Consider the following 72089-nt stretch of genomic DNA (forward strand, 5'->3'; position numbering starts at 1 on the left):
AGATGGCCAAGCGAGTTGGCCCACAATACGAAGCCGCCGAATACGAAGATCCGTCCGGGGAGAAAAACCTCCCCCTAGACCGCATCGTTGCCGATGATCGAATGAGCCATCAAGCCTTGTGATGACGACACAGTGGAACTCTCAATGAAAGCACCAATGTCGGTGTCAAAACCGGCGAATCTCGGGTAGGGGGTCCCGAACTGTGCGTCTAAGGCGGATGGTAACAGGAGGCGGGGGACACAATGTTTACCCAGGTTCGGGCCCTCTCGATGAAGGTAATACCCTACTTCCTGCTTGATTGATCTTGATGATATGAGTATTACAAGAGTTGATCTACCACGAGATCATAGAGGCTAAACCCTAGAAGCTAGCCTATGATTATGATTGTTGTTGTCCTACGGACTAAACCCTCCGGTTTATATAGACACCGTAGGGGGCTAGGGTTACACAGAGTCGGTTACAAGGGAGGAGATCTACATATCCGAATTGCCAAGCTTGCCTTCCACGCAAAGGAGAGTCCCATCCGGACACGGGACGAAGTCTTCAATCTTGTATCTTCATAGTCCAACAGTCCGGCCAAAGTATATAGTCCGGTAGTTCGAGGACCCCCTAATCCAGGACTCCCTCAACAGGGAAGTGGATGGTTTCCTCCGTCAAGGAGAAGGACATCACGAAGCTCTGGGAGGCCGGGTACTTGGCCAAGGAAATCGCCCATCGGCTTCCGGCCCAGGGGAAAATCGTCCCCACCCCGAAGCCCCATGAAAGGGTAGTGTTCATCCCCCACTTCGTCCGCGGGATGGGATTTCCTCTCCACCCATTCGTCCGCGGACTCATGTTCTACTACGGGCTTGATTTCCACGATCTGGCCCCCAACTCCTTCCTCAACATCTCGGCATTTATTGTCGTGTGCGAGGCCTTCCTCCGTATCTCACCCCACTTCGGACTGTGGTTAAAGATCTTCAACGTGAAGTCGAAGGTGGTGGATGGCCAACACGCAGAGTGCGGAGGCGCCATGGTGAGCAAGATGCACAACGTCATATGGCCCAAGGGTACCTTCATGGAAACCGTCAAAGGGTGGCAACACCAGTGGTTCTATGTCACAGAGCCCCGCGACACAACCTGGGTCGCGGCTCCCGAATTCAGGTCTGGGGCCCCAATGCGGCTCACCTCCTGGCTAGAGAAGGGCCAGGACTGGGCCTCATCGGACGAGCTGACAGCGCTGCAGATGCGCATCAAGGGCATGGTCGACAAGAACATCAAGCTTGTCAATGTGATCCAGGTGATGCTTTTTCGCCGGATCCTTCCATGTCAAAGCCGGACCTGCAATTTGTGGGAGTTCGATCCCGCCAAGCACCAGACCCTGCAACATTTCTTCGGCGTTACGCACGAAGGCATTTGGAAGGTGCTCTTCAAAGCCAATGAGACATGGCCGAAGGAGATCGAGGACTGTGGGTACAACCTGAACCATCCTGCCAGTCTGGTAAGTTTTTTCGTGTTTTCAAGGTGTATCCATTACCTGCACACTCAAGGAGAATGTCTGAGCTTCCCCATTTTACTTTTTCAGGGCTGGACGAAGAAAGTGGAGCAGATCAAGTGTCCGATTCGGGAGTTCCTCCGGTATTCGGGAGTTGCATAATCTCATAGTCAGAGGAACATGTATAAGTCATGATGAAAGCAATCGCAATAAAACTAAACGATCATTTATGCTAAGCTAACGGATGGGTCATGTCCATCACATCATTCTCTAATGATGTGATCACGTTCATCAAATGACAACACATTTCTATGGTTAGGAAACTTAACCATCTTTGATTAACGAGCTAGTGAAGTAGAGGCATACTAGGGACACTCTGTTTGTCTATGTATTCACATTTGTACTAAGTTTCTCGTTAATACAATTCTAGCATGAATAATAAACATTTATCATGATATAAGGAAATATAAATAACAACTTTATTATTGCCTCTAGGGCATATTTCCTTCAACTTGATGTAATATCGAACTATGTTTCCGCTAGTATCAATAAAGCGGTTGTTTTCTGTACCAAGTTGTTGTGTGTTGCCTGAAGACTTGATCTCTAGGCTGGTAATGCAAGGTAAACCGGTTGCGCTGAGCCGGGGTGCCACAACGCTTGGTATCAGAGTCGCGCTGACTGTAGGAAACGCTAGACTGTCGACGCGCTAGTTGAATGGTAGCTAGTTTAGTTTGAGTGCCGGTAGTAATAGAAATTGGTTGCTGCATTGCATGCATTTTATTTATTGTTATTACTAACCGTCTGATGATTGTGAGTGTAGATGGCTCCGATTCCATTCCTGACTAGTCCGAGCCAGCACCGTACACCTCGCCGCATTTGCTTCAGAATGTGTGGCATCGACTCTACCTAGAGGGTGCTGATCCAGTGTACCAGGTGTATAGGGAGCATCTTGCCGGCTCACTATATGAGTATTATGCGGAGGTCACTTTACACCACAGTTACCCTTCTAGCGCTTACACTCGTTCCACTAAGGGTGGTTTCGCTTCCACGCCATCTCAGGCCACCCAGTTTGCTGCACTCGAGGCTCTTGTAGCCTACGCTACAACGAGGTTCGCATGCAGGCTCATCCAGGTTTCTACTTCTACCCGTCTCTGCACAAGAACGGGCGTATCCGCTTCCCTTTTATTGACCCGGCATGCGATCGTCCTTCTAGCCACCTTTCTCGCTACATCACCGCCAGTTATCTCTTGATCTATGAGTTGGCCCGAGAGTTAACTCGAGCCCATATAGCTCTTGCCGCTGCTCGAAATAGGAACCCTCCACCTACTGTACAATTTACCCCATTCGTTCCTCCAGCCTCTGTTACCCCTGCTACTCCGGTGACCACTCAGGGTACCACAAACCCTTTGGCAGTGACTCCTCGTAGTGCCCCTGCTGCATGGGCTTCTCTTGTCGCTACTCCTGCAGCCCCTATGCTCCAGACTCACCCTGCACCTGCCCCTGAGGGAGAGTCCTCGAGGCAGCGCCGTCGTGTCACTTTTAACCCGGAGGTTTCCACGATCAGTTCAGGATCTGAGTCCGGCTCAGGAGAGGAGCCAGCAGCACCAGCTGAGCACTAGATCGTTAGAGTATTCGCAGTCGAGATGAGGTTGATGTACGGATGTAGTCGTACATGTCATGATGTTTAGTTTCATGTATGAGGGTAGTCAAACCTGTCATGATGTTTACTTTTCATGAATGAGTCTATGTATAATTATGTTGGAACCTTTTTTATTCGCCTTGGTTTTCACTGTTTTCTTTCGGGTATGTCGCTGGCCTTTCTTCCCATTTTTGGATATTGCTCATCTCGGTTGCTTTATATTGGGAAAACAAACAATAGGGTGACCCGGGGAGGCAGCAGCAGTCACGCTTGTGAGGATGTCCATGTTCGTCGCTCAGCAAGACGGGCAGGACATTTCCCCGAGCCGTATTCTCCACCACCGCCTCCACCGCCACATCCGCCATCCACTGAACAAATCATGCGCATGTTCGAAGAAAGAAGAAACAATGATCTGATTGAGCTGTTGAAAAGTGTGCAAGCTATGGTTGGGTAGAATGGAAACCAGAATGGTCATCACTCCAAGCTGTCAAATTTTCAGAGGACCAAGCCTCCCAGTTTCAGTCAAGTTATCGATCCTTTGGAAGCCGATGATTGGTTAAGGACTATTAAAAAAAGCTTGAGATTGCTCGCACTGAAGAAGCTGACAAGGTTTCGTTCGCTACACACTATCTCGAGGGAGCTGCCGCTATATGGTGGGATAATGCCAAAGCTATGTGGCCTGCGGACGAAGAAATTAATTGGACTAAATTCAAGGACCATTTCCGCAAGTACCATATTCCTGCCGGTATTATGAAGGTCAAGCAGCGCGAATTCCTCGCTCTCACCCAAGGAAGCGTGTCAGTAAGTGAGTACCTGCATAAGTTCAACCATTTGGCCCGTTATTCTCTCTATGATGTGGCCATGGAAGAAAGAAAGATCGACAGATTTCTTGGAGGACTGAATCAACACCTAAGATGCACTCTCAGTATGCTCGACTTTACGGATTTCCAGACTCTGGTAAACAAAGCCCTCATTGCAGAAAGGGAACACAAGCTCGTGCATGACAACAGGCCCGCCAATAATGATCACAAGCGCAAATTCGAGCCTAAGAAGGATGGACAACCAGTGCAGAAGGCTCATACCTGGCAGCAGACTCAGGTTGAGTACAAGCCCAATTGGCGGCATAACATGAACAAGAGCACTACTCAAGTCAAGAATGTCGTGACCAGCCCGGTGCGTGAAGAATGTCAGCGCAACAATTCATGCTTCAATTGTGGGCAACCCGGACACTACGCCAGACAGTGCCCCAAGAACGGCAAGCCAAATGCTCCATTCAGTCCGCAAGTCAACCACATGGGGCCATATCCTGCCCAGAAGACCATCCAAGGGCAAGTTCATCACCTCTCTGCAGACGAAGCCCAAGAGGACCCGGAAGTTATCATTGGTATGTTTCCTGTTAATAGCATACCTGCAATAATTTTATTTGACTCTGGGGCTTCCCACTCTTTTATTTCGTGGAGTTTTGTTGCCCAAAACAAGTTTCCTTGCTCGATTTTGGGAAAAAGTATGCTGGTACAATCCCCGGGATCCGTGCTCAGAAGCAATCTGGTCTGCCGTAATTTGGAAATTGGTATCAAGGGGGTCACCTTCCCAACTTCTTTGATCGTTATTGAGTCTGCCAAGTTGGATATTATTTTAGGAATGAACTGGTTGACCCAATATCAAGTATGCATCAACTGCGCGACCAGAGAAGTCACATTGACAAGTCAGGAAGGTCGGACTACAAAATTCTTTGCTCGAAGAAGCATCCCCAAGAAAGACATGGTCTTCACCGCTGTAGCTGAAGAGCTAGAACTAATTCCTGTGGTCAGTGAGTTTCCAGATGTATTTCCTGAGGAATTACCAGGAATGCCGCCAGACCGAGAGCTTGAGTTTGCAATTGATCTTGTGCCCGGGACCGCACCGCTATACAAGAAGTACTATCGAATGCCTTCCTCGGAATTAGCGGAATTAAAGAAACAACTTGATGAGATGCTTCAGAAAGGATATATCTGTCCAAGCTCTTCACCATGGGGATCGCCCGCTATATTCGAGGACAAGAAAGACGGCAGTCTCCGGATGTGTGTGGATTATCGTCAGTTGAATGATGTCACTATCAAGAACAAATATCCACTACCGAGGATTGATGATTTGTTCAATCAACTCAGTGGGGCAAAAGTATTCTCCAAAATTTATTTGAGGACCGGATACCACCAGCTCAAAATCAAGAAGAAAGATATTCCTAAGACCGCATTCACTACTCGATACGGTCTTTATGAATATACAGTCATGTACTTCGGCCTCACCAATGCCCATGCTTTCTTCATGCATATGATGAATAAGGTATTCATGGATTTCTTGGATAAGTTTGTGGTGGTATTCATCGATGACATCCTTATATATTCGAAGGGTGAAGAGGAGCACAAGGAACATCTCAGAGCAATCTTGCAAAGACTCCGTGACCATCAACTATATGCAAAATTCAGCAAGTGTGAATTTTGGCTCAAGCAAGTCGGATTTCTGGGGCATGTTCTTTCAGCAGAAGGCATAGCCGTGGTTCCAAGCAAGGTGAAGGACGTGCTTGACTAGACGGCACCCATGACAGTATCAGAAATCCGGAGTTTCCTTGGACTAGTCAGATACTACCATCGCTTCATTGAAGGCTTCTCTAAGATTGCCAAGCCAATGACGGAACTCCTCAAGAAGGATAAGAAATTTGAATGGACTGAGGACTGTGAGAAAAGCTTCAATGGTAAAAGACCAGACTGACAACAGCACTTGTGTTGACCCTTCCAGACATCTACCGCAGCTTTGATGTATACTGTGATGCATCCAGGAGAGGTATTGGATGTGTACTCATGCAAGTTGGCAAGGTTGTAGCATACGCATCTCGACAGCTACAACCCCACGAAGGGAACTATCCTACACATGATTTGGAGTTGGCCGTAGTTGTGCACGCCTTAAAGATTTGGAGACACTACCTCATTGGCAAAAGATATCAGATATTTACCGACCACAAGAGTCTCAAGTATATATTCACTCAACCGGACTTAAACCTTCGACAACGGAGATGGCTCGAGTTGATCAAGGATTATGATCTTGGAATCAATTACCACCCCGGCAAGGCCAATGTTTTTGCCGATGCTCTCAGCCGCAAGCCTGCCAGCTTGAACGCCCTGATACAGTCCTTGCCTCCCAAACTCCAAGAAGAGATCGCTCAACTTAATTTGGTTATTGTTGATGCGGGCCTTACCAATATGTTGGAAGTCACCCCTACTCTCGAGGATGAGATTTGCATGGCCCAGCAAGATGACCCAGTTCTGCAAAACCATGTCATCTTATGCAAGAAGGAAAGACCTAGGATTTCTCTAAGGATAAGCAAGGTACTCTGAGGTTTCGTGGACAGATTTGCGTACCTGAGCAAGCAGACCTAAGAAATAAGATTTTGGCAGAACGCACGAATCTTCGTATTCAATTCACCCAGGAGGTACCAAAATGTACGAAGACCTTCGACGGGTATTTTGGTGGGATGGGATGAAGAAAGACATCGCATACTTTGTCGCTTGTTGCGATGTATGCAACAAAGTGAAGGCTGAACACCAGAAACCCGCCGGACTTCTTCAACCTTTACCCGTTCGACAATGGAAGTGGGACGATGTCTGCACCGATTTCATCACAGGACTACCAAGGACTCACCAAGGCAATGATGCAGTATGGGTTGTGGTGGACACGCTGACAAAGGTAGCTCGTTTTATTCCCAGCCAAACCACATACCGAGCCGATCAACTCGCACAGTTATATGTGTCCAGAATAGTCAGTTTGCATGGAGTGCCAAGAACTATCACGTCAGACCGAGGTTCTCTCTTTACCTCAGTGTTCTGGTCACGTCTCCGTCAAGCCTTGGGGACCGCACTAAAATACAGCACAGCCTATCATCCTTAGACAAACGGGCAGGCAGAGCGAGTAAATCAAATACTTGAAGATATGCTCCGAGCATGTGCTTTGGCCCAAGGACCCAAGTGGGAAGATTGTCTGCCGTATGTTAAGTTCTCCTACAACAACAGTTTCCAGACCAGCCTGAAGATGTCACCTTATGAAGCTTTGTATGGCCGTAAGTGCCGCACTCCGCTAAACTAGTCTCAAACTGGAGATAGCCGCATTTTTGGAACTGATTTAATGATGGAGGCTGAAAAGCAAGTCAAGGAGATCCGAGATAGACTTCAATTGGCTAGGTCCCGACAAAAGAGTTATTATGATGGAAAGCACCGTCAGATCAGCTTTGAACCTGGAGAATATGTGTACCTCCGAGTCACACCTATGAAAGGATTCAAGAGATTCCAGACCCGAGGAAAACTGGCACCCAGATATATTGGTCCATTCCTAGTCATGTCCAGAGTTGGAACCGTTGCTTATCAGTTGGAGCTGCCACCGGAATTGTCAGAAGTGCACAATGTGTTCCATGTCTCTCAGCTGAGAAGGTGTATCTCGCCACCCGAGAAAAGACCTGATATGGCCGAGATAGAGCTTGCCAAGGATTTAACCATGAGGAGAGACCGTTCCGAATATTGGATGAAACAAAAAAAGTCACTCGCGGTAAGGTGATAAAATTTTATAAGGTTCAGTGGGAGCATCACACCGAGGAAGAAGCAACTTGGGAAAGGGAGGAATTTTTAAGGGCAGCCTATCCAGAATTGTTTTCCCAAGCAACCGAATCTCGAGGACGAGATTCATCCTAAGTGGGGGAGGTTTGTGACAGCCTGGTTTTTGCCCCCTTTCTTTTTCTGGATTTTCTTGCCATTTGAATTTGAATTTGGAGTTTTGAATCAACTCACTTGGACTTAAACACTTGGCATGTCCTTGATTTTCACCCAAGTGACCCATCCCTCTCAAAATCATCATTTCCTCTCGGATAAATCCCAAAATGGCATTTGGAATATTTTTCATAAATGAAAAATATTCATTTTTCTCTTTGAAAATCATTTCAGCAACATAAGCTCCAAAGCAACCCTCATTTTTCTTGCCCACAAAAATCGGAGAAAATTCCCAAATATTATTTGAACCTTGGCACACCTCCCTGTGCAAAAATATTTCATACTTATTTGGAATATTTTTGCTACAGAAAATCATTTCTATTCTGACCTCAAAATGCAGTTTCTACAACAAGTATATTATTCCTTGATCCAATGAGGCTGATTTTTCTTGGGCTTCATTACCCTCCTAAGAAAACCTTAACCCCAGGAGATTAGCCCTAAACTCCTTCTAGAACATCTCCAAAAACAGTGCCAAAGTTTCTGACCAGAAACTTGCTGGCTAGCTCACGTCCAATCCGGTCGGCCTGGCAGTGTGCCATCTGTTCTCCTAGACTAAACATTGCACGGACAACACACTAGACACGGTTTGGCATCGCCTGGGCATCGTTTTGACCAAGCTAGGATGGTGACCGCGTGTGGACATGGGCTCTGGCACGCATTTGACGCGCTCTGTGCTGCGCCCGAGCCTCTGTTCAGCGCGTGCTCGTCTCAGCGCTCGCCGCCGACTGCCGCACTGCGCCACCAGCCTCGTCTCTTCACGCTTGACCTCTCCCTGGCGCTCGCCGCCGCTGGAGCCGCCGCAGCGAGCACGGGCACGACGCGGCCAAAGCCACATTGCGCCCCGTGCCACTGTCTTCGTACGCGCCCGCGTTCCTGTGCTCGTCTGCAAGCTTCACAGTTGTCGCGTGATCGCTGGGCCCTCTCCACCCCTCCCTGGCACTCCTCGTCGCCGTGCACCGCCTTCCAAAGAGCTCCGGTGGAGCTGAGAACCCCCACCCCCTCCACCTATAAATACCGAGCCCCCTAGCCTCTCCGAGCTCACTAACCCACTCCGCCATCTACCACATGTAGTAGAGGAGCCGTAGCCCGGCCGGGCAGGCCTTGGGCCGCCGTCCACAAGCTCGAGCTCGCTGGTGATCCCCTCTGCTTGCCCCCATCCCTTCACTACTCCTCGAGCTCCAGCTCCTTCTCTGGCGACTCCCTGGAGGTCCGTTGGTGCCTGCTGACCCGGTTGGAGCCTGTGGAACCGCCCCCTCCCACCGTCTTCTTCATCTCCGGCGAGACCCGACCGCAACCGCTGCTTGGGAGGTTGGTTCCGAGCTGGTCCAGCCACCTCTCAACGAGACACGGGTACAGGCAGGTGCGCCGTGACCCCCTCTAGCCATCTATCCCTCTCAAATCAGCTGACGAGCCCTCCTTGCCGGCATGAGCTCCGGCGGAGCACCGCCACCCCTCTGTTTCCCTCTCTCTCTCCACACCTGATGGGCGGGGCCCACTGTCAGCCTCTCCACTCGCGCCCGAAGTGGTACGAGTGGAGGCATATTCGCAGAATACGTCTTCGACGTCACCCCCCTTGAATTCTTTTATTTGAATTTAATTCAAATATTTAGACCAGAAACTTTGACCAGTCATAACTTTTAAACCATAAGTCCAAGTGAATTGATTCTTTTTGGCACACCAAAACGGAGATTTTTCTCTACTGTCTATAATTTTTGGTGAATTTCAGAATGATTCTTGATATTTTCTTTTTCTATTTTTATATATTTTCAGAGGGAGAAGCTTGTCTTGAAGATAACCAGGAGGAGTGTGAACCTCCTCTGCACTAAGGCAAGCCACACCAAAATTTGCATGGTGTCATTTCAATATTTATGATTTTTCCAACTTGAATATGAGTTATTTCATGCATTTAATTATTTAAATGAATATTTCATATGCTAGTTACTTTGTCCTGGTTGAAATGCTTAGTTTACAGTAGTATTTGAATGCATGGACTAGTATGAGGCGGTAGAAGTAGTTTTGATTGTGTGGTTATGCTTTTGGATATGATTGGTAGTATTTTCTTTATGTGAGTTATTGATTTTAATATATTATGGCATAACTAAAATGATGAGTGTTAAAACCAGTGAAGCTTAATCATGACTAGTGCAAGAAGAAAACTTTGATGATGTTGATCTGTTTACTTGAAGTGTTATGTGATGCATGTCGGATAGTTGCATGTTCATGGCATATTGTGACTTGAGTTATTTTTATTTCAAGTTAAACCTGATGTTAATTCAACTTGAACATAATGTTGATCGAGTCATGGTGCCACTGAATCGAGTTTTTCCCAGTGCAACCACATTTGCCTTTATGGGAAGGCCTTTATTCGGCCCGTTGTCATGCCTCTGGTCGGTACCTCCAACGAGGGAAGGTTATGGGCGTGCGGTACCCTGGCCCAGTAAGTAGACATAACCTTGTGTGCGCATTGTTGTTATGGTACCTTGTCCCCGTTTGGGACCATTGATTTGTTTTGCCATGACGGTGGCCGTTGATGTCCTTGGTAGACACGGGGCCACCCATGACTTAGCCTAGAAGGGAGTTGGTCGGAGTGGCCGGGAGAGTGTCATGGCAATGGGAGGGTTCCGTCGGAATGCCGTTGGTCCACCCGAATGGGAGTGCGAGGCCATGGGTTCCGTGATGTGGGTACAGTGTGCTAACCTCTACAGATTGTTTATCAAATCTATCGATAGCCGCGTCCTCGGTCACAGACATAGCTCGTGAGTAAGTCACACCATGGATCAACATGATTAAGTAACCTTGCACACTAAATTTATATGCTTGGCACTGGTTATGTGATGAGATTTGTGAGATCGTGAAAATGATCATTGTGGGAACCAAAGTGTTGGTTTCGATTGTGATCTGGGCTTGATCACTGTTTGGTTATGAGGTAACTCATACGGTAAGAGAGTCCGAGGGACTCGGTGCACAAGTCGATTTCACTGCATCAGTAGTAGGTTATTGCATTGCATTTAACTTGATTAATTGTCATGATATTGTTTGTCATTATGCTTATGCTTCGTGTGAGCTTGCAAGTACATTCAATGTACTGACCTAGCGTGTCATGCCAGATTTTAGGAAAGTCTTACCGAATCGTAGTGCTTCCCGTGTCTAGATCGTGTCCACATCGGTGTCCCTATGCTATGGAGTTCCGCTTCGTCGTCGTTCCGCTGCCGCGTAGTTATCGTGATCGAGGCCCCTTCATGTTCATTAAATAAAGTGCATAGTGTTCAGCCGCACCGTGTGTGCCGCTTGGCCTCGCTACTTGATGTAATAACGAACTATGTTTCCGCTAGTATCAATAAAGCAGTTGTTTTCTGTACCAAGTTGTTGTGGGTTGCCAGAAGACTTGATCTCTGGGCTGGCACTACAAGGTAAACCAGTTGCTCTGAGCCGGGGTGCCACAAGTATGCATGATAGCTTGCTTCTCAATTGTTTTCTCCAAATTATCGGATCTGTATGAATGGTTACATTAGTGTAGAATATATACAATGCCAATGAAAAAGTGTAGCTCTGCATTGTTCTTGTAAGTACGTGTTGTTCTTTATCAGTGTACTTATATTGACAGCTAGTTGTTCATGTACCATCACTCTGCAGCTTATTTTCCTTTGCCCTCCATTTTCTACACATCATATCTATATTTACTCTTACCATAAGGTTGGATAACACCGATGGTACTGAAGAAGTTTAGCTCTGCATTGCTCTTGGTTGTACCTTTCACCTGTATCCCTGTACTTACATTTATAGCTACTTGGTTATGTAGCATCACTCTTCATCTTATCTTAAATATTCTCCATTTTTTCTTATATTATCACATCTATATTTACTCTTAACAAAATGTAGAATAAAGGCAATGCTTATGAAGAAGATTCTGTGGTAAACTTCTTGAATCCCCCCCATCAACATGGACAAGGGCTTTATAGAGTAGGTCTTCACCACTAATGTAAGTTTGTCCTTCTCAAGCCTTCAAACTTTGTTGTGTATATTTGGTTAGGCATGACTGCAACAGCTGTTTATTTTTGGTGTTTGCATCAAATTGCATGTTTAAAGTTTATTATGTAGTTCATAAACAAAAGTTTTTCCTTCTCAATTTAAGTTTTCAGTTGTACAACCAAGTTCCTTCTTCATACCATGTAAATTAAACTATACAGAGCAAGTGATCTTCTTTTGCACTGCATGTATGCTTCTATTTTGATCCGTAATCCAGTGGTGTGGTGAACCTACCCACTACAGCACAATGTCATATTCTGCAATGTCTTAACTATGAACAATGTCATATCATTCTACTATTATTTAAACCGTCTCTTTATTTGCCAATCTGAAATGGGATAAATTGACAGCACACTAACCATTAATACTTATGAATTCTTGATCTGTAATCCAGTGGTGTCGTGAAGCTGCCAACTCCTTCACAATGTCATTTCCTGACATGTCTTAACCTGAACAATACCATATTGTGTTAGTGCTATTTTAAACTGTGTCACTTTATTCGCCAATAAGAAATGTGATGAATTGTTGGCACTGATACTTATATGTGCAAAACCTGTCATCTATCTGCTTGTTTCTCTTTCAGAGTGAGGAGGATATAAGCGTCAAACAAGCGCAGTCCCATCAGCTTGCTCAGCTGCTTGCGTTGCAGCTCCCGAGCAGGGCTAACCTTTCTTGAACTCTATTGAAGTGCTGTCAGTTTTGTATATTATTTTGTCGGCATGTTTATTTGCACTGGTGGTGATCTTTGATGCCCAGTGTATGTAATCTGCTGTCTGCTTGTGCTTTATTATCATAGTGGCGAACTTTGATGCCCAGTGGATGTAATATGCCGTAATTTCTTTATTGTATAGTCTAGGTTTTTTCTTATTTACGATGCTGCAGTTATTTACTATACATATATCATGTCTTCGCTCCATGAAAAGTAAACCGGCCAAACCGTAAAATTACGGTACATAATCAGGCCGTCATGCAAATCACTATGTATGGGCCGCATCATGGGCCCAGTCATCTGGGTCCGTTAACAGGCCTAAATGTAAACTGGCCCACTAGTAGTATCGGGACTTTAATAGGCTGAGTAAACCGCCGGCCCTATTTTCGCAAGAAAATTCAATGGGCTTTTAGTAGGCTGAAAAGTAGGTTGGGCCTGAAATGTGCCGAACAGCTCACGGGCCGACAGCAGGCCGAAATAGACCCGGCCCATGATTGTGCCAATCACATTACGGGCCGTTAACAAGCCAAAATTGTCTCAGTCCTTGTTTGGCCCAATCACCATCGGCTGTGAGCATGCTGAATGCAAAGCGGGCCATAGTTAGGCCTAACTACATGACGGGTTTTTAACAGGCCGAAATAAATATAGGGCCGAAATGTTAAACGGAAATTTAACAGGCCGAAACTAATATCAAGCCGTATTACTAAATGGGCCTTTAGCAAACAGGAATCATAACCGGGCCTCAAGTGGGCCCAAAAGCACAGCGTCCAGTTGATGGGCCGAATCTGATATGGGCCATAATTTAGCCCAAAGGCTCTTAAAGGGCCGGATCTTATATGGGTCGTAATATGGCCCAGAACGTGGTAGGCTATTAACGGGATGGATCTCATATGGGCCCTTACTAGGCCCAGAACGTGGCAGGCTGTTAATGGACCGGGTCAAATATGGGCCGACATTTGGCCCAAAACATGGCAGCCTGTTAAAGGGCTGGCCCACTAGTGTCTTCAAAATCTTGTGGGCCTTTAGCTGGGCCGGCCTATTATGGTCTGCAAAATATTGTGGGCCTTTAGCTGGGCCAGCCCATTATGGTCTGCAAAATCTTGTGGGCCTTTAGCTGGGCCGGCCAATTATGGTCTGCAAAATCTTGTGGGCCTTGAATTTGGCCGGCCCATTTAATATTTATGGGACAATTTTTTAGTCGGTCCATGTGTCAACATATCATAGGCGCATCTCGCCCATTGGATGAGTGACATCTGTGCCAACGCGGAGCTGACACGTGGTTCCGTCGGCTAATGAGAATTTTACACGTGGAAAATCGCCATTGGTCGTGGCTATTAGCGGGTTATCGGATCCAAAACCGGACCCGATAGCTTAATGGCGACCCGTTACGGTGGATGCCACGTGTCGGTTACCCTTGACGAAAGCACTTCGCTGACGCGCCATTTATCGTCATGGAAGTGGACACTTCCGTGATGATAATTTTGGTAATGTCATGGAACACTTCTACGACAGCACAGGCATGACTATCTTGATTCTGTCATAAAATCGTCATGGATGTGCATGCATGACAGAAAACGTGACCTACTGTGACAAACATGTATCATCACGGAAGTGTATGTTTTTTGTAGTGCAGGTATTTGTGAAAAACCAGAATATCCATCAAGGAAGCAAAAATGTGTGTGCTTAGATAATCTTTCTAGCATTTGATCAATAAAACGTAGAGGGTGATGATCTTTTCTAGTTGCTTTGTTTAATTTACTAAAATCAATTACAATTCTATAGCATGTAACAATTCTTTGTGGAATAAGTTCATTCTTATCATTCGGAACAACAGTAATACCTCCTTTCTTAGGGACACAATGGACAGGACTTACCCATCTACTATCAGTTATAGGATAGATTATACCTGCTTCCAGAAGTTTTAATATTTCCGTTCTTACAACTTCTTTCATCTTCAGATTTAACCGATGTTGGTGGTCAACAATGGGTTTAGCATCAGGTTCCATATTAATCTTGTGCTGACATAGAGTGGGACTAATGCCCTTAAGATCATCAAGATTATATCCAATAGCAGCTCGGTGCTTCCTTAGAACTTTCAATAGTCTTTCTTCTTCATGTTCTAAAAGGTTAGCACTAATAATAACAGGAATATCTTTTCTCATCAAGATAAGCATATTTCAAGGTGTCCGGTAATTGTTTTAATTCAAACACAGGATCACCTTTAGGTGGAGGAGGACCTCCTAGAGTTTCAATAGGAAAACTGTGCTTAAGCAGAGGTTGTTGTTAGAACAAGATTCTATCTATTTCATTTCTTTCGTGCATATGCAAATCATTTTCATGGTCTAGCACATATTGTTCTAAAGGATCAGTAGGAGGTACAACAATAGAAGCAAGACCAATAATTTCATCCTTACTAGGCAATTCTTTCTTATGAGGTTTTCTACTAAACTTGGAAAATTTGAACTCATGAGACTCATCACCAAAGCTAACACCGACAGTTTGTTTCTCACAATCTATTTTAGCATTAACGGTGTTCAAGAAAGGTCTACCAAAGATAATGGGACAAAAGTCATCTTGTGGGGAACCAAGAACAAGAAAATCAGTAGGATATTTTATTTTCCCACACAAGACATAAACATCTCTAACAATCCCAAGAGGTGTGATGGTGTCCCTATTAGCAAGTTTAATAGTAACATCTATGTCTTCTATCTCAGCGGGTGCTATTTCATTCATAATTTCTTGATATAAAGTAAAAGGAATAGCACTCACGCTAGCACCTATGTCACATAAACCATGATAACAGTGATCTCCTATTTTAACTGAGACAACAGGCATGCCAACAACAGGTCTATGTTTATCTTTTTCATCGGGTTTGCCCATTCTAGCAGCTTCATCACAGAAGTAAATAACATGCCCATCTATATTTTCAACTAGGAGATCCTTAACCATATCAACACTAGGTTCTACTTTGATTTGTTTAGCTGGTTTAGGTGTTCTAATATAACTTTTATTGACCACAGTTGAAACTTTAGCATGTTCCTTCATCTTAACAGGGAAAGGTGGTTTTTCAATATAAGCAGTAGGAACAACTGGACCAACATTATAAATAATAGTTTCTCTTTAGCTATTACTGGTTCTTTAATTTCTTCTTTAATAGGTGGGTGATATTTAAACCACTTCCCCTTAGGGAGATCAACATGAGTAGCAAAAGATTCACAAAAGGAGGCTACTATCTCAGAGTCAAGTCCATATTTAGTACTAAACTTTTGAAAAGCATCGGTATTCATAAAAGATTTAACACAATCAAACAAGCTTAATACCTGACTCTTTACCTTCGTCGAGTTCCCAATCTTCAGAGTTGCGTTTAATTCTTTCTAAAAGATCCCACCGAAATTCAATAGTCTTCTTCATAAAGGAACCAGTACAAGAAGTATCGAGCATGGATCGATCATTATGAGAAAGCCAAGCATACAAATTCTGAATAATAATTTCTCTTGAGAGCTCATGGTTGGGGCATGAATATATCATTGAATTATGCCTCCCCCAAGCTATAGCGATACTTTCTCCTTCACGATGAACTAGATGCATAGGATATTGAAACTCCAATTTCAATCGTTTCCAATTCCAAGATCCAATATCATCGCATAGCTTATACCATGCCAATGCTTTTCCCTTCAAAGATAAAGGGAAATCTTCTTCTTAGCTTCATCTCCGGGTAAACCTGCAAGCTTAAACAATCCACAAATTTCATCCACATATATCAAGTGCATATCAGGATGTTCGGTTCCATCTCCTGCATAAGGATTAGCTAGCAGTTGTTCTATATATCCGAAGGAATTTCATATTCAGTATTTTCAGTAGGTGCAATGGGTTGAGGGGCGACTAATTCAGGTTCCGATCGAGGTGAAGATACCCCGAACAAACCCCTCAAAGGATTGTTCTCCATAGTAACAAGTGACAATAAATTTCAGCACGTAGTAATAATTTTTCCTTATTTCCACTTACCAAGAGCGCTTCACTCCCCGGCAACGGAGCCAGAAAAGAGCCTTGATGACCCACAAGTATAGGGGATCAATCTTAGTCCTTTCGATAAGTAAGAGTGTCGAACCCAACGAGGAGAGGAAGGAAATGACAAGTGGTTTTCAGCAAGGTAATGTCTGCAGGCGCTGAAATTGTAAGTAACAGATAATTTGGTAGCAGGATAATTTGTAACGAGCACGTAACGGTAACGGAAAATAATATGCAGCAAGATATCCCAATCCTTTAGTGTCAAATGATAGGCCAACACGGTTTCTTATAATAAGCAAAGTGTTCTTGAGGGCACACGGGAATTTCATCTAGTCACTTTCACCATGTTGGCTTGATTTGTGTTCACTACTTTGATAATTTGATATGTGGGTGGATCGGTGCTTAGTTGCTATTCTTAGTTGAACAAGCCGCCTACTTATGATTAACCCCCTCGCAAGCATCCGCAACTACGAGAAAAGTATTAAGATAGAATCTAACCATAGCATTAAACTTTTGTATCCAAATCGGTCCCTTACGAAGTAGCACATAAACTACGGTTTAAGCTTCTGCCACTCTAGCAACCCATCATCTAATAACTACTCCACAATGCATTCCCTTAGGCCCAAATATGGTGAAGTGTCATGTAGTCGATGTTCACATGACACCACTGAGGGAATCACAACATACATATTATCAAAATATCGAACACATATCAAGTTCACATGATTACTTGCAACATGATTTCTCCCGTGACCTCAAGAACAAAAGTAACTACTCACAAGTGATAAACATGTTCATGATCAGAGGGGTATTAAATAGCATAATGGATCTGAACATATAATCTTCCACCAAATAAACCATATAGTAATCAATTACAAGATGTAATCAACACTTCTAGTCACCCACAAGTACCATTCTATAGTTCCGGTACAAAGATTGAACACAAGAGATGAACTAGGGTTTGAGAAGAGATGGTGCTGTTGAAGATGTTGATGGAGATTGCCCTCCCCAAGATGGGAGAGTTGTTGGTGATGATGATGACGATGATTTCCCCCTCCGAGAGGGAAGTTCCCCCGGCGGAATCGATTCGCCGGAGGGCAAAAGTGCTCCTGCCCAAGTTCCGCCTCGAGATGGCGGCGCTCCGTCCCGAAAGTCCTCCCCTTATTTTTTTCTAGGTCAAAATGACTTATATACTAGAAGATGGGAACCAGAGGTGGGCCGAGGAGGGCACAACCCACCAGGGCGCGCCTGGGCTCCCTAGCGCGCCTAGGTGGGTTGTGCCCACCTGGTGGGCCCCCTTTGGTAGTTATTCACTCCAATAATTCTTATTTATTCCATAAAAATTCCTCGTGAAGTTTCAGCCCATTTGGAGTTGCGCAGAATAGGTAGCCTGATGTAGCTTTTTCAAGTCCAGATTTCTAGCTGCCGGAATTCTCCCTCTTTGTGTGAACCTTGCATATTATGAGAGAAAAGGCATTAGAATTACTCCAAAAAGCATTATTATGCATAAAAACATTATAAATAACAGTACGTAAACATGATGCAAAATGGACGTATCATCCTCTAATTTTTTTTGCATGTTTTACGTGGCTGTTATGGGTATCTAGCAAGAATGATTCTTACCTACGCAAAGCCACAAGGTGATATGCAAGTCGCTATTTAGCCTTCTACAAGGACCGCCTTTGTCGAATCTGATTCAACTAAGGTGGGAGAGATAGACACCCGCCAGCCATCTTTATGCAACAAAGCCACATGTCTGTCGATGGAACCGGTCTCATGTATGTGGACATGTAAAGTTGGTCTGGGCCGCTTCATCCCACAATACCACTGAATCAAGAAAAGACCAAGGAAGGAAGCAATTTGAATATCAACACCCACAAACTCCTTTGTGTTCTACTCGTGATGTCATCTACGCATAGACCTAGCTCATGATGCCACTGTTGGGGAACGTTGCGTGGGAAACAAAAAATTTCCTACGCTCACCAAGATCCAATCTAGGAGATGACCATCTACGAGAGGAGAGATTGGATCTACATACCCTTGTAGATCACTAAGCGGAAGCGGTAAGAAACGCGGTTGATGTAGTCGAACGTCTTTGCGATCCAATAGGCCCTCCTCAAATAGGGCTTCTCTCAGCAGTGAGTTTCTCATGTGATTGCTTGCGCGTGCTTGGTTATATTTTCTGTTAAGTTCAATGGCAAGCTATTGGGATCCTTCTCTCCATCCAGAGGTCTTAAACAAGGTGATCCATTATCCCCATTCCTATTTTTGTTTGTTGTTGATGCGTTGTTTGCCTTGGTGAATAAGGCAATTGTTGAGGATGGATTAGAACCAATGAAAATTTTTCGGCGGGCACCACCTATATCCCATCTGCTTTTCACGAATGATTCACTACTAATTTTTTGAGCTTCAGCGCAGCAGGTTTCAGTGGTGAAAGGTTTGTTGAACACATATGCGACAATCAATGGGGCAACTTATTATCCCTTCTAAGTGTTCCATCCTTTTCCCTGAGAAATGCTCGGCGGCTGTTATTGGTGAGGTCAAAACAATTTTGCAAGTTTCTCAGGAAGTTTTTTATCTAAAGTATCTAGGGCTTCCATTTCAAATGGAAGAATGCACAAGGGTCGTTTTGAATCTATTATGGAGAGACTTAGTAGAATACTGGTGGATTGGAGTGAACAATATATGTCATCTGGAAGCAAAGAGATTCTAATTAAGTCTATTGCCTAAGCAATTCCGACATACATTATGAGTGTATTTCGGTTACTGGGCTCTGTTTGTGATGAGATGACTCGCTTAATGAGGCAACATTGATGGGGCGTTGAAAGAGGTAAAAGGAAAATGTCATGGCTAAGTTGGGATAAAATGATCATGCCAAAATCTAAAGGAGGCATGGGCTTTCGTGATATGCGCGCGTTTAATCAAGCTTTGCTAGCCAAGCAAGCATGGTGCCTTCTGGAGTCTCCGAACAGTTTGCGTGCATGACTTCTACGTGCAAAATACTATCCCAATGGGAATTTGATGGACACGATTTTTGCTGGCAACGTCTCTGCGGTGTGGCGTGGTATCGAGCATGATCTTGAATTGCTTTAAAAATGGATTATTTGGAGGGTGGGTCATGGTACTCAGATTCATACTTGGCGAGACCCATGGATCCCTTGTGGTCCTTCCTTCAAACCGATCACTCCAAAGAGGAATTATCATTTGAACCGAGTTTCTGACATCATGGATGACAATGGTATTTTGAATAATCAGCTCCTTAATGAGCACTTTTGGCCTATGGATGTGCTGCAAATTGGTAAGATTCATACGTCTCCAAGATAGCAAGATGATTTTCTCGCTTGGCATCCGGAGAGAAGTGAATGCTTTGCAGTTAGGAGTGCCTATCATCTAGCTATGAAAAACCATGAGGAAGCCTTTTCTAATGGCGCTTCTAGTGCTCAACCTCATGGTACACGACCGATTTGGAACCTTATCTGGCAAGCCACTATCCCGCAAAAGATGAAAGTGATGGCATGGAAGGCGGCAACTGGTGCCCTTGCTACATTTTTTCTTCAAAAAGGGGCGCTTTATTACTTCAAAGGTTTAAGCATTACACCTGGCCTCTGCATAACTAACATGCACACGGCTAAGCAAAGTCCTCTCGCACAAACAAAAACTAAAAGGTGAAATACAAAGAAACATGTAGAGTCTGTATAATGCCTAAACCGGAGGTCGGCCAATCCTAAGATCATACAGCCACCCATGTTGGGTAAAATTATCCCTCCCCGTATCCTTCAACCGTGTACACACCTCTGTAAACAGTTCTTGATTCTCACGCGTTGTAGAGAGGACCATAAACGAAGAGTCCCGGTACATCTGTAGATAACCTGCATGATAAAAGTACTTCTATTGTTAAAAACCTTATCATTTCTACATAGCCAAAGCGACCAAATAACGGCAAACGCTCCCACCCTAAGAAGAGTTCTGAACCTGTGATCTATTCCATGTAACCAGTTGCCAAATACATTAGCAACACTACAAGGAGGATACAAGCCAGAAGCTATCTGGATGACTGACCATATAGAATGAGCCAATTTGCATTGGAAGAATAAATGTTTTATTGTCTCATCATGGTGACAAAAACACATTGTGGGCTTCCATGCCAATTCCTCTTAATAAGGTTATCTTTAGTAAGAATGACTCCGCGGCGAAGATATCATGCAAAGATTTTATTCTTAAGAGGTATCTTCATCTTCCAGATCTTCTTGTTATTATCAACTCACCCCTCAGACTGGATTAAGCTCTATACATAGACTCCACTGAGAATTGTGCATTCTCATGTAGGTCCGATCAGAATACGTCAGACCCATGTGACAACTACACCTTGGACAACCGCTGGAGCAGGATGTACCATGATTGGAGTCTGGGTCCAATTAAATCTCTTCTGAACGTCACATTTGGCGGAAATGATTCCATTATCGTGGCGATAGTATCACCCTTGTGACACACAATTTTGTATAGAGCCGAATATTGTTCCCGAAGTGTGTCATTTCCTAGCTACTTGTTGATACGTCTCCAACGTATCTATAATTTTTGATTGTTCCATGCTATTATATTATATGTTCTGGATGTTTTATATGTATTAATATGCTATTTTATATTATTTTTGGGACTAACCTATTAACCTAGAGCCCAGTGTCAGTGCCATTTTCTGTTTTTTCCTTGTTTTTGACTTTCGCACAAAAGGAATACCAAACGGAGTCCAAACGGAATGAAACCTTCGTGATGATTTTTCTTGGACCAGAAGACACACCGGAGACTTGGAGATCAAGTCGGAAGAGACACGAGGCGGCCACAAGGACAGAGGGCGCGCCCCACCCTTGTGGGCCCCCCGTGACTCCCCTGACCTAATTCCTTCGCCTATATATTCACATATATTCCCAAACCACCAGAAGTATCCACGAAAACACTTTTCCACCACCGCAACCTTCTGTACCCGTGAGATCCCATCTAGGGACCTTTTCCGGCACCCTGCCGGAGGGGAATTCGATCATGGAGCGCTTCTACATCAACTCTATTGCCCTTCCGATGAAGCGTGAGTAGTTTACCACAGACCTACGGGTCCATAGCTAGTAGCTACATGGCTTCTTCTCTCTCTTTGATTCTCAATACCATGTTCTCCTCGATGTTCTTGGAGATCTATCCGATGTAATACTCTTTTGCGGTGTGTTTGCCAAGACTCGATGAATTATGGATTATGATCAGCTTATCTATGAATATTATTTGAATCTTCTCTGAATTCTTTTATGCATGATTTGATATCTTTGTAATTCTCTTCGAACTATCGGTTTGGTTTGGCCAACTAGATTGGTTTTTCTTGCAATGGGAGAAGTGCTTAGCTTCGGGTTCAATCTTGCGGTGTCCTTTCCCAATGACAGTAGGGGCAGCAAGGCACGTATTGTTGCCATCGAGGATAAAAATATGGGGTTGTCATCATATTGCTTGAGTTAATTCCTCTACAGCATGCCATCTTACTTAATGCGTTACTTTGTTCTTCATGAACTTAATACTCTAGATGCAGGCATGATTCGGTCGATGTGTGGAGTAATAGTAGTAGATGCAGAATTGTTTCGGGCTACTTGACACAAACGTGATGCCTATATTCATGATCATTGCCTTAGATATCGTCATAACTTTCCGCTTTTCTATCAATTGCTCGGCAGTAATTTGTTCACCCACTGTATTATTTGCTATCATGAGAGAAGCCTCTAGTGAAACCTATGGCCCTCGGGTCTATTTTCCATCATATTAGTTTCCGATCTACTATTTTGCAATCTTTTACTTTCCGATCTATAAACGAAAAATACCAAAAGTATTTACTTTATTGTTTATCTATCTCTATCAGATCTCACTTTCACAAGTAACCGTGAAGGGATTGACAACCCCTTTATCATGTTGGGTGCAAGTTGTTTGATTGTTTGTGCAGGTATTAGGTGATTTGTGTGTTGTCTCCTACTGGATTGATACCCTGGTTCTCAAACTAAGGGAAATACTTATCTCTACTTTGCTGCATCACCCTTTCCTCTTCAAGGGAAAAACCAACGCAAGCTCAAGAAGTAGCAGGAAGAATTTCCGGCGCCATTGCCGGGGAGATCTACGCCAAGTCAAGACATACCAAGTACCCATCATAAACTCTCATCTCTTGCATTACATTATTCTCCATTTGCCTCTCGTTTTCCTGTCCCCCACTTCTAAAACAATTTTCGAAAAGATTTGCCTTTTTCTTTCGCCCTTCTTTTGTTCGTCTTTTCGTTTGCCCTTATGTCTTACTTGGTTTGCTTGCCCGTTTTCTTGGTATAATTGTGTGTTTATTGAAAATCAGAAGCAAAAGAGTTTATGGATCCTCATCCACTTGCTAATCTTTTTAAAAGATCCAATTATGATGAACCAATTGCTAGTGAGTTGAGTGCACTAGATTGTATTTATGAGGTTTTGCTTGAAATTCGTGAATCTGAAAATTGTGATGAAGTGTTGAAAGAAGAAATTTATGAAGTGAGTCATGATAGCTCCTTGAATGAAAAGCATGATTGCAATTATATTATTATTAATGTCAATTGTGTAAATGATATGCAAAACCCTAAGCTTGGGGATGCTAGTTTTTCTATGTCCACTACTTGTTGCAATGATCATGATTGGGGTGATTCTTCTTATAATCTTGAAAAATTTATTTAAGCCCCAAGATGAATATGAGATTGATAATAATGTTTGCAATAATACTGAAAGTGGGTTTGGAAGAGTGTCAACTTTAGATCCCACATATTTGGAGAATATTCAATCTTATGATTTTTTTTATAAAAGTGGGTTTGGAGAGGTCGTGACTTTAGTTAATGTTAATCCCACTATTTTGGAAGTGTGTCAACTTCGCATGCATGTGGATCATGCTGAGAATATGTTATGTGATAGCTATATTGTTGAATTTGCTTATGATCCTACATGTAATTATTATGAGAGAGGAAAATATGGTTGTAGAAATTTTCATGTTACTAAATTGCCTCTCCTCATGTTGAGATTGCTATCGTCTCTTTCTTCTTCCTTGCATATGACAGTTTTTGCTTGCCTTGATAATTTGTTTGCTTATAAGATGCCTATGCATAGGAAGTATGTTAGACTTAGATGTGTTTTTCACATGGTACATGATGCTCTCTTCGTGTTTCAATTGCTATCTTTCATGTGAGCATCATTAAAATTCTCAAAGCCTAGCTTAATGGCTTTAAAGAAAAGCGCTTGTTGGGAGACAACCCAATATTTCTCTTTTCTGTTTTTGAATAAATAATTCATCTAGCCTCTGGTTAGATGTGTTTTTGTGTTTTAATTAGTGTTTGTGCCAAGTAAGACCTTTAGGATGGCTTACAGTGATAGTTGATTTGATCTTGCTGAAAAACAAAAACTTTTGAGCTCGGGAAAACAATTCTCATTTTTACCAGAAGCGTGATAAAATACTGATTCTTTTTTCAGAAGATTAATAAACAAATTGCTTAGGTTTTCCTAATATTTCAGGATTTTTGGAGTTACAGAAGTATTCGAGAGTTACAGATTACTACACACTGTTCTGTTTTTGACAGATTCTGTTTTCTATGTGTTGTTTGCTTATTTTGATGAATCTATGGGTAGTATCGGGGGGTATGAACCATGGAAAAGTTGGAATACAATAGATATTACACCAATATAAATAAATAATGAGTTCACAATAGTACCAAAAGTGGTGATTTATTTTTCTTATACTAACAGAGCTTATGAGATTTTCTGTTGAGTTTTGTGTTGTGAAGTTTTCAAGTTTTGGGTAAGGATTTGATGGACTATGGAATAAGGAGTGGCAAGAGCCTAAGCTTTGGGATGCCTAAGGCACCCCAAGGTAATATTCAAGGACAACCAAGAGCCTAAGCTTGGGGATGCCCCGGAAGGCATCCCCTCTTTCGTCTTCGTCTATCGGTAACTTTACTTGAGGCTATATTTTTATTCGCCACATGATATGTGTTTTGCTTGGAGCATCTTGTATGATTTGAGTCTTTGCTTTTTAGTTTGCCACAATCATCCTTACTGTACACACCTTTTCAGAGGGACACACATGAATCGTGATTTGTTAGAATACTCTATGTGCTTCACTTATATCTTTTGAGCTAGGCAATTTTGCTCTAGTGCTTCACTTATATCTTTTTGGAGCACGGCGGTGGTTTTATTTCATAGAAATTATTGAACTCTCATGCTTCACTTATTTTATTTTGAGAGTCTCTAAATAGCATGGTAATTTGCTTTGGTTATAAATTTAGTCCTAATATGATAGGCATCCAAGAGGGATATAATAAAAACTTTCATATAAAGTGCATTGAATACTATGAGAAGTTTGATTCCTTATGATTGTTTTGAGATATAAAGAAGGTGATATTAGAGTCATGCTAGTGAGTAATTGTGGATTGTAGAAATACTTGTGTTAAAGTTTGTGATTCCCGTAGCATGCACGTATGGTGAACCGTTATGTGATGAAGTCAGAGCATGATTTATTTATTTATTGTCTTCCTTATGAGTGGCGGTCGGGGACGAGCGATGGTCTTTAACTACCAATCTATCCCCCTAGGAGCATGCGCGTAGTACTTCATTTTGATAACTAATAGATTTTTGCAATAAGTATGTGAGTTCTTTATGACTAATGTTGAGTCCATGGATTATACGCACTCTCACCCTTCCACCATTGCTAGCCTCTCTAGTGCCGCGCAACTTTCACCGGTACGATACACCCACCATATACCTTCCTCAAAACAGCCACCATACCTGCCTATTATGGCATTTCCATAGCCATTCCGAGATATATTGCCATGCAACTTTTCACCGTTCTGTTTATTATGACACGCTTCATCATTGTCATATTGCTTTGCATGATCATGTAGTTGACATCGTATTTCTGGCAAAGCCACCGTTCATAATTCTTTCATACATGTCACTCTTGATTCATTGCACATCCCGGTACACCGCCGGAGGCATTCATATAGAGTCATATTTTTTTCTAAGTATCGAGTTGTAATTCTTGAGTTGTAAGTAAATAAAAGTGTGATGATCTTCATTATTATAGCATTGTCCTAGTGAGCTTGGGGATGCTTGATACGTCTCCAACGTATCTATAATTTTTAATTGTTCCATGCTATTATATTATCTATTTTGGATGTTTTATATGCATTAATATGCTATTTTAAATTATTTTTGGGACTAACCTATTAACCTAGAGCCCGGTGCCAGTTTCTGTTTTTTTCCTTGTTTTTGAGTTTCGCGGAAAAGGAATACCAAGCGGAGACCAAACGGAACGAAACCTTCGCGATAATTTTTCTTGGACCAGAACACACACCAGAGACTTGGAGATCAAGTCGGAAGAGGCATGAGGTGGCCACAAGGACGGAGGGCGCGCCCACCACCCTTATGGGCCCCTCGTGACTCCCCTGGCCTAATTCTTTCGCCTATATATATTCACATATATTCCCAAACCACCAGAAGTATCCACGAAAACACTTTTCCACCGCCGCAACCTTCTGTACCCGTGAGATCCCATCTAGGGACCTTTTCCGGCACCCTGCCGGAGGGGGATTCGATCACGGAGGGCTTCTACATCAACTCTATTTCTCATCCGATGAAGCGTGAGTAGTTTACCACAGACCTACGGGTCCATAGCTAGTAGCTAGATGGATTCTTCTCTCTCTTTGATTCTATATACCATGTTCTCCTTGATGTTCTTGGAGATCTATCCTGTGTAATACTCTTTTGCGGTGTGTTTGCCGAGATCCGATGAATTGTGTATTTATGATCAGCTTATCTATGAATATTATTTGAATCTTCTCTAAATTCTTTTATGCATGATTTGATATCTTTGTAATTCTCTTCGAACTATCGGTTTGGTTTGGCCAACTAGATTGGTTTTCTTGCAATGGGAGAAGTGCTTAGCTTTGGGTTCAATCTTACAGTATGTATTGTTGCCATCGAGGATAAAAAGATGGGGTTTTCATCATATTGCTTGAGTTAATTCCTCTACATCATGTCATCTTACTTAATGTGTTACTCCGTTCTTCATGAACTTAATACTCTAGATGCAGGCAGGAGTCGGTCGATGTGTGGAGTAATAGTAGTACATGCAGAATCGTTTCGGTCTACTTGACACGAACGTGATGCCTATATTCACGACCATTGCCTTAGATATCGTCATAACTTTGCGCTTTTCCATCGATTGCTCGGCAGTAATTTGTTCACCCACCGTATTATTTGCTATCATGAGAGAAGCCTCTAGTGAAACCTATGGCCCCCGGGTCTATTTTCCATCATATTAGTTCCCGATATACTATTTTGCAATCTTTTACTTTCCGATCTATAAACCAAAAATACCAAAAATATTTACTTTATCGTTTATCTATCTCTATCAAATCTCACTTTTGCAAGTAACCGTGAAGGGATTGACAACCCCTTTATCGCGTTGGGTGCAAGTTTTTTGATTGTTTGTGCAGGTATTAGGTGATTTGTGCATTGTCTCCTACTGGATTGATACCTTGGTTCTCTAACTGAGGGAAATACTTATCTCTACTTTGTTGCATCACCATTTCCTCTTCAAGGGAAAAACCAACGCAAACTCAAGAAGTAGCACTTGTCCTCCCAGAATCTAATTTTTTGAGCCGTCCTTAATCGAGAAGGATCCATAGGAGAAGAAATATTTCTTCATAGCCATTAGATCCACCCAAAAGTGAGAATCCCAAGGCTTCCAGTATACTTGGGATACCGCCTTGGAACCCACATATTTCCTCCTCGGGAGGGTTTGCCATACACCATCTTCTGTTAGTAATTTAAACAACCATTTGCATAGGAGGGCCCTATTCATAACCTCAAGGTCATGAATGCCCAACCCGCCTTGGTCTTTGGGACGGCAAACCACACTCTCTTTAGCCAATCGATAATTCTTTCTCTCGTTATCTCCTTGCGACAAGAATCTTAATTGAAAATAATCCAATCTATGTAAAACTCCTTTCAGCAACTGGAAGAAGCATATATAGTACCATGTTACTTAGGACTGAATTTATGAGGACCAATCTTCCACCCAGAGACAGCAGTTTACCTTTCCAACTTCTAAGTCCTTTTTGTAGTCTCTTCTCGACATGTTTTCATTCAGCATTTGTGGGTCTCCGATAATGTATCGGTATCCCCAAATATGTGATTGAAAACTTGACCAACCCGCATCCGAACAGTTCAGCATGCAGGTGGGCCTCGTCTTGAGCCTCACCAAAACAAAACAATTCACTTTTATGAAAATTGATCTTAAGATCTGAGAGTTGCTCGAATGCTGATAAAATTAATTTCAGATTTCTCGCTTTCTCGAGGTCATGATCCATGAAGAGAATTGTACCGTCGGCATATTGAAGTATAGAGATACCACCATCAACTAGATGACTTGCTACCCCATCAATTTGGCCCTTGCTACATTTAAGTGAACGTGTGCAACTTGCCCGTTGTGTGGTGTCTAAGATGAGAGCTCCTTCCACGCTTTGGAGGCGTGTAAGGAAGCTGTGCAGCTCTATGAAGGAATGAGGAGGATATGGCCAATCCCAAGCAACGAATGTCTAGTAAATACTGGGGCTGAATGGCTGCTCAATGTGCTAGCAAACTACACTAAGAGGGTACGTGACATGGTGCTGATTTTAATATGGAGAGTATGGAATTTGCGGACCGATTTATTGCATGGAAATGACCAAGTTCCGGTAAAAATCTTAGTCAAACTTTTGAATAGCTATCTGAACTCTTTATGGCATGCAAAAAAGTACAACACGAAGAAGATGATCAAAGGTAAAATGGTAGAGGGAGAGGGGTGGTCAGAACCCGAGAACAAGGAAACTGTGTTGGCCAGACCATGGCCCGCTCTGCTGCAGGATGGGTCACCCTTTCGGTTGACGGTTCGTTCTCCTCGGGCGGGACTGCGGGTTTAGGGATGGTCCTCAGGAATCTGGATGGAAACTTGATCTTTGCTTCTTATCGACGCCTCTTTTTCTGCAACGATGCCCTCAAAGTGGAACTACATGCAATTTCTAGCGCTAGCTTTGGAGCGATCAGACCTTCCCGTGGTAATCCAATCTGACTCTTCGACGACACTTTCTTCATTGTCCTGAGATATTCTTGATCGGTCGTCTTATGGTCATTTAGTCACGGAGTTTAAGCACCTCTTAGCTGGTAGAGAGTTTTTTCCTACAAAAGTTTCTAGAGATCAAAACAGAGTAACAGATCGTCTGGCGAACCATGGGAGAGTAGAGTATAGCACGGCTTTTGGCTACAGAATTGCCCACCTTGTATCGCTTAGCTTTTGCCAGCTGGCTGTAACTCTGCATCTATGGAATAAGGGTGTGTTTGTTTCAGCTCTAAAAAGCGGCTCCACCGGCTTCTGCCCCGTAGAAGTTGGAGCTGAAACAAACACCTGATTTTAGACCGGCTCCACGCATCGGCTACCGAGAAGCGCTCCAAATAATTGCATGTCGGGCTCGGAGCTGCCGATTTAGGCTTCTCACAGCCGCAGCCAGCTCCAAATCGACATTTTACAGTTTTACCCTCCCACCAATTTCCATAATACAACAAAATTGCCACGCGACGCTTCGCTGGTGTTCTTGCCCCTCCGTCACCCCGATAGAACACGCTCGCTTCCCTCGCCTCCACGACTCCGCCGCCAGCCGCTCGATCTCCGGCCGCCGCCGCCCGTCCCCTCCTCCGGCGATGGATCTGGACCTCCTCGCGAGAATAAAAACAAAAACTTTTACCCCTGCAAAAATAAAAACAAAAACTTTTACTGTTTGAATTGAGACATAATGTATAAGTCCTTTTTTCACACACGGAGCGAGTGTCTTTTACCAGGCTCGAAGGAAAGCTCGACGAGACCTTCCAACCAGGATGAGGCGATGAGCTATGAGCCCTCGGCCCCAATCACGCCTCCAAACGTTAGAGTCTCGGTGCCAATCACGTCTTCAAAACACATACGGAAAGTAATCCAAACTATTTAAAAAAATATCAAGTCTCCAAAGATTTAGCGGGGGAGATTCCCACAGATTCTGCTCTTTCGATGAGGCCGTGACTTGTGAAAGTGTCCATCGGAATGACATTGCTTTCAGGTAACAGCTAGTGTCACCGCTTGTTGAATGATTGTAGTATCTTTACTCGTTAATCCACCTCCACACAGGAGCTATCTGGAGAGAAGAGACACAAAGTGAGAAAGGAACCACATGTGTTTTCTATTTGTAAAAAGAAAGAACCGCATGTTTTTTGTGTTGCAGCCTGCTCGGTTGAATTCCGAGCATGAGGTTTCAAATAGCATATGTGTTGCAAACTGAGCATAGCTCACATGACTAGAGTCCTTGTGGAATATATTCATCTGGGTTCAACTTCTAGATTTAGCACAAGCGGTCGGATTGTCTTGTATTTATTTCAGAAATTTTGGAGCTACTCTTTAAGTGGTATGGTATGCTACGAGGCATGTGTAACGACTTCGCCAATCCCAAAATCAACCGGCTCAGTCGCGTTCATAGAGATAGGGTGTAGGTGCATTTATAGAAATGAATATGTGCGTGTATGTGAGCATATACGTTTTTACTTTGTTTGTAAAAAAACAGCATATGTGCTAATTCTCAAAATCTATAGCCATTGGGTCCCCCTTGCTGACATTCGCGTGGATTAGCTTTGGTTTTGTTAGTTTGCATTACCTAGCCTGGGTGGTGGAGGCGTGATTCCTGTTTAACGGTCACTGCACCAGACTGTCGCACAAGCCTGGGCGGTGGAGGCGTGATTCCTATATGCCGCTTACTGCGAGTCACACCACTGCCTAACCTACAGGTAGTCCTGGCCATGGGCCGGACGGCCCGGCCCGACCCGACCTGGCCCGAAAAAGCCCGACCCGACCTTGCCCACGGGCCGAGCCTGAGCCTAGATTTTGAGCCTGACGGCCGCACCATGCCAGGTATGTGCCCGTCGTATTCACCGTTTAAGGAAGAGGCCTGGCCCGAGGTCCAACGGGCTTTTAGCGTGATGGGCCAGGCTCAGGCTCGACCGGGCTCGAGCCTGGATTTTTTCGTCGGGCTTTGGTAGGCCCGGCCCGACAGATGGCCAAGTATACCTACAAGCGTCGGTGGTGGGCTGACCCAGCAGCACGTTGGCTCCTCTAGCTGACATCACCCGAGTTTCTTGTTAGCATAGTTTTGAAAAATCTCGATTATTTTTTGAAAAACTTGTGGCATTGAAAAGTATTTTCAAATTTAAAAAAATATGATCTTTTTTAATTTGTATACAATTTAAAAATTGCGTAATGTAAAAAAGAGGATTCATGAATTAAAAAAATGTACATCACATTTGATAGAAAAATTCCCATGTTTCAAAAAATGATCATGTCATTTAAAGGAATATTATATACAAAAGTAAAACAATGTTCACTTAGGTTAAATCATGATATTTAAAGGAAATACTCGTGTTTTTCTGAAAAATGTTCATGAAAATTTCAAGAATGTTTACACGATGTAAAAAAATGATCATGCAGTTTGGCAAAAAACATGTTCCTTGCCATTTTAAAAATGCACAACGTGTATTTGGGAAAAATATTATCATGTATTCTAAAAAGTGTTCAGAAACATTTAAAAAAAATTGCACGTCATGTACTGGGAAAAAAGTACATGTATCCAATGTGTATAAAATGTACATTATGTGCTGAGAAAAAAGTAGATATGTGTTGAAAAAATAAAACTGATAAAAACGGACAAAGAAACAATAGAAAAGCAAAAAAATCTAACGAACAAAACAAAAAAGAACAAAGAAAACTAAAATATAACAAAGAAAGAAAGAAAATCATAGAACCCAATAAGTGAACAAAGAAATCCAAGTAGATGAAGAAAAATGAAGAAGAAATAGGTGAAAAAACAGAACAGAAAAGGGAAGAAAACGAATAAATGGAAAAAAGAACACAACCGGAGCAGAGTGCGATACGAGCGGCAGGGAATGGACGCGCGCTGATTTTCGAATTCCGAATGATAGTTTCATCAGTACTGAAGACTGGTGGCTGACTGCGCGAAAGGAGGTTCCCAAGAACGATCGATGCAATTTTGACACCATTACCATACTGTTGCACTGGAGGATTTGGAAGGAACGGAATGCCAGAATTTTTGAGCATGTGGCGTGTAACATTGACAGGTTGCTGGATCTAATCAGAGATGATATTAGGGCTCGGAGAGCTGCTGGCTGTGTTAGCGATCTCTTTTAGTTTCTTCTCTTTTTTAGTCTTCGTGTGGGCTCAGGTTGGGCCTGCTTTCTTTGTTTCTTGAGAGCTCATACTCTGTTAGCAGATAGCTCTAGAGCGCCTAGACTGTCTTGCCTCTTGTACCCCCTCTTACTTCTTATTAAAGAACGGCCTATGGCCCTTCGAGAGAGCGGCAGCGAAGCAACCGCACTAACGGACTGGTCGGCTAGGCGTTGCCCATAGGCGATACCTACTAGGAGTCAGTACGGGCGATGTATAGCCCAGCGCACAAATCCCGGGGTATACCACTTAGGGATGCATCCCTTGTGTATTGCGTCGGCTCATTTTTTAGCACATGTACCCCTTTTGGGAAACATTGTAGAAGGTTTTCAATAGGTTCTTTCTTTTACTTTTTTATTTTTTTTACCCTTTTTTTTATTTTATTTTTTCAAATTTTAAAACACAATGATTCCAAAAAAGTTTAAAATTTACACAAAATGAAAAATTGAAAAATATTTGCAATTTCAGAAAAATATGTTTTACAAAATATGTTCACAACTTCAAACATCCTACTCCAATTGATGAAATGTTTACGTTCTCAAAACATATTCGTTTAAAAAACACCTTTTGAACAAAAAAATATGAAGTTTTTTTTAATCTTATTTTTACAAAATGAACTTGAATAACATTTTAAATAATGTTCACATTTTTCAAAAAAAAAATATTTTATCTAATTTCATAACTATTTACTTTTAAAAACTAAATTCCACCGGTTTCTAAATTCTCGAACGAACACTCAAGAGGAAAAATGCTTTCAGAAAATGGTGCCTACAATAGCCACTTCACAAACATAGGGCGCTTGCTCTAGTGCCTCGCGAATGGGCCAACCCAGTCAGGGTTGCTCGTGTGCGTTAGGCCGCTAAATAGGGGTTCCGCCAGCGATGGCGACTATATTTTGCTTATAGCTTTTCTTAAGATGATGTCTCGCTTATAGTATTAGGATCGGCCCAAATAGGGGAAGTTCTAAAAAAATGGATCGGCCCATTTTTGCACGCTCAGTCGCTCGATGGCTGCGTTTGCTATGGATTAGGATCAACTAGTTGAGGAGCGCTCATTCGCAGCTTCCCCAAGAGTGACTTGGGTGGGCTTTGGGCGCTCCCCTCGGATTTTTTTATTTTTTCGCACACGTTTTGGGGTTTTAGATATTTTTTTTACGATTTTTCACCAGTCTTTCTTAGCTTTTCGACAAAAAACAATTGAAAAAAAATTGTTCAAAAAAACCCATTTTTTTCCTTCCACGAGAGTCACGGTTTAGCTTCCGCGAAAGACAAGGTTTTGCTTCCACGAGAGTCACGGCCGTGCCAGTCAGAAAAAAAGCGTTATCTTCCTTTTTTCCTTCCGTGAGAGGCACAGTTTTACTTTCGCGGAGGCATAGCCGTGCCTTTTGAAAACGAAAAAAAACATGTTTTCTTTTTTCTTCTTCCACGAGAGGCACGGTTTAGCTTCTGCGAAAGTCATGGATTTGCTTCCACGAGAGGCATGGATTTTCTTCCACGAGAAGCAAGGCCGTGCCTCTCAGAAACGGAAAAATAAATACGTTTTTTCTCTCTTTTTCTTGAGAGGCACGGTTTTGCTTCCGCTCAGAAACAAAAAAAAAATGCGTTTTTTTCCAACCACAAGAGGCACGGTATTGCTTCCGCAAGAGGCATGGTCATGCTTCTCGGAAACGGCTTTCGAAAAGAAAAAAAGTGCTCCTGGTTCAGTTTTTTTGTTCGTTTTTTTTTGTTCATGAAAAAAACTTCGTCAAAACCTATCAACATGTGATCTAGTATTGGAGATCTCGACGCGAGGAAAATGGTTCGAGGTTTGGCACGGTTTAAGAGATAAAATGTTTTGAATAAATGAATCTACGAAAAAATCGTAAACTCACAATTGGCAACAAGTGGCGCACATGCAGTGCGCCACTTGTCGCAGTCTAGGAGGGCGGAGTGACCTTTGAAAGGAGTACTCCTCAATTAGTGATCTCGTTTTCTCCTGTGTTTTTTTTCTTTGGTTGGCTTTGTTTCTTCACTAGTTTTTATCGGTTTTCTGTTTTTCTTTATTTTATCATCGGTTTTCTTCATTTCTTTCTTGGTTTCCGCTTAAAAAAATTCCTTTTCCTTAGGTTTATGTTTCTTTTTCAAATTTCTCTGGTTTCTTTTTTTCATTTCTTTTTCCTTTTTGCAATTTCTCTGGTTTTCTGGTTTTCATTTTTCTCTTCGGATTTCTTAGATTCTTTCTATGCTTTTCTTTTTTCCCTCTTTCAACAAGTGTCTAATTTTTTTACACATTATAAATTTTTTCATACACAATCAAGATTTTTTTAATACATGTTTAACGTTTTTCAAATATGCTATTAACTTTTGTTCACATTCATAATTTGATGTCTATTGTTTTAATACAAATTATACGTTTTGGTATACATCAGAAATGGTTTTTATATAGAATTAACACTTTTCATATACATTATTAACACATTTTCAAATATATGGTTTGATATCTCTTTTCTTGTTCACTCATAAATTTTTCTTATATATATGTAACATTTTTTACAGGTCTTAATTTTTTTCACATAAATTATTAAAAAAGTTCAAATATATTTTTAGATTTCTATTGTTTCATCTACATTGTACTGTTTTGGTATACATCTAAAAACATTCTCTTATATAGGTTTAGCATTTCTCATATCCTTGATTAACATTTTCCCAATATATGTTTTCTTGTCTATTTTTTCCTTATACATCGTACATTTTTCTTTTACAACCAAAACTTTGTTTTACACATTTAGCATATTTCAAATACATTTTTTGTTGAACTATATGATTTGATGCCTATTTTTTCATACATATTACACATTTTTGTATACATCTAAAATACTTTTGTACAGGTTTAACATGTTTCATATACATGATTAACATTTTTTCAACTATATATTTTGATGCCTACTTTTTTCTTACACATTGTATATTTTTAGTATTCATCTTAAACATATTTGAATACATGTTTCAAAATACTCAAAATATATTATTAACATATTTCTTAATATATGTTGTTTTCACATGCATTGTCTTGGAATATATCTAAAACATTTTTTATACAAGTTTAACATTTTCACATACATAATTAATATTAATGTAAATATATGTTTTGGTGTCAGCATTTTACACACTGTACATTTTTCTTATACATCCAAAAAACCAATTTTACATGTTTAACATTTGTTGAATTACAAGAGCATGTTTTTGCATTGTATAAACATTTTTTTAAGAATCCGTGTACATGTTTTGGAAGCAAGTGAACATTTTTAAATGTCACACACATTTTTTTTAAGTTGCCAGCATCTTTTTAAGTCATGCTAACAAACAAATGCACTTCATTAACATTTTCCATATTCCCTTTTTAAAATCATGAAGTAAATTAAATTTTGGAATATATGTATTGAAAATATATTTAAAAAAAGAAAAAAAGAAATAAATGTAAAAAAATGGAACTAATCTGGAAGTTGGGCTGGCCTAATACTTGCGGGTGGGAGGGCGCTCCTTCAGCTAGACCCCATAAGCGAGGCGCGATGGCGGGGATCCTATACGGGCCGATTCCTAAACGGCGCCTTAAGCGCCCTTTAAAGGCCAACCCATACAGGAGCACACACCCCTCTCACCGCTGGGCCGGCCCATTTTCTTTTCTTTTTTCTATTTTTAACTATAAAAAGTTAGCGAGTGGCGGGATTCAAACACAGGACTTCCTTTGTTAAGCATAACTGCAGCAACCAACCAGCAGCCCTCAACTTGTGTGAATGCTTCCATCATTTTTTGTCTTGACTTCTTTCGTTTTTCGTTTTTCCTTTTTTTCTTTCCTCTTTTCTTTTTTCTATTTTCTCTGTAACATTCCTAAAAAAATGCGTGAACTTCATTTTTCGAAAGACGGTGAACATTTTTCAAATTCGAGATTTTTTTCAATTTCGATGAACTTTTCTTAAATTTGATGAACCAATCTACAAAAATAAATTCAATATCTTTTCAAATTTGATGAACTTTTTTAATGAATCAATGAACTATTTTCATAAATCAATGACCTTTTGTCAAAATCCATAAAACAAATTCATAATCGATGAACTTTTCTCAAATTGATGAACTTTTCTCAAATTACATAGACTTTTTTCAAATTGATGAACGCTTTTACAAAATCGATGAACTGTTTTTAAATTTTGTGAACCTTTTTTTCAAACCGTTGAACCCTTTCCTGAATTTTTGATTTTTTTTAAATCTATGATTTTTGTTTTTGAATTTGTGAACTTTTTACAAAATCTGATGACCTTTTTAAATTTATGATTTTTTTTAAAATACGACAAACTTTTTTCAAAATCAATGATTTTTTCCTAGTTCGTCATTTAAAAAAAACCATGTTTTCCTAATTTGTATGTGCAATAGAAAGCGCAGCTACAATTATTCTCAAAAATCTCGCGCTGGAACATTTCACAAGTGCCTAGCAGTTCTGCTGGTTAGGCATCCTCCGGATCGACTTCTTGCGTATTTTTTCATGCAATATATTCATTTTTTCGCTGCACTGTGCAGTTGTGGGCCGGCCCACGCTAGCGAGCGCGTGAGCGCGTGAGCGCCGGTTTCGTTCGGCAGCGCTTAAAGCGCCAGTTAGGAGCTCCCTTCTTATCCAGCGATTCAGGCGCCGCCCAAGCTTATAGTAGGGCTTGCGCAGAACGCTCGACAAGCTTATAGTTGCTTCCTTGACTTCGCTTGAATTTTTTCGCAAACCCCGCTACCTTTTAATGGTTATAAATCAAAAAAATTGATTACAAAATTGAAAATGTTCTCAAATTGGAAAAACTATTCAAGCATTTGAAAAATGATTGCAATTCTAACAAAGTTCACAAATTTGCAAAAATGTTCATGGTTTTCTTAAAAGTTCATTAATTTAATTTTAAAAATGCCATGATTTTTTTCCAAAGAAGTTCACGAATTTAAATATTTTTCACGAATTTTGAAAATCACGAGCTTGAGAAAATTCACAATTTTTCAAAAGGACACGTTTTCAATAAAGTTCCTGGATTAAAAACTCATGGAATACGATTCTTCTCAAAATTGTAAATAATATTCATGATTTTCTTTAAATGGTGAAAAAGAAAAGAAAAAGGAAAGAAAAGCATAGAAAAGAAAAGGGATGTGCTGCGTGTGGGCCAATTCTCTTTTAAAGATCGGACGGCTGATCGGTTTTAAAGATCGGTTGGTTCGCCAGCCATCAAATCTAGTGTCATCGAGCGGCCGAGCAGTTGTGGGCCGGCCCACGCTAGCGAGCGCGTGAGCGTCGGTTTCGTACGGCGGCGCTTAAAACGCCAGTTAGGAGCTCGCTTCTTATTCAGCGATTCAGGCACCGCCCAAGCTTATAGTAGGGCTTGCACAGAACGCTCGACATGCTTATAGTTGCTTCCTTGACTTCGCTTGAATTTTTTCGCAGACCCCGCTACCTTTTTTTGGTTATAAATCAAAAAACTTGATTACGAATTTGAACCCTCCACCACTCCTCCCCTCTCCTCCTCCCACTCCCCCCCTTCTGCGCCGCCGTCGTCGCCGCCAGCGGCGGCGGCGGGTGCCCACGAATCTGGCCCGGGTGGTGCCGGCGATGGTGGCCGCGACCCTCCTTCCTAGGGAAGGGGGTCGGCGGCGGTGCGACTCGGCAGACTACGGTCCGGCGACCTGGAGGCGGTGGCCAGCGGCCGACAAGGTGGTGGCGCTGCTCCTTGGCGGCAGGGTGGCCTGGTGACGCGGGGTGGCAGGCGGCGCGCCCCCGGCCCAAATCTAGGCCCTTAGGGCCCCGTCTGGGTGCTAGCAGGGCGGCTCTGGCGCGGCCTCGCTGCCTAGTGCACGGTGAAGAGGACGAGCGACTCGGACGGGGTGGGGGGGTGGGGGTGGTGACGCCGACGGCGTGCCTTCTGCAGCGTGACCGTGGGAGCTTTACGAGCATTTCAGGGCCCGACCGAGTCTATGGGCCCGCGGGCCTGGTATGCTCTTGTTGTTGCGTCCGGTCGGTTACCACCGCTGGCGGTGGAGGTCGGACCCTCCTGCATGCCGACGATGCTGCTGCCCCTAGTCCCGTCTCTTCTTCTTCACTGTGTAGGACTCACTTCTCGGTGCCGTGGCGAGACAGCATGGGTGGCTTCAAGACTGTGTTGGCGCAAGGTGGTGGGTGGTATGGTGGAGTGCTCCGGAGCGCCTAGGGTGATGGTTTGGATCGGGAGAAATCCCTGTCGGCCTGTCTGACACCGACGCGGTGGCGCATGAGGGTACCGCCGGACTTCCTGGTGGGCATCGGGTGCTACCCTTCATTTCTCCTCGCCACGTACTGGGGGAAACCCTTGGCATCAGCTTCGTCATCGTCGCATTCCTTCTTGGAGGTGTTGATTGGTACCGGCGCATTAGAGTCCAGGAGCTTGCTGGGAGATCTCCGGTGGGCGCAACGGTCGCGAGACTTTTTCGTTTTTGTTGATCTGCCGTTGTCGGCGTTTGTTCCTTTTGTATTTTCTCTTTCTTTTTTTTTTGGGTGTGATTGTGCTGCTTTCGTCCTAGCACCTATCGTTGGCCGTATCAGGTGTTTGCTATATTAATATAGCGGGGCGCAAGCCTGTTTTGAGAACTCATGCGGCTTTCGAAAATCTTTGAAGATAGTCAAGTTGGTTCATGTATAAAAGTGGCGGTGCCCCTACATCAGCCTGATTGCAATTTCTTCATTGAAGCATTGGTGGTTTTTCATATTGCAAAGATTATAAGTTCCCAAAAAAGATATTGTAATTCTTAGTGAGGACTTAATTATTTTGTAATTTCTTGGTTCTAAGATCCAAAGAACTATACATGTAATCATTTTGCAGTTTCAATAAAGTTACATGTGATTACAAAAATTGCAAAGACACATGTGTCAAGCTCACACGAATCCTTACGTCAAGATTCAACCGCTACAAAATCTTATAAGATTTAACTAATTCTCAGCTGACCAGGAAAACATCAAAAAATAGTAGTATTAGTTAGTAAAAAGAGAAAACCATCAGAGAAAAAAAAATCCAAACAAAGAGAACAAGAGAATATGAAAGAAACGAAAGATAAACATAAATAACAAAAATTTAAAACACTGAAATCTAATTGTTGTGATCTGTTTATGCATAATTATGATCTAATGGTTGTGATATGTTTAGACACAATTGTTAAGATACAATGGTTATGTCCAGTTTAATACAAATTTAAAGATCTGGTGGTTGGGATTTGTTGCGTATAATTGCAAAAGAACTACCGGATATGATCTAATTGTTATAGAGGGCTGGTATTTCTACCAATCTATCTTTTTTCTTCTTGCCCTATTGTACTTTTGGTTGTTTTTGGTGGCCACAACCCTTTTGCTGCGTCTAACTCTACATTTGGCGGTATGCATGACAAGAGACCTGATTTATATGACAAAATAGATGACATTCACTAATATATTTCTTTCAACATGCAAATATGTCACCTCGACATGCAATTAAATATAGGAGCAAATATCTGCCTCAACATGCAACCATGCATGAGAAAATGCTCAGCTGCTTTCATTTATTATGATATTTATATCCAATAATATTTTGTAAGGATATATAATCAAATAATAATAAGTCATGTATATTTTTAAATTTATCGCATATTATTAGTCCAGATAATATTAATGTTCGCAATCAAATCTTATCGAAATACTATATCGCAATAAATTCTCACAGCAGCGCGAGTTTTTGGTTGATTTTCTTATTGATAGGTCGATTCATGCTCTTCTTAATAAACATGAGAAGTTTCTGCTGGTTGCTTGAAAATAAATTGAACAAAAGGCTGCATACTTTTTTCAAAAATAGAGGAGGACCCCGGCCTCTGCATCTGGATGATGCATGCAGCCACTTTATTAATTATTCACAAAAATTCAGTAAGTCTGAAGCCACCGTCTAGGCAACATCTGTCGTTACTCCTATCCAGTTGATGAAGGAATGCTGATAGTCCGGGCATAATACCACAGACCTTGCAGCCAAGCCTAACATTTAAGATCTGAGACCCCAACTTAGCCACTTGCCGGGTCTGGGGCACACACTGGTCCGGCGTGCTCTCAGATGTCGCCGCCGCCAACTGCCACCGCTCCATCTTCAGAACTGTACTGATGCATCAACCTTGCTCGGTCTAGCTATCGTCGACGCCACCACGGCGCCCAACGGCACCTCCTCCCTGCTCGCAAACAGCTGAGCACGTCGCGGTCGCCACTGATACACCTCGGCGCCATGCTGCCAAGTACCACCAGCCGACACAATTTGAAGTCCTTGAAAAATCTGTCGTGTGTAGCACCTGCGGACCAGGCATGACTTGACATCTCCACCGAAGCTCCGTGCAAGACGAAGCCGCTCCACCTCCTGCCTCTGACTTCCAGCGCTGCTCCATAAACGATGCTCTCAAGAGGTGGGCATAATTTGAGAACTCTATACACTTGTTCCTCCATTGTCATGTCTCTGCTTGAAGTGCTGAAAAGCAGAGGTCCAAAGCACCGCTATGGCTGCGAGAGAATCCAGCCGGGCGACATGGATGGCCCAGAAACGGTCAAATGTTGAGCTATGCCAGTATGCTGTTGGTACGTCACCGCCGATGGATGAACGGATCGGATTCTTCTGCCTCGATCTTTAAAAAGGATGGTGCAAGAGATTTCGCAAAAAGCTCTCCTGTTGCGGACCGGTGAAGAGAAAGGCGACGGCCACAATATCTATAGGCTTTTTAGCCATCTAGATGAATGGTAGGACTTGGGCTGATGGCCTCCATGCGCCATGCATATAGTCCACTGCTTTCGTCTGAGAACGATCATAGAGTGCCATGCCCATGCCAGAAAGGAGCAAGAATTCGACGTATCTTTTTTTTTTCCGGAAAGAATTCGACGTATCTTAATAATCTACTACTAGTAGTTTCTCTTAAACGAATTTACTATAGCTTGTCCTTGTCCCCGCCACTATACCGGTTATATCACCGAGCGTATGGGTTATGCCTGGCTACGTACGTATATTTGTCCTTTGGTTGGTGCTTAGCCTTGTGCGTCGCTCGCCGGCTCGTGTGAGTCACAGGTCTGACTTTTGCGCCTTGTGCACCGTCGTCTGACGGGCGTAAGAGCAACTCCGGCCCATTTTGCCTCCCGCCGTCCGACAAAAGTAATCACCCAACGCGCCGCCTCATTTTTAAAATTCTCGTCCGTGGCACAAATTTAGGCCTGAAATACGTTCGCGCGGACGCGCCGCACGTCCTCTTGGTGTTTGCCGTGTCCCCACATGGCGGCCGATCAACTACCTCCCGCATCTTTATTAATGACGACCGCCGACCGCGGGCACACGCGTCAGCGACGGCGAGCGGGCTTTTTTAATCCGAACGTCTGTGTGTGTGTGTGTGTGGGGGGGGGTCCTCATCGTCTTCCAGACGTCCGTCCCCATCTAACCACCCCTCTGCTCCCCTGTCGGCGACAACCCTAGCACCATGGGCTTCTTCGCCGGCAAGAACAGGGGCAAGGCCCCCGCCGGCCCTTCACGTGCGCTCTCCCCGCCTCCACTGGCGTCTTGTTGGGGAACGCAGTATTTCAAAAAATTTCCTACGATCACGCAAGATCTATCTAGGAGATGCATAGCAACGAGCGGGAGAGTGTGTCCACGTACCCTCTTAAACCGAAAGCGGAAGCGTTAAGTAACGCGGTTGATGTAGTCGAACGTCTTCGCTATCCAACCGATCAAGTACTGAACGCACGGCACCTCCACGATCTGCACACGTTCAGCTCGGTGACGTCCCTCGTACTCTTGATCCAGCTGAGGCCGAGGGAGAGTTTTGTCAGCACGACGACGTGATGACGGTGATGATGAAGTTACCGACACAGGGTTTCGCCTAAGCACTACAACGATATGACCGAGGTGGAAATCCGTGGAGGGGGGCACCGCACACGGCTAAACAATCAACTTGTGTGTCTCTCGGGTGCCCCCTCTCCCCCGTATATAAAGGAGTGGAGGAGGGGGAGGCCGGCCTCCTATGGCGCGCCCCAAGGAGGGATTCCTACTCCTACTAGGAGTAGGTTTCCCCCCTTTCCTAATCCAACTAGGAGGGGGGAGGAAGGGAAGAGCGAGAGAAGGAAAGGGGGGCCGGCCCCCTCCCCAATTCGGATTGGGCTTGTGGGGGCGCGCCTCCCACTTGGCCGCCTCCTCCTCTCTTCCACTAAAGCCCATTAAGGCCCATTAACTCCCCGGGGGGTTCCGGTAACCTCCCGGTACTCCGAAAAATGCCCGAACTCATCCGAAACCTTTCCGGTGTCCAAACATAGCCTTCCAATATATCAATCTTCATGTCTCGACCATTTCGAGACTCCTGTCATGTCCGTGATCACATCTGGGACTCCGAACAACCTTCGGTACATCAAAACACATAAACTCACAATACCGATCGTCATCGAACGTTAAGCGTGCGTACCCTACGGGTTCAAGAACTATGTAGACATGACCGAGACTCATCTCCGGTCAATAACCAATAGCGGAACCTGGATGCTCATATTGGCTCCCACATATTCTACGAAGATCTTTATCGGTCAAACCGCATAACAACATACGTTGTTCCCTTTGTCATCGGTATGTTACTTGCCCGAGATTCGATCGTCGGTATCATCATACCTAGTTCAATCTCGTTACCGGCAAGTCTCTTTACTCGTTCCGTAATGCATCATCCCGCAACTAACTCATTAGTCACATTGCTTGCAAGGCTTATAGTGATGTGCAATACCGAGAGGGCCCAGAGATACCTCTCCGACAATCGGAGTGACAAATCCTAATCTTGATTTATGCCAACTCAACAAACACCATCGAAGACACCTGTAGAGCATCTTTATAATCACCCAGTTACGTTGTGATGTTTGATAGCACACTAAGTGTTCCTCCGGTATTTCGGAGTTGCATAATCTCATAGTCAGAGGAACATGTATAAGGCATGAAGAAAGCAATAGCAACAAACTAAACGATCATAGTGTTATGCTAACGGATGGGTCTTGTCCATCACATCATTCTCTAATGATGTGATCCCGTTCATCACATGACAACACATGTCTATGGCTAGGAAACATAACCATCTTTGATAAATGAGCTAGTCAAGTAGAGGCATACTAGGGACACTCTGTTTTGTGTATGTATTCACACATGTATCAAGTTTCCGGTTAATACAATTTTAGCATGAATAATAAACATTTATCATGATATAAGGAAATATAAATAACAACTTTAATATTGCCTCTAGGGCATATTTCTTTCAGTCTCCCACTTGCACTAGAGTCAATAATCTAGATTACACAGTAATGATTCTAACACCCATGGAGTCTTGGTGATGATCATGTTTTGCTCGTGAGAGAGGCTTAGTCAACGGGTCTGCAACATTCATATCCGTATGTATCTTGCAAATCTCTATGTCTCCCTCCTTGACTTGATCGCGGATGGAATTGAAGCGTCTCTTGATGTGCTTGGTTCTTTTGTGAAATCTGCATTCCTTTGCCAAGGCAATTGCACCAGTATTGTCACAAAAGATTTTCATTGGACCCGATGCACTAGGTATGACACCTAGATCGGATATGAATTCCTATCTAGACTCCTTCATTTGCTGCTTCCGAAGCAGCTATGTACTCCGCTTCACACGTAGATCCCGCCACGACGCTTTGCTTAGAACTGCACCAACTGACAGCTCCACCGTTCAATATAAATACGTATTCGGTTTGTGACTTAGAGTCATCCGGATCAGTGTCAAAGCTTGCATCGACGTAACCATTTACGACGAGCTCTTTGTCACCTCCATAAACGAGAAACATATCCTTAGTCCTTTTTAGGTATTTCAGGATGTTCTTGACCGCTTGCGATGTTCATGACGTGAGAGCGATGTTTACTCGTGTTGGAGTTCTTCTTCTTCTTCTTCGTCAATCTTGGGCTAGGTTCCTGGTCGGCAGCCTGGGCTAGCAGGGTGGATATTGTTTGAGCTTCTGTTTATGTTTCATCCGTAGTCGGATGTTGTTCTCATGTATGTTCATGTATTCTTGGGCGTTTGTGCCTTATGTATGTATCCCCAACTATTATGTAACGATATGATGTAATGATATCCACCTTGCAAAAGCGTTTCCAATATGCCGGTCTATCCTTGGTGGGACCTTCGAGTCACTCTCGGATAGGGTCGCATATTGGGCATGACACCGCTGTCCAATGATCCACTCCTGGATTACTTTGGTACCTCCCTGCTAAACTGATAGCAAGGCACACACTAGGTCTGGTACACAACATTGCATACATGATAGAACCTATGGCTGAAGCATAGGGAATGACTTTAATTTTATCTATATCTTCTGCAATGGTCGGGCATTGGGTCTGACTCAACTTCACACCTTGTAACACAGGCAAGAACCCTTTCTTTGCTTGATCCATTTTGAACTTCTTCAAAACTTTATCAAGGTATGTGCTTTGTGAAAGTCCAATTAAGCGTCTTGATCTATCTCTATAGATCTTGATGCCCAATATATAAGCAGCTTCATCGAGGTCTTTCATTGAAAAACTCTTGTTCAAGTATCCTTTTATGCTATCCAGAAATTCTATATCATTTCCAATCAACAATATGGCATCCACATATAATATTAGAAATGCTATAGAGCTCCCACTCACTTTCTTGTAAATACATGCTTCTCCAAAAGTCTGTATAAAACCATATGCTTTGATCACACTATCAAAACGTTTATTCCAACTCCGAGATGCTTGCACCAGTCCATAAATGGATCGCTGGCGCTTGCACACTTTGTTAGCACCTTTAGGATTGACAAAACCTTCTTGTTGCATCATATACAACTCTTCTTTAAGAAATCCATTAAGGAATGTAGTTTTGACATCCATTTTCCAGTTTTCATAAAATGTGGCAATTGCTAACATGATTCGGACAGACTTAAGCATCGCTACGAGTGAGAAAATCTCATCGTAGTCAACACCTTGAACTTGTCGAAAACTTTTTGCGACAATTCGAGCTTTGTAGATAGTAACACTACCATCAGCGTCCGTCTTCCTCTTGAAGATCCATTTATTCTCAATGGCTTGCCGATCATCGGGCAAGTCAATCAAAGTCCATACTTTGTTCTCATACATGGATCCCATCTCAGATTTCATGGCCTCAAGCCATTTCGCGGAATCTAGGCTCATCATCGCTTCCTTATAGTTCATAGGTTCATCATGGTCTAGTAACATGACTTCCAGTACATGATTACCGTACCACTCTGGTGCGTACCTTACTCTGGTTAACCTACGAGGTTCGGTAGTAACTTGATCTGAAGTTTCATGATCATTATCATTAGCTTCCTCACTAATAGGTGTAGGCATCACCGGAACCGATTTCTGTGATGAACTACTTTCCAAGTCGAGAGAAGGTACAATTACCTCATCAAGTTCTACTTTCCTCCCACTCACTTCTTTCGAGAGAAACTCCTTCTCTAGAAAGGATCCATTCTTAGCAACAAAGATCTTGCCTTTGGATCTGTGACAGAAGGTGTACCCAACAGTTACCTTTTTGGGTATCCTATGAAGACGCACTTCTCCGATTTGGGTTCGAGCTTATCTGGCTGAAACTTTTTCACATAAGCATCGTAGTCCCAAATTTTAAGAAACGACAGCTTAGGTTTCTTGCCAAACCACAGTTCATACGGTGTCGTCTCAACGGATTAGATGGTGCCCTATTTAATGTGAATGCAGCTGTCTCTAATGCATAACCCCAAAACGATAGTGGTAAATCGGTAAGAGACATCATAGATCGCACCATATCTAATAAAGTACGGTCACGATGTTCGGACACACCATTATACTGTGGTGTTCCAGGTGGCGTGAATTGCGAAACTATTCCACATTGTTTCAAATGAAGACCAAACTCATAACTCAAATATTCACTTCCACGATCAAATCGTAGAAACTTTATTTCTTGTTACGATGATTTTCCACTTCACTCTGAAATTCTTTGAACTTTTCAAATGTTTTCAGACTTATGTTTCATCAAGTAGATATACCCATATCTGCTCAAATCATTTGTGAAGGTCAGAAAATAATGATACCCGCCGCGAGCCTCAACACTCATTGGATCGCATACATCAGTATGTATTATTTCCAATAAGTCAGTTGCTCGCTCCATTCTTCCGGAGAATGGAGTCTTGGTCATCTTGCCCATGAGGCATGGTTCGCAAGTATCAAGTGATTCATAATCAAGTGATTCCAAAAGTCCACGAGAATGGAGTCTTGGTCATCTCTTTTAAAGATCGGACGGCTGATCGGTTTTAAAGATCGGTTGGTTCGCCAGCCATCAAATCTAGTGTCATCGAGCGGCCGAGCAGTTGTGGGCCGGCCCACGCTAGCGAGCGCGTGAGCGTCGGTTTTGTACGGCGGCGCTTAAAACGCCAGTTAGGAGCTCGCTTCTTATTCAGCGATTCAGGCACCGCCCAAGCTTATAGTAGGGCTTGCACAGAATGCTCGACATGCTTATAGTTGCTTCCTTGACTTCGCTTGAATTTTTTCGCAGACCCCGCTACCTTTTTTTGGTTATAAATCAAAAAACTTGATTACGAATTTGAACCCTCCACCACTCCTCCCCTCTCCTCCTCCCACTCCCCCCCTTCTGCGCCGCCGTCGTCGCCGCCAGCGGCGGCGGCGGGTGCCCACGAATCTGGCCCGGGTGGTGCCGGCGGTGGTGGCCGCGACCCTCCTTCCTAGGGAAGGGGGTCGGCGGCGGTGCGACTCGGCAGACTATGGTCCGGCGACCTGGAGGCGGTGGCCAGCGGCCGACAAGGTGGTGGCGCTGCTCCTTGGCGGCAGGGTGGCCTGGTGACGCGGGGTGGCAGGCGGCGCGCCCCCGGCCCAAATCTAGGCCCTTAGGGCCCCGTCTGGGTGCTAGCAGGGCGGCTCTGGCGCGGCCTCGCTGCCTAGTGCATGGTGAAGAGGACAAGCGACTCGGACGGGGTGGGGGGGTGGGGGTGGTGACGCCGACGGCGTGCCTTCTGCAGCGTGACCGTGGGAGCTTTACGAGCATTTCAGGGCCCGACCGAGTCTATGGGCCCGCGGGCCTGGTATGCTCTTGTTGTTGCGTCCGGTCGGTTACCACCGCTGGCGGTGGAGGTCGGACCCTCCTGCATGCCGACGATGCTGCTGCCCCTAGTCCCGTCTCTTCTTCTTCACTGTGTAGGACTCACTTCTCGGTGCCGTGGCGAGACAGCATGGGTGGCTTCAAGACTGTGTTGGCGCAAGGTGGTGGGTGGTATGGTGGAGTGCTCCGGAGCGCCTAGGGTGATGGTTTGGATCGGGAGAAATCCCTGTCGGCCTGTCTGACACCGACGCGGTGGCGCATGAGGGTACCGCCGGACTTCCTGGTGGGCATCGGGTGCTACCCTTCATTTCTCCTCGCCACGTACTGGGGGAAACCCTTGGCATCAGCTTCGTCATCGTCGCATTCCTTCTTGGAGGTGTTGATTGGTACCGGCGCATTAGAGTCCAGGAGCTTGCTGGGAGATCTCCGGTGGGCGCAACGGTCGCGAGACTTTTTCGTTTTTGTTGATCTGCCGTTGTCGGCGTTTGTTCCTTTTGTATTTTCTCTTTCTTTTTTTTTGGTGTGATTGTGCTGCTTTCGTCCTAGCACCTATCGTTGGCCGTATCAGGTGTTTGCTATATTAATATAGCGGGGCGCAAGCCTGTTTTGAGAACTCATGCGGCTTTCGAAAATCTTTGAAGATAGTCAAGTTGGTTCATGTATAAAAGTGGCGGTGCCCCTACTTCAGCCTGATTGCAATTTCTTCATTGAAGCATTGGTGGTTTTTCATATTGCAAAGATTATAAGTTCCCAAAAAAGATATTGTAATTCTTAGTGAGGACTTAATTATTTTGTAATTTCTTGGTTCTAAGATCCAAAGAACTATACATGTAATCATTTTGCAGTTTCATAATCAAGTGATTCCAAAAGCCCATCAGCATGGAGTTTCTTCATGCGCTTTACACCAATATGACCTAAACGGCAGTGCCACAAATATGTTACACTATCATTATCAACCTTTGCATCTTTTGGCATCAATATTATGAATATGTGTATCACTACGATTGAGATTCAATAAACCATTTATATTGAGTGTATGACCATAGAAGGTTTTATTCATGTAAACAGAATAATAATTATTATTTGACTTAAATGAATAATCATATTGCAATAAACATGATCCAATCATATTATGCTCAACGCAAACACCAAATAACATTTATTTTAGGTTCAACACTAATCCCGAAGGTAAAGGGAATGTGCGATGGTGATCTTATCAACCTTGGAATCACTTCCAACACACATCGTCGCCTTGCCCTCAACTAGTCTTTGTTCATTTTGTAACTCTTGTTTCGAGTTACTAATCATAGCAACTGAACCAGTATCAAATACCCAGGGGCTACTATGAACACTAGTAAAGTACACATCAATAACATGTATATCATATATACTTTTGTTCACTTTGCCATCCTTCTTATTCGTCAAATACTTGGGGCAGTTCCGCTTCCAGTGACCAGTCCCTTTGCAGTAGAAGCACTCAGTCTCAGGTTTAGGTCCAGACTTGGGCTTCTTCAGTTGAGCAGCAACTTGCTTGCTGTTCTTCTTAAAGTTTTCCTTCCTCCCTTTACCCTTTTCTTGAAACTGGTGGTCCTGTTGACCATCAACACTTGATGCTCCTTCTTGATTTCTACCTCCGCAGCCTTTAGCATCGTGAAGAGCTCGGGAATTGTCTTATCCATCCCTTGCATATTATAGTTCATCACGAAGCTTTTGTAGCTTGGTGGCAGTGATTGAAGAACTCTATCAATGACACTATCAACTGGAAGATTAACTTCCAGCTGAGTCAAGTGATTATGATACCCACACATTTTGAGTATATGTTCACTGACAGAACTATTCTCCTCCATTTTACAGCTGTAGAACTTATTGGAGACTTCATATCTCTCAATCCGGGCATTTGCTTGAAATATTAACTTCAACTCCTGGAACATCTCATATGCTCCATGACGTTCAAAACGTTGTTGAAGTCCCGGCTCTAAGCCGTAAAGCATGGCACAATGAACTATCGAGTAGTCATCAGCTTTGCTCTGCCAGGCGTTCATGATACGTCTCCAACGTATCTATAATTTATGAAGTATTCATGATATTATATTATCCATCTAGGATGTTTTATATGCATTTATATGCTATTTTATATGATTTTTGGGACTAACCTATTAACCTAGAGCCCAGTGCCAGTTTCTGTTTTTTCCTTGTTTTTGAGTTTTACAGAAAAGGAAAACCGAACGGAGTCCAATTGAGCTGAAATTTGACGGTGATCATTTTTGGACCAGAAGAAGCCCGTGGAGTATTGGAAGTGGGCCAAAAGAGCCCCGAGGCCACCACGAGGGTGGGGGGCGCGCCCTACCCCTGGGCGCACACCCTGCCTCGGGGACCCCCCTGACTTGCTCCCGACTCCAACACCTCTTATATAACCCCAAACTTCCAGAAAGAAACCTAGATCGGGAGTTCCGCCGCCGCAAGCCTCTGTAGCCACTGAAAACCAATCTAGACCTGTTCCGGCACCCTGCCGGAGGGGGGAATTCCTCTCCGGTGGCCATCTTCATCATCCCGGCGCTCTCCATGACGAGGAGGGAGTAGTTCACCTCGGGGCTGAGGGTATGTACCAGTAGCTATGTGTTTGATCTCTCTCTCTCTCTCTCATGTTCTTAAGGTGGTACGATCTTGATGTATCATGAGCTTTGCTATTATAGTTGGATCTTATGATGTTTCTTCCCCTCTACTCTCTTGTAATGGATTGAGTTTTCCCTTTGAAGTTATCTTATCGGATTGAGTCTTTAAGGATTTGAGAACACTTGACGTATGTCTTGCATGTGCTTATCTGTGGTGACAATGGGATATTCACGGGATCTACTTGATGTATGTTTTGGTGATCAACTTGCGGGTTCCGTAACATTGCGAACTTATGCATAGGGGTTGGCACACGTTTTCGTCTTGACTCTTCGGTAGAAACTTTGGGCCACTCTTTGAGGTTCTATGTGTTGGTTGAATAGATGAATCTGAGATTGTGTGATGCATATCGTATAATCATACCCACAGATACTTGAAGTGACACTGGAATATCTAGGTGACATTAGGGTTTTGATTGATTTGTGTCTTAAGGTGTTATTCTAGTACGAACTCTTGAATAGATCGATCAGAAAAAATAACTTTGAGGTGGTTTCGTACCCTACCATAATCTCTTCGTTTGTTCTGCGCTATTAGTAACTTTGGAGTGACACTTTGTTGCATGCTGAGGGATAGTTATATGATCCAATTATGTTATTATTGTTGAGAGAACTTGCACTAGTGAAAGTATGAACCCTAGGCCTTGTTTCCTAGCATTGCAATACCGTTTGTGCTCACTTTTATCATTAGTTACCTTGTTGTTTTTATATTTTCAGATTACAAAAACCTATATCTACCATCCATATTGCACTTGTATCACCATCTCTTCGCCGAACTAGTGCACCTATACAATTTACCATTGTATTGGGTGTGTTGGGGACACAAGAGACTCTCTATTATTTGGTTGCAGGGTTGTTTGAGAGAGACCATCTTCATCCTACGCCTCCTACGGATTGATAAACCTTAGGTCATCCACTTGAGGGAAATTTGCTACTGTCCTACAAACCTTTGCACTTGGAGGCCCAACAACGTCTACAAGAAGAAGGTTAAGTAGTAGACATCAAGCTCTTTTCTGGCGCCGTTGCCGGGGAGGTGAGTGCTTGAAGGTATATCTTTAGATCTTGCAATTGAATCTTTTAGTTTCTTGTTTTATCACTAGTTTAGTCTATAAAAGAAAACCACAAAAAAATGGAATTGAGGGTACCTCATATGCTTCATCTTTTTAATATCTTTCATGAAAATAAGGATTCCGATAATTGTGCCAAAATGTTAGAAGAAGAATGCATTAGAATGTTTGGCACTAAATATTTGAATGATGACCATGATTGCAATGTTGTTAGTATGAATTCTTTGAATATCCATAGTACTAATGATGATTGCACTAGTCATGATGAAAATGTCTCTTATAAGCATGTCAAGTTTTGTGGAATACATAGAGCTTGCAAGTACACACCAAATAGGGAAGATAGATTTTGCAAGAGGCATAAGTATTTAGAAACTAAATGGCTACAAGAGAGGCTAGATGCTTGTGCTGAAAATTTAAAATTTCTATGCCATCCTTGTGAACTTTGCAATGAACATGATCATCTAAATACCCAATGCAAATTGTTTCATGATCGTATCGTGTCCAAAAATTGTGATGACTTGATTTCCCTTGCACATCATAATGAACTTAGTTTGCTTTTGGATTATGAAGAAATGAAACGTATAACTAAGGATATGCCAGAATTTGTCCTTGATAAAGTTTTTGATTTTGATCTAGAAGAAATTTTTATGTATTGTGCGGCGAATTGCATTGAAAATCCTTATATTGCCAATTACATAAAGAAAAGAAAACAAATAGAAGATGAAGAGAACACTAATGAAAGGGAAGAGACTTCCCAATATCCTCCTATTATTTCTTATGATGAATCAGGTAACGAGGAGGAGCCTTCTATTCAACCAATCTCATTAATAAGGAGCTTCAAAAAGAGGATTAAACCCACACATGCTGTGAAGAAGAAAAAGAAAAGACGGAGAAGCAAAGGTAGAAAGGTATCCCTCCCAAATGATGTTGCTCCTGTTACTCATTGTGATGATGATAATTGCTATACTATTGGTGCTATCCATACTATTAATGATGAGAGTGATTATGCTTATGATATGAAAAGACCCAAGCTTGGGGATGCTATGTTTGATGAGAATGACATGTTTGAGAATATATTTGCTGCAATTAATGTTTGTCCCAAGCTTGGGGATGCTATGTTTAATGAAGATGATATTTTTAGCCTCCCATGTTTTGATGAGCAAATCTATTATGATGATAGCATGCCTCCTATTTATGATGATTATTGTGACGACACTTATGCTATAAAAAGTAGTGATGATTATATTTATAAAACTTGTCATGATTATGATTACCCTTTTTCTGAACATCACTCTTTTAATGTGGAAACAATTTATAGTATTCAAGTCTCTTATGATACTCCCACTATTCCGATTGAGAAGAATTTTGCTTATGTAGAGAGTAGTAAATTCTCTATGCTTGTAGATCATGAAAAGAGTGCTTTAAATGTTGGTTATATTGTTGAATTCATTCATGATGCTACTGAAAATTATTATGAGGGAGGAATATATGCTTGTAGGAATTGCAATAATATCAAGTTTCCTCTATATGTGCTTAAAGTTTTGAAGTTATGCTTGTTTTGCCTTCCTATGCTAGTTGATTATTGTTCCCATAAGTTGTTTGCTCACAAAATCCCTATGCATAGGAAGTGGGTTAGACTTAAATGTGCTAGTCATATTCTTCATGATGCTCTCTTTATGTTTCAATTCTTATCTTTTATGTGAGCATCATTGAAATCATCATGCCTAGCTAGGGGCGTTAAACGTTAGCGCTTGTTGGGAGGCAACCCAATTTTATTTTTGTTCCTTGCTTTTTGTTCCTGTTTAGTAATAAATAAATCATCTAGCCTCTGGTTAGATGTGGTTTTATGTTTTAATTAGTGTTTGTGCCAAGTAAGACCTATAGGATCTTCTTGGATGATAATTATTTGATCTTGCTGAAAAAGACAGAAACTTTCTGCTCAAGAAAACAATTGTTAAAAATCACCAGAACGTGATAAAATACTGATTCCAATTGCAGTAGATCAATAAACAAATTATCTAGGTCTTCCTATTTTGGTAGAATTTTTGAGTTACAGAAAGTTTGCGTTTGATACAGATTACTACAGACTGTTCTGTTTTTGACAGATTCTGTTTTTCGTGTGTTGTTTGCTTATTTTGATGAATCTATGGCTAGTATCGGAGGTTATGAACCATAGATAATTTCAAATACAGTAGGTTTAACACCAATATAAATAAATAATGAGTTCATTACAGTATGTTTAAGTGGTGGTTTGTTTTATTTCGCTAACGGAGCTCATGAGATTTTCTGTTGAGTTTTGTGTTGTGAAGTTTTCAAGTTTTGGGTAAAGATTCAATGGACTATGAAATAAGGAGTGGCAAGAGCCTAAGCTTGGGGATTCCCAAGGCACCCCAAGGTAACATTCAAGGACAACCAAGAGCCTAAGCTTGGGGATGCCCAAGGCACCCCAAGGTAATATTCAAGGACAACCAAAAGCCTAAGCTTGGGGATGCCCTCGATGGCATCCCCTCTTTCGTCTTCGTTCATCGTTAACTTTACTTGGAGCTATATTTTTATTCACCACATGATATGTGTTTTGCTTGGAGCGTCATTTTATTTTCTTTTGTTTTGCTTGCTGTATGAATAAAATACCAAGATCTGAAATTCTTAAATGAGAGAGAGTCTTCACATAACTACATAATTATTTAACTACTCATTGATCTTCACTTATATTTTTTTGGAGTAGTTTCTCATTTACTCGTGTGCTTCACTTTTATCCTATGAGTAAATGGTTTAATGATTTGAATGTCATAAATCTGAAATTATATATGTTTCATATGCCTTTTCCATGGGGAGTAATGCCTTCACATATAAGAAGTAGAGGTGGTAAATTTATTGAAGGTTAGCAAACACTGTATTGGTCACTTGAACAATTCATGAAAGAATATTGAAGGAAGAGAGATTTCACATATAAATATACTATCTTGGACATCTTCTATGATTGTGAGACCCATTAATTATTTTCAAACCTGAGCAAATTAGTTGAAGTTGGACAAGGAAGACAACATAATGAGTTATGCTTGGGTATATTTGTATAGAAGTTATATTGTTATGGATCCTCTAACATGTGTGCTTTCTATTTAGAATCCTTTGCTAGCAAAAATATCTGTACTAAGCGGGAATACTGCTTGTGCATCCAAATTCCTTGAACCAAGTTTCTTCCATGAGTGTCCACCATATCTACCTATATGCGGCATTTACCTGCCGTTCCAAGTAAATTTGCATGTGCCAAACTCTAAACCTTCAAATAATAATCTGTTTTGTATGCCCGAATCGCTCATGTAGCGACTAGGGGCTGTCAGTATCTTCCATGCTAGGTGGATTATTCTCACGATGAGTGGACTTCGCTCATCATTCACGAGAAAATGGCTGGTAACTGGGATGCCCAGTCCTATGATCAAAAGATCAACAACAAATTCGCAAATAATTTAAACAAACTCCCCCAGGATTGTTGATAGTTGGATGGCACCTATTGTTTCTGACAAGCCGTGGAGTGTGATTGTTGGTGGAGGGGGAGTAAAATCTTTACCTTTCTGTTTGGGGACCGCCTATAATGTATCTAGTATGGAAGATATTGGGAACTCTTGGTCATTATGTTGACAATGAAAGCATACCTCTCAAAATTATTTTCATCTCTGTTTTAGCTTCGAGCTCTGGCACCTCTGCAAATCCTTGCTTCCCTCTGTGAAGGGCCTATCTTTTACTTTTATGCAAGAGTCAGTAGTATTCGTTCTCATTCCAACCTACTCTTTAGTTGGCAAGCATCATGTGATGGAAGATCTAAGCATATATGGCCATTCAAATATATTTGATCATGAATTATTATTGTTGACAATTATCTATATGATAAGTAAGTTTGGAGGCGAAACATTAAGCCCCTATCTTTCTCTGTGTTCGATGGATGCTATTTGTTCTAAAAATATGCTTTGAGTGGTAGCAATCATGGAAGACTATATGATAGTTGAGTATGTGGGATTTGCTAAATCAAAGCTCTTACATAGACCCTTCCTGAAAATAAGATGAATTGCAATTGTTTGATGACTGAGAACATAGTTTGGTAGTTTTCAAGAAAGTTTATGGTCTATGCTTTAACATGTGAATAGCTTGTTACTTGATCATGAAAAGTTTTATGAGTTGAGCTACTGTTATTACATATAGAGATGCTAGAAAAGGTGATTGAAATTATCATTGATCAAACTTGTGTACCTGCTAGCATTCACCCTTCATAAATTATTTCTTTTATCATTTACATACTCGAGAACGGGCAGGAATTAAGCTTGGGGATGCTGATACGTCTCCAACGTATCTATAATTTATGAAGTATTCATGCTATTATATTATCCATCTAGGATGTTTTATATGCATTTATATGCTATTTTATATGATTTTTGGGACTAACCTATTAACCTAGAGCCCAGTGCCTGTTTTACAGAAAAGGAAAACCAAACGGAGTCCAATTGAGCTGAAATTTGACAGAGATCATTTTTGGACCAGAATAAGCCCACGGAGTATCGGAAGTGGGCCAGAAGAGCCCCGAGGCCACCACGAGGGTGGGGGGCGCGCCCTACCCCCTGGGCGCGCCCCCTGCCTCGTGGCCGCCTCGGGGACCCGCTGACTTGTTCCCGACTCCAACACCTCTTATATAACCCCGAACTTCCAGAAAGAAACCTAGATCGGGAGTTCCGCCGCCGCAAGCCTCTATAGCCACCGAAAACCAATCTAGACCCGTTCCGGCACCCTGCCGGAGGGGGGAATCCCTCTCCGGTGGCCATCTTCATCATCCCGGCGCTCTCCATGACGAGGAGGGAGTAGTTCACCCTCGGAGCTGAGGGTATGTACCAGTAGCTATGTGTTTGATCTCACTCTCTCTCGTGTTCTTGAGGTGGTACGATCTTGATGTATCGCGATCTTTGCTATTATAGTTGGATCTTATGATGTTTCTTCCCCTCTACTCTCTTGTAATGGATTGAGTTTTCCCTTTGAAGTTATCTTATCGGATTGAGTCTTTAAGGATTTGAGAACACTTGATGTATGTCTTGCATGTGCTTATCTGTGGTGACAATGGGATATTCACGTGATCTACTTGATGTATGTTTTGGTGATCAACTTGCGGGTTCCGTAACATTGTGAACTTATGCATAGGGGTTGGCACACGTTTTCGTCTTGACTCTCCGATAGAAACTTTGGGGCACTCTTTGAGGTTCTATGTGTTGGTTGAATAGATGAATCTGAGATTGTGTGATGCATATCGTATAATCATACCCACGGATACTTGAGGTGACATTGGAGTATCTAGGTGACATTAGGGTTTTGATTGATTTGTGTCTTAAGGTGTTATTCTAGTACGAACTCTTGAATAGATCGATCATAAAGAATAACTTTGAGGTGGTTTCGTACCCTACCATAATCTCTTCGTTTGTTCTCCGCTATTAGTAACTTTGGAGTGACTCTTTGTTGCATGTTGAGGGATAGTTATATGATCCAATTATGTTATTATTGTTGAGAGAACTTGCACTAGTGAAAGTATGAACCCTAGGCCTTGTTTCCTAGCATTGCAATACCGTTTGTGCTCACTTTATCATTAGTTACCTTGCTGTTTTTATATTTTCAGATTACAAAAACCTATATCTACCATCCATATTGCACTTGTATCACCATCTCTTCGCCGAACTAGTGCACCTATACAATTTACCATTGTATTGGGTGTGTTGGGGACACAAGAGACTCTCTGTTATTTGGTTGCAGGGTTGTTTGAGAGAGACCATCTTCATCCTACGCCTCCCACGGATTGATAAACCTTAGGTCATCCACTTGAGGGAAATTTGCTACTGTCCTACAAACCTTTGCACTTGGAGGCCCAACAACGTCTATAAGAAGAAGGTTAAGTAGTAGACATCAGTTCACAACGTCCGGCGTTGCTCCTGCAGCGGGTCTTGCACCTAGCGGTGCTTCCATGACGTAATTTTTCTGTGCAGCAATGAGGATAATCCTCAAGTTACGGATCCAGTCCGTGTAGTTGCTACCATCATCTTTCAACTTAGCTTTCTCTAGGAACGCATTAAAATTCAAAGGAACAGTAGCACGGGCCATTGATCTACAACAACGTTGACATGCAAAATACTATCAGGTACTAAGTTCATGATAAATTAAAGTTCAGTTAATCATATTACTTAAGAACTTCCACTTAGATAGACATCCCTCTAATCATCTAAGTGATCACGTGATCCAAATCAACTAAACCATGCCCGATCATCACGTGAGATGGAGTAGTTTTCAATGGTGAACATCACTATGTTGATCATATCTACTATATGATTCATGCTCGACCTTTCGGTCTCAGTGTTCCGAGGCCATATCTGCATATGCTAGGCTCGTCAAGTTTAACCCGAGTATTCTGCGTGTGCAAAACTGGCTTGCACCCATTGTATGTGAACGTCGAGCTTATCACACCCGATCATCACGTAGTGTCTCGGCACAACGAACTGTCGCAACGGTGCATACTCAGGGAGAACACTTGTACCTTGAAATTTAGTGAGAGATCATCTTATAATGCTACCGTCGAACTAAGCAAAATAAGATGCATAAAAGATAAACATCACATGCAATCAAAATAAGTGATATGATATGGCCATCATCAACTTGTGCCTTTGATCTGCATCTCCAAAGCACCATCATGATCACCATCGTCACCGGCTTGACACCTTGATCTCCATCGAAGCATCGTTGTCGTCTCGCCAACTATTGCTTCTATGACTATCGCTACCGCTTAGTGATAAAGTAAAACAATTACATGGCGATTGCATTTCATACAATAAAGCGACAACCATAAGGCTCCTACCAATTGCCGATAACTTTTACAAAACATGATCATCTCATACAACAATTTGTATGTCATCATGTCTTGACCATATCACATCACAACAAGCCCTGCAAAAATAAGTTAGACATCTCTAATTTTACGTGGCTGCTACGGGCTTAGCAAGAACCGTTCTTACCTACGCATCAAAACCACAACGATTTTTCGTCAAGTGTGCTGTTTTAACCTTCAACAAGGACCGGGCGTAGTCACACTCGATTCAACTAAAGTTGGAGAAACAGACACCCACTAGCCACCTGTGTGCGAAGCATGGCGGTAGAACCAATCTCGCGTAAGCGTACGCGTAATGTCGGTCTGAGCCGCTTCATTCAACAATACGGCCGAATCAAAGTATGACATGCTGGTAAGCAGTATGACTATTATCGCCCACAACTCTTTGTGTTCTACTCGTGCATATAACACCTACGCATAAACCTGGCTCTGATACCACTATTGAGGAACGCAGTATTTCCAAAAAAATCCTACGATCACGCAAGATCTATCTAGGAGATGCATAGCAACGAGTGGGGAGAGTGTGTCCACGTACCCTCGTAGACCGAAAGCGGAAGCGTTAAGTAACACGGTTGATGTAGTCGAACGTCTTCACGATCCAACCGATCAAGTACCGAACGCACGACACCTCCACGATCTGCACACGTTCAACTCGGTGACGTCCCTCGTACTCTTGATCCAGCTGAGGCCGAGGGAGAGTTTCGTCAGCACGACAGCGTGATGACGGTGATGATGAAGTTACTGACGCAGGGCTTCGCCTAAGCACTACGACGATATGACCGAGGTGAAAATCTGTGGAGGGGGGCACCACACACGGCTAAACAATCAACTTGTGTGTCTCTGGGTGCCCCTCTCCCCCGTATATAAAGGAGTGGAGGAGGGGGAGGCCGGCCTCCTATGGCGCGCCCCAAGGAGGGATTCCTACTCCTACTAGGAGTAGGTTTCCTCCCTTTCCTAATCCAACTAGGAGGGGGAAGGAAGGGAAGAGTGAGAGAAGAAAAGGGGGGCCGGCCCCCTCCCCAATTTGGATTGGGCTTGGGGGGGGCGCCTCCCACTTGGCCGCCTCCTCCTCTCTTCCACTAAAGCCCATTAAGGCCCATTAACTCCCCAGGGGGTTCCGGTAACCTCCCGGTACTTCGGAAAATGCCCGAACTCATCCGAAACTTTTTCGGTGTCCAAACATAGCCTTCCAATATATCAATCTTCATGTCTCGACCATTTCGACACTCCTCATCATGTCCGTGATCACATCCGGTACTCAGAATAACCTTCGGTACATCAAAACACATAAACTCATAATACCGATCATCATCGATGTTAAGCGTGCGGACCCTACGGGTTCGAGAACTATGTAGACATGACCGAGACTCATCTTCAGTCAATAACCAATAGAAGAACCTGGATGCTCATATTGGCTCCCACATATTCTACGAAGATCTTTATCGGTCAAACTGCACAACAACATACGTTGTTCCCTTTGTCATCGGTATGTTACTTGCCCGAGATTCGATCGTCGGTATCATCATACCTAGTTCAATCTCGTTACCGGCAAGTCTCTTTACTCATTCCGTAATGCATCATCCCGCAACTAACTCATTAGTCACATTGCTTGCAAGGCTTATATTGATGTGCATTACCGAGAGGGCCCAGAGATACCTCTCCGACAATCGGAGCGACAAATCCTAATCTTGATCTATGCCAACTCAACAAACACCATCGGAGACACCTGTAGAGCATCTTTATAATCACCCATTTACGTTGTGACGTTTGATAGCACACTAAGTGTTCCTCCGGTATTCGGGAGTTGCATAATCTCATAGTCAGAGGAACATGTATAAGTCATGAAGAAAGCAATAGGAACAAACTAAACGATCATAGTGCTATGCTAACGGATGGGTCTTGTCCATCACATCATTCTCTAATGATGCGATCCCGTTCATCAAATGACAACACATGTCTATGGCTAGGAAACATAACCATCTTTGGTAAACGAGCTAGTCAAGTAGAGGCATACTAGGGACACTCTGTTTTCTCTATGTATTCACACATGTATCAAGTTTCCGGTTAATACAATTCTAGCATGAATAATAAACATTTATCATGATATAAGGAAATATAAATAACAACTTTATTATTGCCTCTAGGGCATATTTCCTTCACATCTTCCCGCCCGCCTAGGCAGCGGATAGGCATCCCAGTGCACGAGGCGAGGTGGCACTGGGAGCACCACATCCCCCCTAACCCCAACGTCATGCTGCCACATGACTGGCACTTGGATCCGGGGAGGATCCCAGTGCCGGCGGTGCCGCGGTCGGCGTGGGCGCACGCGAAGGAGGTGCGGCGCCGGCTACAGCTGTTGGTTATCGTAGCAGAATTTTAAAATTTCCTACGCATCACCAAGATCCATATATGGAGTATACTAGCAACGAGGGGAAAGGAGTGCATCTACATACCCTTGTAGATCGTGAGCGGAAGCGTTCCAATGAACAGGGTTGATGGAGTCGTACTCGCCGTGATCCAAATCACCGATGAACGAGTGCCGAACGGACGGCACCTCCGCGTTCAACACAGGTACGGAGCAGCGACGTTTCCTCCTTCTTGATCCAGCAAGGGGGGAGGAGAGGTTGATGGAGATCCAGCAGCATGACAGCGTGGTGGTGGATGTAGCGGGATCCCGGCAGGGCTTCGCCAAGCACAAGCGGGAGGGAGAGGTGTTGCAGGGGGAGAGGGAGGCGCCAGGGGCTGTGGTGCTGCTGCCCTCCCTCCCCCCCACTATTTATAGGCCCCCTGGGAGGGGGGGCGCTGGCCTGGAACCCATCTATATGGGGGGGCGGCGGCCAAGGGGGAAGGGGTGGTGGCTTCCCCCCCCCCCCCCCCAAGCCAAGTGGGGCGCCCCCCATCCCTAGGGTTTCCAACCCTAGGCGCAGGGGGAGGCCCAAGGGGGGGCGCCCCAGCCCACTAAGGGCTGGTTCCCTTCCCACTTCAGCCCATGGGGCCCTCCGGGATAGGTGGCCCCACCCGGTGGACCCCCGAGACCCTTCCGGTGGTCCCGGTACAATACCGATAACCCCCAAAACTTTCCCGGTGGCCGAAACTGGACTTCCCATATATAATTCTTCACCTCCGGACCATTCCGGAACTCCTCGTGACGTCCGGGATCTCATCCGGGACTCTGAACAACTTTCGGGTTTCCGCATACTCATATCTCTACAACCCTAGCGTCACCGAACCTTAAGTGTGTAGACCCTACGGGTTCGGGAGACATGCAGACATGACCGAGACGCCTCTCCGGTCAATAACCAACAGCGGGATCTGGATACCCATGTTGGCTCCCACATGTTCCACGATGATCTCATCGGATGAACCACGATGTCGAGGATTCAATCAATCCCGTATACAATTCCCTTTGTCAATCGGTATGTTACTTGCCCGAGATTCGATCATCGGTATCCCAATACCTTGTTCAATCTCGTTACCGGCAAGTCTCTTTACTCGTACCGTAATGCATGATCCCGTGGCTAACTCCTTAGTCACATTGAGCTCATTATGATGATGCATTACCGAGTAGGCTCAGAGATACCTCTCCATCATACGGAGTGACAAATCCCAGTCTCGATCCGTGCCAACTCAACAGACACTTTCGGAGATACCCGTAGTGTACCTTTATAGTCACCCAGTTACGTTCTGACGTTTGGTACACCCAAAGCACTCCTACGGTATCCGGGAGTTGCACGATCTCATGGTCTAAGGAAAAGATACTTGACATTGGAAAAGCTCTAGCAAACGAACTACACGATCTTTGAGCTATGCTTAGGATTGGGTCTTGTCCATCACATCATTCTCCTAATGATGTGATCCTGTTATCAATGACATCCAATGTCCATAGTCAGGAAACCATGACTATCTGTTGATCAACGAGCTAGTCAACTAGAGGCTTACTAGGGACACGTTGTGGTCTATGTATTCACACATGTATTACGATTTCCGGATAACACAATTATAGCATGAACAATAGACAATTATCATGAACAAAGAAATATAATAATAACCATTTATTATTGCCTCTAGGGCATATTTCCAACAGTCTCCCACTTGCACTAGAGTCAATAATCTAGTTACATTGTGATGAATCGAACACCCATAGCGTTCTGGTGTTGATCATGTTTTGCTCTAGGGAGAGGTTTAGTCAACGGATCTGCTACATTCAGGTCCGTATGTACTTTACAAATATCTATGTCTCCATTCTGAACACTTTCACGAATGGAGTTGAAGCGACGCTTGATATGCCTGGTCTTCCTGTGAGACCTGGGCTCCTTCGCAAGGGCAATAGCTCCAGTGTTGTCACAGAAGAGAGTCATCGGGCCCGGCGCATTGGGAATCACCCCTAGGTCGGTAATGAACTCCTTTATCCAGACTGCTTCCTGTGCTGCCTCTGAGGCCGCCATGTACTCCGCTTCACATGTAGATCCCGCCACGACGCTTTGCTTGCAACTGCACCAGCTTACTGCTCCTCCATTCAAAATATACACGTATCCGGTTTGTGACTTCGAGTCATCCAGATCTGTGTCGAAGCTAGCATCGACGTAACCCTTTACGACGAGCTCTTCGTCACCTCCATAAACGAGAAACATATCCTTAGTCCTCTTCAGGTACTTCAGGATATTCTTGACCGCTGTCCAGTGTTCCATGCCGGGATTACTTTGGTACCTTCCTACCAAACTTACGGCAAGGTTTACATCAGGTCTGGTACACAGCATGGCATACATAATAGACCCTATGGCCGAGGCATAGGGGATGACACTCATCTTTTCTCTATCTTCTGCCGTGGTCGGGCATTGAGCCGTGCTCAATTGCACACCTTGCAATACAGGCAAGAACCCCTTCTTGGACTAATCCATATTGAACTTCTTCAATATCTTGTCAAGGTACATACTCTGTGAAAGACCAATGAGGCGTCTTGATCTATCTCTATAGATCTTGATGCCTAATATATAAGCAGCTTTTCCAAGGTCCTTCATTGAAAAACACTTATTCAAATAGGCCTTTATACTTTCCAAGAATTCTATATCATTTCCCATCAATAGTATGTCATCCACATATAATATGAGAAATGCTACAGAGCTCCCACTCACTTTCTTGTAAACACAGGCTTCTCCATAAGTCTGTGTAAACCCAAACGCTTTGATCATCTCATCAAAGCGAATGTTCCAACTCCAAGATGCTTGCACCAGCCCATAGATTGAGCGCTAGAGCTTGCATACTTTGTCAGCATTCTTAGGATCGACAAAACCTTCCGGCTGCATCATATACAATTCTTCCTTAAGGAAGCCGTTAAGGAATGCCGTTTTGACGTCCATTTGCCATATCTCATAATCATAGAATGCGGCAATTTCTAACATGATTCGGACGGACTTCAGCTTTGCTACGGGTGAGAAAGTCTCATCGTAGTCAACCCCTTGAACTTGTTGATAACCCTTAGCGACAAGTCGAGCCTTATAGATGGTCACATTACCATCCGCGTATGTCTTCTTCTTAAAGATCCATTTATTTTCTATGGCTCGCCGATCATCGGGCAAGTCAGTCAAAGTCCATACTTCGTTTTCATACATGGATCCTATCTCGGATTTCATGGCTTCTAGCCATTTGTCGGAATCCGGGCCCGCCATCGCGTCTTCATAGTTCGAAGGTTCACCATTGTCTAACAACATGATTTCCAGGACAGGGTTGTCGTACCACTCTGGTGCGGAACGTGTCCTTGTGGACCTATGAAGTTCAGCAGTAACTTGATCCGAAGCTTCATGATCATCATCATTAACTTCCTCCCTAGTCGGTGTAGGCATCACAGGAACATCTTCCCGCACTGCGCTATTTTCCCGTTCGGAAGGGGTGACTATCACCTCATCAAGTTCCACTTTCCTCCCACTTACTTCCTTCGAGAGAAACTCTTTCTCCAGAAAGGACCCGTTCTTGGCAACGAAGATCTTGCCTTCGGATCTGAGGTAGAAGGTATACCCAATAGTTTCCTTAGGGTATCCTATGAAGACGCATTTCTCCGACTTGGGTTCGAGCTTTTCAGGTTGAAGTTTCTTGACATAAGCATCGCATCCCCAAATTTTTAGAAACGACAGCTTAGGTTTCTTCCCAAACCATAATTCATACGGTGTCGTCTCAACGGATTTCGACGGAGCCCTATTTAAAGTGAATTCGGCAGTCTCTAAAGCATAACCCCAAAATGAGAGCGGTAGATAGGTAAGAGACATCATAGATCGCACCATATCCAATAGAGTGCGATTACGACGTTCGGACACACCATTTCGCTGAGGTGTTCCAGGCGGCGTGAGTTGTGAAACTATTCCACATTTCCTTAAGTGTGTGCCAAATTCGTGACTTAAATATTCTCCTCCACGATCTGATCGTAGGAACTTTATTTTCCTGTCACGTTGATTCTCAACCTCACTCTGAAATTCCTTGAACTTTTCAAAGGTTCCAGACTTGTGTTTCATTAGGTAGACATACCTATATCTACTTAAGTCATCAGTGAGAGTGAGAACATAACGATATCCTTCGCGAGCCTCAACACTCATTGGACCGCACACATCGGTATGTATGATTTCCAATAAGTTGGTTGCTCGCTCCATTGTTCCGGAGAACGGAGTCTTGGTCATCTTACCCATGAGGCATGGCTCGCACGTGTCAAATGATTCGTAATCAAGAGACTCCAAAAGTCCATCTGAATGGAGCTTCTTCATGCGCTTGACACCAATGTGACCAAGGCGGCAGTGCCACAAGTATGTGGGACTATCATTATCAACTTTACATCTTTTGGTATTCACACTATGAATATGTGTAACATCACGTTCGAGATTCATCAAGAATAAACCATTGACCAGCGGGGCATGACCATAAAACATATCTCTCATATAAATAGAACAACCATTATTCTTGGATTTAAATGAGTAGCCATCTCGAATTAAACGAGATCCAGATACAATGTTCATGCTCAAAGCTGGCACTAAATAATAATTATTGAGGTTTAAAACTAATCCCGTAGGTAAATGCAGAGGCAGCGTGCCGACGGCGATCACATCGACCTTGGAACCATTCCCGACGCGCATCGTCACCTCGTCCTTCGCCAGTCTCCGCTTATTCCGCAGCTCCTGTTTTGAGTTACAAATATGAGCAACCGCACCGGTATCAAATACCCAGGAGCTACTACGAGTACTGGTAAGGTACACATCAATTACATGTATATCACATATACCTTTGGTGTTGCCGGCCTTCTTGTCCGCTAAGTATTTGGGGCAGTTCCGCTTCCAGTGACCACTTCCCTTGCAATAAAAGCACTCAGTCTCAGGCTTGGGTCCATTCTTTGACTTCTTCCCGGCAACTGGCTTACCGGACGCGGCAACTCCCTTGCCGTCCTTCTTGAAGTTCTTCTTACCCTTGCCCTTCTTGAACTTAGTGGTTTTATTCACCATCAACACTTGATGTTCCTTTCTGATCTCCACCTCCGCTGATTTCAGCATTGAATATACCTCAGGAATGGTCTTTTCCATCCCTTGCATATTGAAGTTCATCACAAAGCTCTTGTAGCTCGGTGGAAGCGACTGAAGGATTCTGTCAATGACCGCGTCATCCGGGAGATTAACTCCCAGCTGAGACAAGCGGTTGTGTAACCCAGACATTTTGAGTATGTGCTCACTAACAGAACTATTTTCCTCCATTTTACAGCTGAAGAACTTGTCGGAGACTTCATATCTCTCTACCCGGGCATGAGCTTGGAAAACCATTTTCAGCTCTTCGAACATCTCATATGCTCCATATTTCTCAAAACACTTTTGGAGACCCGGTTCTAAGTTATAAAGCATGCCGCACTGAACGAGGGAGTAATCATCAGCACGCGATTGCCAAGCGTTCATAACGTCTTGGTTCTCTGGGATTGGTGCTTCACCTAGCGGTGCTTCTAGGACATAATCTTTCTTGGCAGCTATGAGGATGATCCTCAGGTTCCGGACCCAGTCTGTATAGTTGCTGCCATCATCTTTCAGCTTGGTTTTCTCTAGGAACGCGTTGAAGTTGAGGACAACGTGGGCCATTTGACCTACAAGACATATTGTAAAGATTTTAGACTAAGTTCATGATAATTAAGTTCATCTAATCAAATTATTCAATGAACTCCCACTCAGATAGACATCCCTCTAGTCATCTAAGTGAAACATGATCCGAGTTAACTAGGCCGTGTCCGATCATCACGTGAGACGGACTAGTTAAGATCGGTGAACATCTCCATGTTGATCGTATCTTCTATACGACTCATGCTCGACCTTTCGGTCCTCCGTGTTTCGAGGCCATGTCTGTACATGCTAGGCTCGTCAAGTCAACCTAAGTGTATTGCGTGTGTTCCGAGGCCATGTATGTACATGCTAGGCTCGTCAACACCCGTTGTATGCGAACGTTAGAATCTATCACACCCGATCATCACGTGGTGCTTCGAAACAACGAACCTTCGCAACGGTGCACAGTTAGGGGGAACACGTCTCTTGAAATTTTAGTGAGGGATCATCTTACTTACTACCGTCGTTCTAGGCAAATAAGATGCAAAACATGATAAACATCACATGCAATCAAATAGTGACATGATATGGCCAATATCATTTTGCTCCTTTGATCTCCATCTTCGGGGCACCATGATCATCTTCGTCACCGGCATGACACCATGATCTCCATCATCATGATCTCCATCATTGTGTCGTCATGAAGTTGTCACGCCAACGATTACTTCTACTTCTATGGCTAACGCGTTTAGCAATAAAGTAAAGTAATTTACATGGCGTTATTCAATGACACGCAGGTCATACAAAAAATAAAGACAACTCCTATGGCTCCTGCCGGTTGTCATACTCATCGACATGCAAGTCGTGATTCCTATTACAAGAATATGATCAATCTCATACATCGCATATATCATTCATCACATCTTCTGGCCATATCACATCACATAGCACTTGCTGCAAAAACAAGTTAGACGTCCTCTAACTGTTGTTGCAAGTTATTACGTGGCTTGTATAGGTTTCTAGCAAGAACGTTTCTTACCTACGTAAAACCACAACGTGATATGCCAATTTCTATTTACCCTTCATAAGGACCCTTTTCATCGAATCCGTTTCGACTAAAGTGGGAGAGACAGACACCCGCTAGCCACCTTATGCAACTAGTGCATGTTAGTCGGTGGAACCTGTCTCACGTAAGCGTACGTGTAAGGTCGGTCCGGGCCGCTTCATCCCACAATACCGCCGAAACAAGATAAGACTAGTAGCGGCAAGAAGAATTGGCAACATCTACGCCCACAACTGCTTTGTGTTCTACTCGTGCATAGTAAGTACGCATAGGCCTGGCTCATGATGCCACTGTTGGTTATCGTAGCAGAATTTTAAAATTTCCTACGCATCACCAAGATCCATCTATGGAGTATACTAGCAACGAGGGGAAAGGAGTGCATCTACATACCCTTGTAGATCGCGAGCGGAAGCGTTCCAATGAACGGGGTTGATGGAGTCGTACTCGCCGTGATCCAAATCACCGATGACCGAGTGCCGAACGGACGGCACCTCCGCGTTCAACACACGTACGGAGCAGCGACGTCTCCTCCTTCTGATCCAGCAAGGGGGGAGGAGAGGTTGATGGAGATCCAGCAGCACGACGGCGTGGTGGTGGATGTAGCGGGATCCCGGCAGGGCTTCGCCAAGCACAAGCGGGAGGGAGAGGTGTTGCAGGGGGAGAGGGAGGCGCCAGGGGCTGTGGTACTGCTGCCCTCCCTCCCCCCCACTATTTATAGGCCCCCTGGGAGGGGGGGCGCCGGCCTGGAACCCATCTACATGGGGGGGGGCGGCCAAGGGGGAAGGGGGGTGGCTTCCCCCCAAGCCAAGTGGGGCGCCCCCCACCCCTAGGGTTTCCAACCCTAGGCGCAGGGGGAGGCCCAAGGGGGGGCGCCCCAGCCCACTAAGGGCTGGTTCCCTTCCCACTTCAAGCCCATGGGGCCCTCCGGGATAGGTGGCCCCACCCGGTGGACCCCCGGGACCCTTCCGGTGGTCCCGGTACAATACCGATAACCCCCGAAACTTTCCCGATGGCCGAAACTGGACTTCCCATATATAATTCTTCACCTCCGGACCATTCCGGAACTCCTCGTGACGTCCGGGATCTCATCCGGGACTCCGAACAACTTTCGGGTTTCCGCATACTCATATCTCTACAACCCTAGCGTCACCGAACCTTAAGTGTGTAGACCCTACGGGTTCGGGAGACATGCAGACATGACCGAGACGCCTCTCCGGTCAATAACCAACAGCGGGATCTGGATACCCATGTTGGCTCCCACATGTTCTACGATGATCTCATCGGATGAACCACGATGTCGAGGATTCTATCAATCCCGTATACAATTCCCTTTGTCAATCGGTATGTTACTTGCCCGAGATTCGATCGTCGGTATCCCAATACCTTGTTCAATCTCGTTACCGGCAAGTCTCTTTACTCGTACCTTAATGCATGATCCCGTGGCTAACTCCTTAGTCACATTGAGCTTATTATGATGATGCATTACCGAGTGGGCCCAGAGATACCTCTCCGTCATACGGAGTGACAAATCCCAGTCTCGATCCGTGCCAACTCAACAGACACTTTCGGAGATATCCGTAGTGTACCTTTATAGCCACCCAGTTACGTTGTGACGTTTGGTACACCCAAAGCACTCCTACGGTATCCGGGAGTTGCACGATCTCATGGTCTAAGGAAAAGATACTTGACATTGGAAAAGCTCTAGCAAACGAACTACACGATCTTTGAGCTATGCTTAGGATTGGGTCTTGTCCATCACATCATTCTCCTAATGATGTGATCCCGTTATCAATGACATCCAATGTCCATAGTCAGGAAACCATGACTATCTGTTGATCAACGCGCTAGTCAACTAGAGGCTTACTAGGGACACGTTGTGGTCTATGTATTCACACATGTATTACGATTTCCGGATAACACAATTATAGCATGAACAATAGACAATTATCATGAACAAAGAAATATAATAATAACCATTTATTATTGCCTCTAGGGCATATTTCCAACAGCAGCAGCTACACCGGAGCAGCCCCTGAACCCCGCCTACACATCAGACTCTCCCGATTGGGAGGTCTGGTTCGCATTCGAGCATGGGGAGCAACGCCGGCGCGGCGTCCAGCACGTGTGGGCTGGCACCCCCGCCGCCCCTCGTCGTGCGTGACGAGGACCAGGAGGAGGAGGCCTCCTACCAGGCGTTGTTGGCGGCTGCCTCCATGAAAGCAAGGAGAAAAAGTGACGCAAGGCGGCGGCGGAGGAGGAGGCGTACCAGGCGCGCCTGACGGAGGCCATCGCGCTCTCCGCTGCCGACGACTGCGTCGTGCTGCCGCTGATGCCGCCGTCCCCCGCCAAGGCCGAACCGGCGCCGACCCCCGTCATGCCCGAGTGCAACACATGGAACAGGTGCGTGCACGAGTAGGTCAGCGCACCACCCGTCTGGCTTGGGACGACGCCGGCGCAGCAATGACGGCAACGCAGGCTGGCAGAGGAGCGCCGGGAGGGCGAGCGGCTCGAGCAAATGAAGCACGACGCGAAGGAGGAGGAGCATTGTGCCCGCCGTGGGGAAGCCCAGCCGGCGGTGGAGGACGTCGCCAGAGCCTGGGAGACGACGTTCCCCTGGGCTGGCCCGGCGTGACGCTCATCGACCTCATCGGCCCCGACAGACGACGAGGACGCCTAGCGTAATGCACCTCTTCCTAGTTTTTAGTTTTATTAAATGTTTTTATTTAATATAAAGTTGACTCGTGGACTCCCACCGGCCTTTGTGTCCGGCATTAATGTTTAATTAACATTTTTATTTCCAAAATATTTGTGGTATTTTTTTTTCACACGACCACAAAAATGTATAAGGCCTGCGTTGGGTGTAAGCGCCAACCAAAACACGAAAACGAATATGAGTGTCCGCCGGGCAACCCAGACGGACAAAAAACAAACAAAATCATTCTCCGTTTGGGTTGACCGGTTGAAGTTGCTTTAAAAGCATGGTTAATAATACAGCCAACGGTCGGCTATAAGGAGTTGCCATGTCATCTAGAGTCAACATTACAACCGGCATGTATAATAGTAAATTTTTAATGTGTACTACTTTATTAGTTGTTGGCCCATCTTACATCCTCACAAAGCATCTTGGGTCTTGTATTGCAGCCGGCTACTAGCCAAGAGCCCGCTTCTTTTCTCTTTTTTTTTATCTCTCCTTCAACTAAGCAAAGATATAATATTTTATTCATATTATAGCATGCTTATGTTACCTTATTGTACTTGCTATAAGGCTATGTGTTCTTGCGCTGAGACTTTTTTTTTTGAGAGAGAATTCTTGCGCTGAGACTTGCGGACACATGCGTCGGGATGCCAATCATCAGAATCAGAGGTGGGTGTTTGGTAGGGAGCGGATTTCTTTTCCGTAGCAACCGGCGGGGAGAAATCCATCTGCAAACCGGACCAACGGACACCCTGCTTCGTTTCGTTTCGTTTCGTTTCGGATAGCAGGACAAGATAAAGAAGACGCCCGACCGTTGACGCGGACAACCGCGGCACGCGCTGGGCCGTAGTGTGACGTGAACTTTTATTTATTTCGCCACACGCTGATCTTTCTCCTGAAACACGTGGCTCCCAAGTCTCCACGCCGCACTAGAGTGCGTACATGCGATCCAGCGCAAAATATATTAAATCGATGCCGGACGTGGCTTTTATCCAGTTCCATGCCGACAAACACGAGGAAAACGTACCACCACTGGTTTGTGCCAATCCGAGTAACTGGTAAGCAAAGCTCGCTCCAAATTTGACGCGTCACTCACGCGTGCTTCTCGCTGCGTGAAATACTGGGCCAGGATATCTCACTGAACTTGACGGTAGTGCCACCTCGTTTACAGGCGGTCTTAATAATAGTCATGCTTGTGGGGAAAATGAAGCTCAAACTGTGCGTGCTTGTTGTGGTCGGTCCGAATGTTGCTGACCGAGAGGCAAATTAATGTTACACCAGGCAGGACACGGACGTCAATGCGAGGAGGCAGCCATGGGCCATCCGTTTATTTTCCTTGCATGCGCGCGGATGCGATAAGATTGGCAGATATGTTGTGACGTGGATTTGACAAAGCGCCTACCGTTTCGTTCCAATCGACTATGAACGACAAAAACCCGGGTCAAATTCCGAAAGTGCCTTTCTGCTCCCGAGCTCATTTGAGCTCGGTGAACAGTAAAATCAAAAAATATTAAAAAAATTTAAATTTTTTTGAGAGAAACATTGACAAAAATTCTAAGTGCCTGCAAAAATTTATCATGAAATCACATTCCTGTAAGGCGTGGTAAAAAAAAAATTCAGTGCTTCAAAATGCTTTTGAAAGTAGCTGTTTCAGAGTACTGTTTTTTGTTTTTTTGGCCATGCCTTCTAGGAATGTGATTTCATGACGAATTTTTGCAAGCACTTAGAACTTTTGTCAATGTTTTTGAGCTCGGGTGCAGAAACTCCGCGTCCGTCAAATTCAAGATATATCTCCCGATCGAAAAGGATCAAATTCAAAGATACCAGGATGCGCAAGACTGCACCACCGGCTATCTCTATCTCTCAGACACAGTTTTTCTTTGTATTACAAGACGGAGAACACAGTGTCTGAGAGATAGAGATATCTCAGACACTGTGGTGAGAAATACAAAGCTGGACTAGTAATAACTCGTAGGATGTACTGGTTGAATACTGATCTCGCATGCCCAAGATCGATCGTGCCAAGGCATGCCGGACAGGGAGGGGCACGCGCCGCGCCGGAGCCGGCAGCCTGGTAGTCGGGGTGAACCGCACGCGGGATCCTAAACGTGGCGCTCGCTGACAGGACAGGAAGACGACTCAGTCCGTCGGGGTAATCCCTTTCTGCCGCTGCTTTTTCCGAAGAGCGCCTTTGTTTACCTAGTGTATTTACATAGAGCTTGCTCGCCCCGGTGATTGCTTAAGAAAACGATGGCAACTGTGTGTCACCCATTCTCAAGCACGAAATAGCGCGTATTTCTCACCACGCGTTCTCCGTCTCCTTCAGATGTATTCTTATAGTGTCAAAAAAACGTTTCTCGTTTTGAGACAGAGGAAGTATACTACATTTGCTACATGAGCCGTCCAATCTCACACCCGCATGTGCCACTGCAGAATTTAACATTAAGACCCTGTTTACGGTGCAAAAATGTACTCAGTTCTGTGGCATGCATAGCTGGATGCCGTAAAGTCGTCCCTTTAGACCTTGGTGTGTGGGCATAT

This window comes from Aegilops tauschii, chromosome 3 (genome assembly GCF_002575655.3).
Source record: "Aegilops tauschii subsp. strangulata cultivar AL8/78 chromosome 3, Aet v6.0, whole genome shotgun sequence".
Classification (NCBI taxonomy): Eukaryota; Viridiplantae; Streptophyta; class Magnoliopsida; order Poales; family Poaceae; genus Aegilops; species Aegilops tauschii.